We start from the raw sequence: 72,089 nt of genomic DNA, 5'->3' as shown, positions 1-72,089 counted from the left end.
TACTCTGGGAGGGCTCACACCAAGGAGTACTTCCCAGAACTTCTGCTGCCAGTGTCCTTGTCCTCGCAGTGAGACACAGCTACCCCCTGCCTCTGCAGGAGACCCTCCAACATTAGCAGGTATGTCTGGTCTAGTCTCCTATGGGATCACCGCTTCTTCTCCTGGGTCCCAATGAGTACACTACTTTGTTTGTGCCCTCCAAGAGTGTAGTCTCTGTTTCCCCCAGTCCTGCCAAAGTCCTGCAATCAAATCCCACTAGGCTTCAAAGTCTGATTCTCTAGAAATTCCTCCTTCCATTGCCAGACACCCAGCCTTATGTGGGTCTCAGAACCTTCACTCCAGTGTGTGGACTTCTGTGATACAAGTGTTCTCCAGATTGTGAGTCACCCACCCAGCAGTTATGGGATTTGATTTTATTGTGATTGCGCCCCAACTACCATCTCATTGTGTCTTCCTTTGTCTTTGCATGTTGGGTATTTTTTTTGGTGAGTTCCAGTGTCTTCCTGTCGATGATGGTTCAGCAGTTCGTTGTGATTCTGGTGCTCTCTCAAGAGGGAGCGAGAGCACGTACTTCTACTCCTCCATCTTGAACCCGAAAGGCCATGACCTTATTTTTACCCTGTGAAAGTCAAAATACTTAACTCTGGTGATATGAAATTTCAAAATTGTGTTAAATGATGCATTTACTTTTCATTCACTGTTTGGACCTGGTAGGCTATTTCCATGTGGAGTTTTATGCCTTTTTGTTCTAATATTGTCTCATTAGAAATTTCCTCCACACTGTGTTCTTTGGAACTCTTAATTAGAGAGATTTTGCAATTGTTCCTTCAATTTTTTAACTTTTTTCCTTACTTCTCAACTCTTTTAGCCTTGCTTTTACCCTCTGGGAGGTCAACTTTAACTTCTAATCTCTCTTCAGTAAATTTTTGTAACATTTCAGCTTTTATAACTTTAATTGCCAATTGTTAGTTCTGGTTTTCTTTTGTTTCTTTTTATAGTGGCTTATTCTTGTTTCACAATGAAATATCTTTCTGATAAATCAATTTTTTTGGAAAAATTTCTCTGCTTAATTCCTCTCATAGTTTCCTTTTTTTTCCTCCCTGCTTCATTTTAGTGGCTTTTTTTAAAATTCATATTTAAGGTTAAATATCTAAAAAGCAAATGAAATTTTCCCATGGGTGGACCAGTTTGTCTCATGGTTAAATAGTTTTACTGTCTGTTTTTTTTTTTTTTTTTTTTAGTGGGGGTCCTCTCTCCACATTGTTGTTCCTCTAAGCCAATCTTCTAAACCCAGTCTGTTTCTACAGACAGAGACCTTCTACTTTGTTGTGACAAGATTGAGGGAGTGAGTGGAAAAGAAGGGGAATAAGGGGAGCAGTAAAGTACCCCACCTGCCTTCTGGATCCCTAGTGAGAGAAGGCAGCTGGAGCCATACAGTTTATTATGGTAACCTTCATTTATTCTCTCTTGCCCTATCTTTTATATCTGATTTTCTCTGAAACATCTCAAGTTCAGGTTCTCAGACACATTTTCTAGGACTGGTGGTGAAGGGGTATGTATCCAGGTCACACTGGGTGTCTTTGGGGACCTGACCCCATTCTACTCCATTAATAGACATTTAAACAATTTCTTCCTCCACCTTGCCCCCATCTTCTGAGGAAGATTTTTCTTCCAGTTTCTGAGATTTTCTTAACTTCTGTCATGTGAAACAATTTGCTTCTTATCCATCTTATCCTTTGTAACCTTCATTCATCCACTTTTACTCTTCACATAAGTCAAGGTTACAAATATCCTCTAGTTTCATCAGATTTGAGTGTTAGGCTACAATCATGTTTCCAGCTTATTTTAATACTCGTGAATGATTTCTGAGCCTAGGAATGATGTTCAATGTAAACAAGAACAGTTGAGTCGTTTGTAAAATGTATAGTCAATAGAGTGATATTTATCTACTCTTACGCTGTCTTGTAGAACTAAAAAAATAAAAGATCACATTTTCATTCAAGAATTTTACTCTCCTTTCAAAACAAACAAACAAAAAAATAACAATGTTTCCTCATGAATTTACTCATCTGTTCTCTGACTACTTTTTGACTACTGTGCCAGGCATTGTGCTGTTGGCTGGGGATTCAAGGATGAACAAGGTATTTTGTCATCTGGTAAGGGGTACACAGAATTAAACAGGATATTACACACTAGTAGAAGTAGAACAGTATTTTACAGGAGCTCATAAGACAACATCTGTCTTGGAATTATGACATCAAGCAAGGGTTAGTATCTAGTGCAGAATATTATGTCTAAGCTGACATTTGAATGGTGAGTACAAGTCAGCTAGGTTAATTTAGGAGGGAAAGAATGTCATAGCAGAAGTATGGAAAGACCTGAAGGAGAGAGACGGCAGAGCACATTCAAAGAAATGATGTACATTTAGCAAGGCCTGTGGGAACTGAGATGTGGTGGGGAGAGGATCCTGAAAATGTCAGTAGAGGTCAGACTCTCAGTGCCTTAAATTTAATGTGAAGATGTTTGAATAATTAATAAGGAAAATGGGGCATTCCTCTGAAGTGAAGTAAATGAAGTTGGGTGGAAGAAAGTGTTAATAAGAGATGTTAGAACATAATTTTTGTGATCCAGCCTAGTTACATCAGAGGTTTCTAATGGAATTATAACAAAGATGATAGCAAGAACTATATAGATCAACACCATCATTTAAGTAATGCACAATTAGAAACATGGGTAAAATAAGAATTTTTAAATTATTTTCCCATTTTTATTCATCTTCGTGTTTAAAATTCAATGAATTTCTTCCTTTTGCAAATTCTCAGCAGCCTTTGGGGGATTATTCCGCCTGGTTAATGGAATTTTCAGGGATCCATAGCTTAATCCATTAACTTTATTGATGTGGCTGTTAGAAGAACATTCCTAGGTAGATGGCAGTGATGAGACTTCTAGAACTCACTATATGGTAGATATAATTTTCTAAATATGCTTCTAAGAGATTGTGCTTCACTGATCATAGGTCTTCTAGGTAACTAGCCAATAATAAGCTGTACTGTAAATAAGTTGTAAAACTAAAAATTAGCTCTTTAATGATTTTAACTAACCATTCCCTAAAATGTCACATACAGCTTCATGATTTCATGAAAATGGCTTTTCTCTTAGAAATAATATTTAATAATAATATAGAAAATAGAAATGAAAGAAGTAAACAATTCAAAAATATTGCACTACTTAAAACATCAAACATAATTTTGATAATATAAATTAAGTTGAATATACTGACAGTAAATATATTCACTTAATTTTCTATTATTATGGAATGGAAGAAATTAATTCAGAAACTCCCATTTTTATTAGGTTCCAAATCACTGTTTTAGTATCATTTCCTTCCATAAAGTCATCGTTGTGACAAGGCATTATAGAACAATAGTCTTACAAGGTTAATTCAATATAAATAATTAAATTAGTCAGATCAAATTTTAACATGCAAAACACCCCCCAATATTACAGCAACTCAGATTTTCATGAAATAAACCACAATAAGGATATGAAGATGAAACTACTTTTAATGAGATAATACAAAAAGGGTAACTGTGATGACCAATGGGTAAGAATCAGTATCTCTACCCTTTCCCCCTTTTTTAGAAAGACTTTCTGGCCAGCTTTCCTCATATGAAACAATGCTATCTCAGAAAAGAGAAGCACTAGACAGAAAACCATGATTAAGTGAGGTGGCAGACAAAAGATGAGTAGGTTTTAAAACCTTGAAAGGAAAAGTTGCAAAAACTTGCTAAGTAAAGTAACACTAACAATACGAATTTTGTCTAAAATTTCGGATATAGATTACATGGGTTCATCAGGCAATGGTAGATATCAAAAGATTTTGGTGATGTCTGGGTGCCAGTGGACACACTGAGGCTCATTGGAAAAAATAGCTTCTTGTGGGGATATATAAAAGAGGGGCTGAGAAAGTTTTAAGATAAAATTGGAGTGATGTTGGTGTTATGCTTTCAGTGGAATCATAATGCTATAATTTCTATTTTGAATGTTTACCCCATGCTAGGTAGAATACTAGGTTGTTATATGCAGTAACTAATTTAATTTAATCCTTAAAGCACCCCATAATTAAGCATTTTATGAACATTTTAGAAACAGAAAATCATGTCTCAAAAGAAAGATGTAACTCTCCAAACTGAACCTACTAAGTAAGTAATATAGCTGGCATTTGAATCCAGCTCTGTCTTATCCCAAGTCATACACTTGCCCTTCAATGCTGTGACACTTAATTATCATTAAAATATCGGCCTCGGCATTTTTTTCTTAATCAATAGAAAGTCTTCATATAATATCAAGACATATAAACATATTTGGTAAATATATATATATATACATTTTTCCAATTTGATTCAATTAATTATTTTTGGTAGATACAATTTTGGATTTTCTTTTATTTATATTTAACATCTTTATTGAACTATAATTGCTTTACAATAGTGTGTTACTTTCTGCTTTATAACAAAGTGAATCACCTTTACATATACATATATCCCCATATTTCCTCCCTCTTGCGTTTCCCTCCCATCCTCCCTATCCCACCCCTCTAGGTGGTCACAAAGCACCGAGCTGATCTCCTTGTACTATGCAGCTGCTTCTCACAAGCTATTTTACATTTGATAGTGCATATATGTCAATTCTATTTTCTCACTTTGTCCCAGCTTACCCTTCTCCCTCCCTGTGTCCTCAGGTCCATTCTCTATGTCTTCGTCTCTATCCATGTCCTCCCCCTAGGTTCTTCAAAACCAATTTTTTTTTTTTTTTTTTAGATTCCATATATATATGTGTTAGCATACAGTATTTGTTTTTCTCTTTCTGACTTACTTCACTCTGTATGACAGACTCTAGGTCCATCCATCTCACTACAAATAACTCAATTTCATTTCTTATTATGGCTGAGTAATATTCCATTGTATACATGTGCCACATTTTCTTTATCCATTCATCTGTCAATGGACACTTAGGTTGCTTCCATGTCCTCAATATTGTAAATAGTGCTGCAATGAACATTTTGGTACATGACTCTTTTTGAATTATGGTATTCTCAGGGTATATGCCCAGTAGTGGGATTGCTGGGTCGTATGGTAGTTCTATTTTTAGTTTTTTAAGGAACCTCCATACTGTTCTCCATAGTGGCTGTATCAATTTACATTCCCACCAACAGTGCAAGAGGGTTCCCTTTTCTCCACACCCTCTCCAGCATTTATTGTTTGTAGATTTTTTGATGATGACCATTCTGACCAGTGTGAGGTGTTACCTCATTGTAGTTTTGATTTGCATTTTTCTAATGATTAGTGATGTTGAGCATCCTTTCATGTGTTTGTTGGTAATCTGTATATAATCTTTGGAGAAATGTCTATGTTAAATTATAGTGGTGAGAGTGGGCAACCTTGTCTTCTTCCTGATCTTAGTGGAAATGTTTTCATTTTTTCACCATTGAGAATGATGTTGGCTGTGGGTTTGTCATATATGGTCTTTATTATGTTGAGATAAGTTCCCTCTATGCCTGCTTTCTGGAAGGTTTTTATCATAAATGGATGCTGAATTTTGTCAAAAGCTTTTTCTGCATCTATTGAGATGATCATATGGTTTTTCTTCTTCAATTTGTTAATATGTTGTATCACATTGATTGATTTCCATATATTGAAGAATACTTACATTCCTGGGATAAAGCCCAATTGATCTTAGTGTATGATCCTTTTAATGTGCTGTTGGATTCTGTTTGCTAATATTTTGTTGAGGATTTTGCATCTATAGTCATCAGTGATATTGGCCTGTAGTTTTCTTTCTTTGTGACATCTTTATCTGGTTTTGGTATCAGGGCGATGGTGGCCTCGTAGAATGAACTTGGGAATGTTCCTCCTTCTGCTATATTTTGGAAGAGTTTGAGAAGGATAGGTGTTAGCTCTTCTCTAAATGTTTGATAAAATTTGCTAGTGAAGCCATCTGGTCCTGGGATTTTTTTTTGGTGTTGGAAGATATTTAATCACAGTCTCAATTTCAGTGCTTGTGATTTGTCTGTTTATATTTTCTATTTCTTCCTGGTTTAGTCTCGGAAGGCTGTGCTTTTCTAAGAATTTGTCCATTTCTTCCAGGGTATTCAGTTTATTGGCATAGAGTTGCTTGTAGTAATCTCTCATGATCGTTTGTACTTCTGTAGTGTCAGTTGTCACTTCTCCTTTTTCATTTCTAATTCTATTGATTTGAGTCTTCTCCCTTTTTTTCTTGATGAGTCTGGCTAATGGTTTATCAATTTTGTTTATCCTCTCAAAGAACCACCTTTCAGTTTTACTGAACTTTGTTATCATTTCCTTAATTTCTTTTTGGTTCTTCTTCCTCTAATTGCTTTAGGTGTAAGGTTAGGTTGTTTATTTGAGATGATTCTTGTTTCTTAAGGTAGGATTGTATTGCTATAAACTTCCCTCTTAGAATTGCTTTTGCTGCACCCCATAGGTTTTGGGTCGTCGTGGTTTCATTGTCATTTGTTTCTAGGTATTTTTTGATTTCCTCTTTGATTTCTTCAGTGATCTCTTGGTTATTAAGTAGTGTATTGTTTAGCCTCCATGTGTTTGTATTTTTTCCAGGTTTTTTCCTGGAATTGATATCTAGTCTTATAGCGTTGTGGTCAGAAAAGATACTTGATACAATTTCAATTTTCTTAAATTTACCTAGGCTTGATTTGTGGTCCAAGATATGACCTATCCTGGAGAATGTTCCATGAGCACTTGAGAAGAGTGTGTATTCTGTTGTTTTTGGATGGAATGTCCTATAAATATCAATTAAGTCCATCTTGTTTAATGTATCATTTAAAGCTTGTGTTTCCTTGTTTATTTTCATTTTGGATGATCTATCCATTGGTGAAAGTGGGGTGTTAAAGTCCCCTACTCTGATTTACTTACTATCAGTTTCCCCTTTTATGGCTGTTGGTATTTGCCTTATGTATTGAGGTGCTCCTATGTTGGGTGCATAACTATTTACAATTTTTATATCTTCTACTTGGATTGATCCCTTGATCGTTATGTAGTGTCCTTCTTTGTCTCTTGTAATAGTGTTTGTTTTAAAGTTTATTTTGTCTGATATGAGAATTGCTACTCCAGTTTTCTTTTGATTTCCATTTGCATGGAAATCACTTTCAGTCTGTATGTGTCACTAGGTCTGAAGTGGATCTCTTGTAGACATCATATATACAAGTCTTGTTCTTGTATACATTAAGCCAGTCTATATCTTTTTGTTGGAGCACTTAATCCATTTACATTTAAGGTAATTATTGATATGCATGTTCCTATTACCATTTTCTTAATTGTTTTGTGTTTGTTGTTGTAGGTCTTTTTCTTCTCTTTTGTTTCCTGCTTAGAGAAGTTCCTTTAACATTTGTTGTAAAGCTGGTTTGGTGGTGCTGAATTCCCTTAGATTTTGCTTGTCTGTAAAGTTTTTAATTTCTCTGTCAAGTCTGAGTGAGATCCTTGCTGGGTAGAGTCATATTGGATGTAGGTTTTTCCCTTTCATCACTTTAAATATGTCCTGCCACTCCTTTCTGGCTTGCCGAAAATCTGCTGTAGGATCAGCTCTTAACCTTATGGGGATTCTCTTGTATGGTATTTGTTGCTTTCCCCTTGCTGCTTTCAATATTTATTCTTTGTATGTAATTTTTGATAGTTTGATTAATATGTGTCTTGGAGTGTTTCTCCTTGGATTTATCCTGTGTGGAACTCTCTGCTCATCCTGGACTTGACTGACTATTTCCTCTCCCATGTTAGGGAAGTTTTCAACTATAATCTCTTCAAATATTTTCTCATCTCTTTCTTTTTCCCTTCCTCTTCTGGTACCCCTATAATTTGAATGTTGGTATGCTTAATGTTGTCCCAGAGATCTCTGAGACTATCCTCAATTCTTTTCATTCTTTTTTGTTTATTCTACTCTGCGGTAGTTACTTCCATTATTGATATGTATGTTCCTATTCCCATTTTCTTAAATGTTTTGGGTTTGTTATTGTAGGTGTTTTCCTTCTCTTGTGTTTCTTGCCTAGAGAAGTTCCTTTAGCATTTGTTGTAAAGCTGGTTTGTTGGTGCTGAACTCTCTCAGCTTTTGCTTGTCTGTAAAGGTTTTAATTTCTCCATCAAATCTGAATGAGATCCTTGCTGGGCAGAGTAACCTTGGTTGTAGGTTTTTCTCCTTCATGACTTTAAATATATCCTGCCACTCCCTTCTGGCTTGCAGAGTTTCTGCTGAAAGATCAGATGTTAACCTTATGGGGATTCCCTTGTGTGTTATTTGTTGTTTTTCCCTTGCTGCTTTTAATATGTTTTCTTTATATTTAATTTTTGACAGTTTGATTAATATGTGTCTTGGAGTGTTTCTCCTTGGATTTATCCTGTGTGGAACTCTCTGCTCATCCTGGACTTGACTGACTATTTCCTTTCTCATATTAGGGAAGTTTTCAACTATAATCTCTTCAAATATTTTCTCAGTCCCTTTTTTTTTCTTCTTCTTCTTCTGGGACCCCTATAATTCGTATGTTGGTGTGTTTAATGTTGTCCCAGAGGTCTCTGAGACTGTCCTCAATTCTTTTCAATCTTTTTTCTTTATTCTGCTCTGAGGTAGTTATTTCCACTATTTTATCTTCCAGGTCACTTATCACTTCTTCTGCCTCAGTTTTTCTGCTATTGATTCCTTTCAGAGAATTTTTAATTTCATTTATTTTGTTGTTCATCATTGTTTGTTTGCTCTTTAGTTCTTCTAGGTCCATGTTAAACATTACATGTATTTTCTCCATTCTATTTCCAAGATTTTGGATCATCTTTACTATTATTAGTCTAAATTCTCTTTCAGGTAGGCCATCTATTTCCTCTTCATTTGTTTGGTCTATTGGTTTTTAACCTTTCTCCTTCACCTGCTGTGTATTTCTCTGTCTTCTCATTTTGCTTACCTTACTCTGTTTGGGATCTCATTTTCGCAAGCTGCCAGTTTCTAGTTCCTGTTGTTTTTGGTGTCTGCTCTTAGTGGGTAAGTTTGGTTCAGTGTGTTGTGTAGGCTTCCTAGTGGAGGGGACTGGTGTCTGTGTTCTGGTGGATGAGACTGGATCTCATCTCTCTGGTGGACACAACAATTTCTGGTGGTGTTTTTTGGGGTGTCTGTGAACTTATTATGATTTTCAGCAGCCTCTCTGCTAATGGGTGGTATTATGTTCCTGTCTTGCTAGTTGTTGGGCATAGGGTGTCCAGCACTGTAGCTTGCTGGTCATCAAGTGGAACTAGGTCTTAGCGTTGAGATGGAGATCTCTGGGAGAACTTTCGCCATTTGATATTATGTGGTGCCAGGAGGTGGACCAATGTCCTTAACTCGGCTCTCTCACCTCAGAGGATGAGACCTGACACCCTGCTCATTTATCTTAAGGAAAGAGAGCTTTGCCTTCCTCCAGAAAAGCTGAAAAGTAGCTGTCCCTCAACCTGGAGTATAACTGGCTGCTGTAGATGCCTTACTTTCCCTTCTGGGGTCTGGAGAAGAACCGAGAGTATATATTTATTTTATTTTACTTTTTGAAGTATAGTTGATTTTCCATGTTGTTTTAATTTCTTCTATACAGCAAAGAGATTCAGTTATACATATATATAAATTATTTTTTTATATTCTTTTCCATTATGATTTATCATACAATGTTGACTATCATTTTCTGTGCTATATAGTATGACTTATTGTTTATCCATTCTATATATAATAGCTTACAACTGCTAACCCCAACCTCCCCTTTCACCCTTCCCTCAACCCCCTCCACCTTGGCAGCCATAAGTCTGTTCTCTATGTCAATAAAGCTTTATATTCTTAAAGAACTCCATCTGATATCAGAGAGTTTACTGGATTGTTAACAATTCACCTGCCACACTTTAAGAATTACTGACTGGAATTACTGAGTAACTGGTGAAAATAATTCTCAAAACTACCATAATAAACAAGGCAAATTTTTCTCCTAGTATACTCAAGAGCTTAATACCTTTAATGCCTGCTTTCTAGTGTTTAATATAAATAACAGGGAGTTTATTTTTTCACTCTTCTCTACTTCAGTAGATTCTCTTTTAAATTCTATATTAATTTACTGTTTCTTCTATCTATATTTGCTTGTCTCACCCAATATCTTCTTTTACTTTCTTTTTGTACCCTTACCCTTTAATTTATTTCCCCTTCTTTCACAAAATCTCTTTTCTCATATTTCCTGTCACAAATTCATGTTTAACTTGTTATAGAAGCTTCCTTACAGTCTCATAAATATTCAGGTTAATATGAATTCCCTTTCTCTTTTCACAAAGATATATAGTTTATTTAGAGGTCTCAACTGCTCTTGTCATTATTTTTCTGGCAAGGGCAGATCTCTGTTACTTCAGACCTACTGGCAACATTTATTGCTGGATCCTAACGAAAATCCACCACTCATCTTTTGAACTTTTTCCATATTTATTTTGAGGATTCCAACAAAGCAGAAAGATTCGTAAGCAGTCTGCTTCCCACCAGAATCTTCAAGACTGTTCCGTTTCTCATAGATACATTAAATGAAATTCTTTAAAATCCATTAGAGAGCTCATGATTTCAAATCATGATTAAAAAGCATGATTTTAACAGTCCAGATCCAATTTAATCAGGATAATTTGTTGAAGTCTTTCCCAAATATATTCTAAAAAAATTTTTCCAAAGCTCTCTCATTCAATAAAGACTTATTAATTTTGAAATAAACTTGATTTCACCACTAAATATTTTTTAGGGTTTTATCACAGATCAATTTAGGCAATTATATTCTACAAGACATTACAATGTATAATGAACACTATATTGCATGTTTTCTTTACTCACAATGGTGATTATTAATATAAGAATTTAAAATTTAATGGTATACCCTACAGAGCCTATATCCAGATTAAATATTCCAGATTTTTTTGTTATTTTTTTAAACAAACTGTTTATTTTCCATCAATTTATTTTAATTTCCTGTTGAGTCTGTGGGAGAACAGTTTAAGACCACTCAATGGTGGTCCCTACCCATTCAGTGGCCTGAGCAGTACCTGCGCAACCCAGTCCTGGGGGAGGACCTATGCCCATAGACCAGACTGTGACCTCGGGTGAGTAGCAGAAAACTTGGGAGCTGGAACAGCCCACTCACCCTGACACTCTTCCTTGGGCACAACTTTTCCAGCAGTGGCCTGGAAAACTATTCACAATCTTCAGGGTCTCTGCAGAGGCAGAGATCAGGCCAGACCTCCTAGGATGGTCCATAGGAGAGGGTGTCACGCATGTACAGAACATCCAGGGATGGTGTCTACCACCTCAGACCTGGTGAGCAAGCTCTCCTGTTCTTGCCTGGATGGCAATGTCCACACAGCACAGAGGAGACACAGAGCAGTGGTGGCAGGTTGACACAGGATGCCTCTTGGAGAAGCTGGTGTGCAGCCCTGGGATCTGTAACAACCAGAAGTCTCAACTCCTGGAAGGAAGCCTGGACCCAGTTAGTGAGGTTCCAGGAACAAAGCGGCAGCAACAGTAGTGGCTCCAGTGGCAGCAGAATCTTCAGCTCAGCTCACTGACCATTATTCCTGGACAACAGGACGCTATCAGCCAGGTTTTCAATGGCAATAGTGACACGAGCTGCTAGCAGAAGCTTCACCCAAGTGCTCTTCAGATATATGATGTAGATGCCATCACTTTTCTTTTTGTAGTTGGGTTGTTCCCTTGGGAAGTCAAGGTTGATTTCCCCCAAGTCGGTTCCTGCTGTGAAGAATTTGAGGATGTCTTCCTCTTACATCTTCAGGACATCAAGGGCTCCAGACAGTGTGAAAGTTTCCCTTTAATTTAGGACAGAAACCCAGAACAACACTGTATGGATCCCTCTTGGGAGAAAACAAAAAGCCTAGGTTTATTAATTAAATTTTTAAAAAACTATGATATCAGTTATCATAAAAACATAACTCTTGTTTATTTTAAAATAGCAATTAGAATGATTAATTTGGAAATGGAAAGGGCATTACATGTGATCTTGGCCAGTTCGTTATACATGATGAAACTAAAGCATAGATATGAAGTGACACAAGAAAGGAAATAGATCTTTTTTTGATGAACTCTGAAAATCTAGGTTACTGTTTTCACACAGAACTCAGTGTATTGCTACTTCTCCTTATCTTTATGTTCTTTAATCTGTTTAAAACCAAAATCGAGTGTATTTATAATTGTAAAGTGTTAAGTGATTCATTAGTGATCACTATATAAAGCTTTGCAATAATTTCTTAAGAAAGAATAGTAAAAAATTAACATGATTTTAGATTGTTTTCCAGATACAGATTTCTTAAATTGATTGCCCTAAGCATTTTAAATTACAAAAAACCTATATCCTCTAGAAGATTTATTTCTAAAATAACTTTGATGATAGTTGCCTTCTTTTCTACATTTTTTTTCTTATTTTCTTCTTTTCAAGTATTTAATGGATGGTATTTGTTTGTTGCTATATAAATACAGCCAATGAATACCTGCCCTTTACCTTATGATGGTAGTCTAAGAATCTCTGGAAATGTGATGCTAGCACAAGTGAACTAATGGGTGGATTATGATAGATACTCTTTGTGATGAATATTGAAGAGGGCATGCAGAAGAAAAGTAAAACTAAAATCTAGTGCAGATTGAGGAATATTTTTAAGTACACTTACATGTGTAGGTAATTTAAATTTATGTATATCTATTTGCTGTCTTTATTGGGAGACTTAGAAATGCCTCTTGCTAATAAGAACCTGCTTTATAAAAAAATAAATAAAACTAAAAAATTAAAAAAAAAAAAAAAAAAAAAAAAAATGCCTCTTCCTTCATTATGGGTTACACAGGCCTGGGCCTTTAAGATGCTCTCTAAATATTATATGAGTAAGGAGAGAATGGGAAATTCTGATATTTATTTATTAGTTTTTGCTTTAATTTAAATTTATATCTGTCAATATTTAATCATGACCATATTTTAAAATAAGCCTAAATTAGTGTATTTTTCCTTTTTCACGTTAAAAAATGAAAATAACATCTTTATAAAATAATCACAAAATGTTGTGCAATCAATTTTTGAAAAAATAATTTGATTTTAATAATAATGATATTAATAACACTTACGGGACCTTTGTAGTATGTAAGGAAGTATGTTACAATAAATGAATAAGCTTACTTAAATCTCAAAATAACATTGTTATTTATCCACTATTATCAACTCCATTTTACAGGTGAAGAAACTGAGGTTAGTACAGTAATTTCTCTAAATTTAGATATTGTGAAAAAGCTGGAATTGAGATTATAATCCAGGAGTCTGACTCAGGGTCCATGATATGGCCTCCATGAAGTGGTAATAATGTAGACATTATTTTATTCATTTTACTTCTGTGAAAGTCATGGTTTCTTTGATGAGCATGTATTATTTTGAAATTGATGGAAAAAATCAGCAGTGATACAATCAAAAATTTTCCAGGGAATGAATAAAAAAGAACTTTGCTCAACAGTTTATAGAAATCCAGATATTTCAATTCAAACTGAACATGTGTATTGAACAGATGGCACTGTGAAACAGTTCTTATTTCTTTTGCTAAACTGCCCTGAGTTTGAAGAAATGATAGATTTTAAAGAATTTTATACAGTTAGTGGCAGAAAATAACTTCTCAATATCAAAAGTGGTTAGTAATTATGGAATGAACTTTATTTTTTGTCTATGTTTTGGAGTGCAGATCTCAAGAAGTGTCTCAATTACAAAGTATCTGTGATCTTTCAAGTGTTAGTTTCCTAAGGTGCCGAAAATAAACTAGGTCCACTAAAACTCACTGTAAAATAGGAATTTCAGGAACAAGTAGATGTGTTCCTCAGACCATAAGCAATATACAAAAACTACAATTCTTGCTTGGGTCCATGGTTCTGTAACTTCTCTATGAAATTTCCTTTCTTTTATGTAATTTCTGAAAATGAAGCTAAGCACTACTAACAACGATGTAAAACTGGTGATATGACTGAGATTTATTTAGATCTGATTCACTTCTTTACTCTTAAGATTATTTCAGGACATGAGGGTATTTGTTGAGTTGATCAGAGATGATCAGTGACTAGTACCTTGCCAAAATTCTGTACTCAAAGAACGAAGTTCACGAAATGTTCATGAAAATACAAGGACATAAAAATAATACATAGTATACACAGATGCTAGACATATGATGTGAAATCCATAATTGAAATAGCAAGTAATGGTAATCTGATTGTTTTTTATCTTACCAGCCAAACACACACATCTTATATAATAAAACATCTGAAAATAAAATGACAAATACATTTTGGCTAAATAGCTGTGCTTAAAGTATAATTCAATTTGATAGAGACACTCTGAATACAAGTCTTAAGTAGCTATAATGTGTGTTGATTATTTTAAATATGTTAAATGAAAAAAACAACAAAAAAAAGTCTCTAACAGGAGTGTTAGGATAAACTGAGATGTAAACGTTGAACTATGTACTAAAAGGCTTTGGGAGAAAGGAACTAAAATGGAGTCTGGAAGAGAGATAGAGAAATAAAAAAGCAAAGAGAGAAAGTAGAAGAGGGGTCAGGAGTAAAGGTGTGCATGTGTGTTTGAAAAAGTAGGGCACACTTCCTGCATTTCTTCATACCAGCCCATTGTTCTTTCCCAAAGCATTTTCCTGCCCAATTTATATTCTCTCTGAAAAATAAATCTTGTTAGCATGATATGACTGTTAACAAGTGCTCCAGGCCCCTTATAGAAAATACTATCAAATTAAAATCTCAGGAAGGAAGCCCATTTCCTATCCTCCAATAACTCTACCCATTCTTTTCTACATTCTTAACTGGTAGTTTGCATTTTAGTTTTAATATGTATAAAACTTTGCTTTACTGCAACATTCCTGAAGAGCTGTTATAGAGAAGCAAGGTTTAAATTACATGCATTTGACGGGAACTCAGGCCCAATGGATTTGGAGGCAGAATAGTAAGAAAAAAGAGGGGGTGATAGAAAAGGTAAGAATGCAGAAGAGACACTTATGCAATTTTTAATGACCTGGGGATAGGCCTTCATTAAATAACATAATTTCAAATAAAATGAAAACATGAGTAGGTGCTTTTGCTTCACTCACTTTTGTTTAATGGAGATGTTTATACACTAGTTCACAGTTCTCAACTCCAAAATGTTTGTTTTTTCTTGGCTTTTTATCCTAGGAAAATGATGAGGCAAGCTAAGTGTACCAGGTTATCAGAATACAAAAAATAAAATGTTTTATATAAATACATAAAACTGTAGCCATAAAGCAACAAAATGGTATTTTGTGAGTGCTTGCTTTTGCAAAGGAAACATTCTTAATAGTAGGGGAAAACATTCTATTCTCATATTTTAAAACAATAAACCAAATAGTAACCATGGAGTGAGAATTCTTTAAATAAAAACTGCATGTTCTGGGGGATGAGTCAAGATGGCGGTGTGGGAAGACGTGGAGTTAGCATCTCCCCACAACTAGGGCACCTGACTGCAGCTGATGGGGGACTCTGACACCCAAGGAGACGGGAGGAACCCCAGAGTGAACCGGTAGGACATAGAGGGACTGTGGGGGAAGGAGAAGTGGAGGCCAGACAAGATTGGTGCCCCTGAGGCCAAGGAGATCAGGAGAGGCAGGTGGGAGTGACTCTCTGGGAAGAGGAAGAGCAGGAGCAGAGTGGAGGGTGATTGCTCTGCCCAGTCAGGCCCAGGGAGCCTGCTGAGCTCCCAGGCCGTTCCCCTGCCCTCTAAAGCCCTCTCCAGGATGTGTGGGTCCTCGAGGGCATAGGAAGGAGGCTGAGGGGAGAACAGGAGAGGCAGGTGGGAGGGGACCTGAGAGAGGAGCAGGAGAGGAGAGGAAGGGTGATTGCCCCACCCACTTAGGACAGGAAGCCTGCTGAGCTCCCAGGCTGTTCCCCTGCCCTCCAAGCCCCCTCCAGGGTGTGTGGGTCCTTGATGGCATAGGAGGGAGTCTGGGGAGATAAGGAAAGGCAGGCAGTTGGGACCCTCCCAGACCCTAGACCAGAGGAGTAGGAGAGGAGAGGAGGGCTTTTGCCCTGCCCACTTGAGCCCAGAAAGTCTGCTGGGCTCCCAGGTAAGGTCCCCTGTCTTCTGAGACAAGGGGTGGGGGGCATGCCTGGGCCCCTTCTGTTCCTTGAGCCTAATTCCCACCCCCTGACAGCTCCCAGGGCCTTTTCCAGCCCTGTGGGTCCTGAGCATTGGCCCTGCTCACTGCCAAAACCTCACTCGTGCTTAGGCCCTGCTCTCCACAGCCAAGGCCTCCACTTCAACCGTTTTGTTTGTTTGTTTGTTTTCTTTTCCCTCCTCCTCTTTTTTTCCTATTGTGGTACTGATATACCTTCTGGTTGTTGATTCATCTATATTTTTATTTTTACATTCTTTCTAACACATCTGTTAGTTTCCTAGTCTAATTTTATTTTTTACTTTACTATTGTTCTTCTTCTTTTTTTTTTTTGTTGCCACCCCACATGGCTTGCGAGATCTTGATTAGGGAGCCCGGGGTCGGGTCGAAGCTCCTGCAGTGGGAGCTCTGAGTCCGAACCACTGGACTAAAAGAGAACCTAAGACCCAAGGGAATATTCATTGGAGTGAGGGCTCACAGAGTTTTTCATCTCAGCACTGAGATCCAGCTCTACCCAATAGCCTACAAACTCCAGTGTTGGAAGCCTCAGGCCAAATAACCAGTAAAAGAGGAACACAATCTCAGTCATAAAAAAAAAAAAAAATGAGATGGCAAAAAATATGTCACAGATGAAGGAGCAAGGTAAAAACCTACAAGACCAAATAAATGAAGAGGAAATAGGCAATCTACCTGAAAAGGAATTCGGAGTAATGATAGTAAAGATGATCCAGAATCTTGGAAATAGAATGGAAGCATGGATTGAGAAAATACAAGAAATGTTTAACAAAGATCTAGAAGAACTAAAGAACAAACAGAGATGAACAGCACAATAACTGACATGAAAAATACACTGGAAGGAATCAAAAACAGAATAACGGAGGCAGAAGAATGAATAAATGAGCTGGAAGACAAAAGGGTAGAAATAACTGCCAAGGAGCAAAATAAAGAAGAAAGAATTGAAGACAATCTCAGAGACCTCTGGGACAACACTAAATGTACTAACATTCGAATTATAGGGGTCCCAGAAGAAGAGAAAAAAAAAAAGGTCTGTGAAAATATTTTAAGAGATTATAGTGGAAAACTTCCCTAACATGGGAAAGGAAATAGGCACCCAAGTCCAGGAAGCACAGAGTCCCATACAGGATAAACCCTAGGAAAGACACACCAAGACACATATTAATCAAACTAACAAAAATTAAATTCAAAGAAAAAATAATCAAAGCAACAAGGGAAAAACAAAAAATAACATAAAAAGGAATCCCCATAAGTTTATCAGCTGATTTTTCAGTGGAAAATATGCAGGCCAGAAGGCAGTGTCAGGATATACTTAAAGCGATGAAAGAGAAAAACCTACAACCAAGATCACCCTACACAGCAAGGATCACATTCAGATTCGATGGAGAAGTCAAAAGCTTTTTGACAAACAAAAGCTAAGAGAATTCAGCACCACCAAACCAGCTTTACAACAAATGCTAAAGAAACTTCACTAAGCGGAAACATTAGAAGATAAAGACCCAAAAAACAAACCCAAAACAATTAAGAAAATGGTAATAGGAACATACATATCAATAATAACCTTGAATGTAAATGGATTACATGCCCCAACCAAAAGACACAGACTGGCCAAATGGATACAAAAACAAGACCCATATGTATGCTGTCTATAAAAGACCCACTTCAGACCTAGGGAAACATACAGAACGTGAAGGGATGGAAAAAGATATTCCATGCAAATGGAAATCAAAAGAAAGCTGGAGTAGCAATACTCGTATCAGATAAAATGGCTTTAAAATAAAGACTGTCACAAGAGATAAGGAGGGACACTACATAATGATCAAAGGATCAATCCAAGAAAAAGATATAACAATTATAAATGTTTATGCACCCAACACAGGAGCACCTCAATACATAAGGCAAATACTAACAACCATGAAATTAACAGTAACACAATAATAGTAAGGGACTTTAAGACCCCACTTACACCAATGGACAGATCATCCAAACAGAAAATAGATAAGGAAACACAATCTTTAAATGACACAATAGAATGAATAGATCTAATTGATATTTATAGAACATTCCACCCAAAAGTGGCAGAATACACTTTCTTCTCAAGAGCACATGAAATATTCGCCAGGAGAGATCAGATCTTGGGTAACAAATCAAGCCTCAGAAACTTTAAGAAAATTGAAATCGTATCAAGTATCTTTTCTGACCACAATGCTATGAGATTGGAAATCAATTACTGGAAAAAAACAACTTAAAAAAAGCACAAATACATGGCTAAACAGTGCACTACTAAATAACCAAGAGATCACTGAAGAAATCAAAGAAATCAAAGATCACAAAGAAATCAAAGAACAAATAAAAAATACATAGAAACAAATGACAAAGAAAACACGATGACCCAAAACCAATGGGACACAGCAAAAGCAGTTCTAAGAAGGAAGTTTATAGCAATTCAATCTCACCTCAAGAAACAAGAAAAATCTCAAATAAACGATCTAACCCTACACTTAACACAACTAGAGAAAGAAGAACAAAGAAAAGCCAAAGTCAGTAGAAGGAAAGAAATCATAAAGATCAGAGCAGAAATAAAAGAAATAGAAACAAAGAAAACAATAGCAAAGATCAATAAAACTAAAAGTTGGTTCTTTGAGAAGATAAACAAAATTGATAAACCCTTATCCAGACTCATCAAGAAAAAAAGGGAGAGGATGCAAATCAATAAAATTAGAAATGATAAAGGAGAAATCACAACTGACACTGAAGAAATCCACAGGATTATAAGAGACTACTACAAACAACTATATGGCAATAAAATGGACAACCAAGAAAAAATGGACAAATTCTTGGAAAGGTACAATTTTCCAAGACTGAACCAGGAAGAATTAGAAAATATAAACAGACCTATCACAAGTAATGAAATTGAACCTGTAATTAAAAATCTTCCAACAAACAAAAGTCCAGGACCAGATAGCTTCCCAGGTGAATTCTCTCCAACATTTAGAGAAGAGCTAACACAGATCCTTCTCAAACTCTTCCAAAAAATTGTGGAAGGAGGAACACTCCCAAATTCATTCTATGAATCCACCATCATCCTGATACCAAAACCAGACAAAGATACTACAAAAAAAGAAAATTATAGACCAATATCACTGATGAACATAGATGCAAAAATCCCGAGCAAAATACTAGCAAACAGAATCCAATAGCACATTAAAAGGATCATACACCATGATCAAGTGGGATTTATCCCAGGGATGCACGGATTCTTCAATATATGGAAATCAATCAATGTGATACACCACAATAACAAATTAAGGAATAAAAACCATATGATCATCTCAATAGATGCAGAAAAAGCTTTTGACAAAATTAAACACTTATTTATGATAAAAACTCTCCAGAAAATGGTCATAGAGGGAACCTACCTCAACATAATAAAGGCCATTTATGACAAACCCACAGCAAGCATCATACTCAATTGTGAAAATCTGAAAGCATTTCCACTAGGATCAGGAGCAAGAAAATGATGTCCACTCTCACCACTCTTACTTAACATAGTTTTGGAAGTCCTAGCCACAGCAATCAGAGAAGAAAAATGAATAAAAGGAATACAAATTGGAAAAGAAGAAGTAAAGCTGTCACTATTTGCCAATGACATGGTACTACACATAGAAAATCCTAAAGATGCCACCAGAAAACGACTAGAACTAATGAATGAATTTGGTAAGGTTGCAGGATACAAAATTAATGCACAGAAATCTCTGGCATTCCTATACACCAACAACAAAAAATCAGAAAAAGAAATTAAGGAAACACTTCCACTTACCTTTGCAACAAAAAGAATAAAATACCTAGGAATAAGCCTGCCAATGGAAGACAAAAGACTTGTACTCAGAAAACTATAAAACACTGATGAAAGAGATCAAAGATGACATAAACAGATAGAGAAATATACCATGTTCCTGGATTGGAAGAATCAACATTGTGAAAATGACTATACCACCCAAAGCAATCTACAGATTCAATGCAATCCCTATCAAACTACCAATGGCATTCTTCACAGAATTAGAAATAAAAATCTTACAATTCGTATGGATACATAAAAGACTCCAAAGAGCCGAAGCAATCTTGAGAAAGAAAAATGGAGTTGGAAGAATCAGGCTCCCCAACTTCAAACTATACCACAAAGCTACAGTAATCAAAACAGTATGGTACTGGCACAAAAACAGAAATATAGATCAATGGTACAGGATAGAATGCCCAGAGATAAACCCATGTACATATAGGCACTTAATTTATGACAAAGGAGGCAAGAACATACAATAGAGAAAAGACAGCCTCTTCAATAGTGGTGCTGGGAAAACTGGACAGCTACATGTAAAAGAATGAAATTAGAACATACCTAACACCATACACAAAAATAAACGCCAAATGGATTAAAGACTTAAATGTAAGACCAGACAGTATAAAAATTTTAGAGGAAAACATAGGAAAAACAGTCTTTGACATAAACCACAGAAAGATCTTTTTTGACCCAACTCCTGGAGTAACAGAAATAAAAACAAAAATAAACAAATGGGACTTAATTAAACTTAATAGCTTTTGCACAGCAAAGGAAACCATAAACAAAACAAAAAGGCAACCCTCAGAATGGGAGAAAATATTTGCAAATGAAACAACAGACAAGGGATTAATCTCCAAAATATACAAACAGCTCATGGAGCTCAATATCAAAAAAACAACAATGCAGTTAAAAAATGGGCAGAAGACCTAAATAGACATTTCACCAAGGAAGATATACAGATGGCCAAGAGGCACATGAAAAGATGCTCAACATCACTAATTGTCAGAGAAATGCAAATCAAAACTACAATGAGGTATCCCCTCACGCCAGTCAGAATGGCCATTATCCAAAAAGCTAGAAACAATAAATGCTGGAAAGGGTGTGGTGAAAAGGGAACCCTCCTACACTGTTGGTGGGAATGTAAATTGGTAAAACCACTATGGAAAACAGCATGGAGGTTCCTTAAAAAACTAAAAATAGAACTACCATATGACCCAGCCATCCCACTACTGGATATATACCCTGAGAAAACCATAATTCAAAAGGAGTCATGTACCACAATGTTTATTGCAGCACTATTTACAATAGCGAGGACATGGAAGCAATCTAAGTGTCCATTGACAGATGAATGGATAAAGATGTGGCACATATATATAATGGAATATTACTCAGCCATAAAAAGAAATGAAATTGAGTTATTTATAGTGAGGTGCATGGACCTAGAGTCTGTCATACAGAGTGAAGTAAGTCAGAAAGAGAAAAACAAAATACAGTATGCTAACGCATATATATGGAATCTAAAAAAAAAAAAAAAATGGTACTGCTGAACCTAGTTGCAGGCCAGGAATAAAGAGGTAGAGAATGGACTTGAGGACATGGGGTGGGAGGATGAAGCTGGGGCGAAGTGAGAGTAGCATCGACATATATACACTACCGACTGTAAAATAGTTGGCTGGTGGGAAGCATCAGCATAGCACAGGAAGATCGGCTTGGTGCTTTGTGATGACCCAGAGGGGTGGGATAGGGAGATGGGAGGGAGGCTCAAGAGGGAGGGGATATGGGGACGTGTGTATGCCCATGGTTGATTCACTTTGTTGTGCCACAGAAACTAACAAGGTATTGTGAAGCAATTATAGTTCAATAAAGATGTATTAAAAAAAGAAAAACTGCATGTTCTGGATTGGGTATATGGTCTAAATCTGGGGGAAAAAAATGTAATTCAGCTTTGTGAATCTGGTAGGAGGATGTCATTGTAAAAGCAGAATATAGTCTCCTATTATGTTTTTGGATATCCAACCATTGTTGTCTCATTTACAGCATGAAGGAAAACTGTGAATGAATCTGCAAGTACCACTTCTTACCCTAGAACTTGAAGATGGAATTTAATGTAAGTAGAGGAATCACACTAGGTCAAGAAGGTTAAATGCATTTAACTGTGAGTTTAAGGATCTAGTATTCTGTCAGTTTTAAGAGGACCATCTTGCCAGAGCAATCAGACATCTTCCCTGAGTCTATAGAACACTTTCCCAAAGCGCAAGGATAAAGAATAATTGCCTTTACTAAGGAAATCTGCCTAATGGCTCAAAGGGAAGCTGTTTGGACTCCTTTAAAGAGGTCACTGAACCAGAACACCCATATAGGAGGTGACACGAGGTTCAACTTCAGCCCTTTTCTACAGTCCTTACACCCTATATGCATTTCTGGGTTTATATTTCAGACTCACACTCTTCTTGCTTAAATTAGAGCATTGACTTCCCCTTTTCAGGTGACAGTCTTCAAATCCCAGGGCCTTACACCCAAGAAAAATTGTTAGAAAAAAACCTTAGCCAAAAGGTATTTAATTTTTCAACTCAGGCGTAAAGAAATTGAGGAGGTAATCTATTGTGTTAGTTTTCTGTGGTTGTATAACAAATTACCACGAATAATGATTTCAAACCGCACATTTTTTTTTTTTTATATCATTGTCTCTGTGGGTCCGGGAGTGCCTAACTGGGTCATCTGCTTGGGGTCTCAAGGCTACAATCAATCAAGGTGTCAGCCAGGCTACATTCTCACTTGAAGCTACACGGTGGCAGGCTCTGCTTGCAGTTTCATTCAAGTTGTTGGTGGAATTCACTGTCTTGTAGCTATATTCCTAGGACACTGGCTTTCTGCTGTTCCTAGAAGTTGTCCGCCATTCTCTGCCACAAAGGATTCCCCAACGTGGCCCCTTAGTTTATTAAGCCACAGGGAGGGTTTCTTGCTCCAGTCGACTAAAAAAAAAGTCTTATGTATTGTCTAACATCCCATCATCTTTAGCAAATACTATTAGTTAAAAGTCACATATTTCCCCCACAGTGAAGGAGAGAGGCTTATCCAAAGGCATAAACCTAGAGATGAAAATCCTTAGGTGTTTGCATTGGGTTCGTCCTCTGTAACTACTTAAATTCACAGAGCAAGTTAAAGGAAAAACTTGAATAGTAGAACAGTTCTCTTGCAAGCCACACCAGTATCTCCTACAATTACTGCCTGACCTCACTTTCCCTGTTGTTCCTATTGTTCCATTAGTCATTACAATGGATTTTAATGGAAAATTCTCTCAGATGTTATCAAACGCCTCCCATCACAACATACCTTAAATGATTCTCTATGTTATGACTCTAAGTTAAAATTTTGCAAATTGTTTTTTTCTACCTCTGTACTAAGGTAAATGTATGAGACAAAGTAGGGGTAGGAGGAAAATTAAAATAAACAAAAGAAATTATTTTTATTTTATAATATATATATAAATAGATTATATATTTGTATTGAATTTCTCAATCTGTTGCAATAGCATCATGTTTTAAGGGCTCTGAAAATTACTGAAATTAAATCAGGAGAGTTTTAGCCTTGTCTCCACGACATTTTCTCATATTGTTGTAGTATTGCAAATGAAATGTTACATTATAATATTGCAATTTGAAATCCTTTGCCATCTGGCCTAGAGAACTACGGCAAATCCTTTAAACACTTTGAATCTCATATTTCTGTTAACTGAATGGGCAACAATATAAATTTTATAAGGTCGCTTTAAGGACTAAATAAGTTCCACTATTGAAACGTTTGTTTGTTTGTTTTGATGGTATTTTTTTCTTTGCATGTAAATGGAAATAGCTGAACTGCATTTGTACTAAATTTTCTTTCAGCTGCAATTTTCCAAAATTCTATGAGAATAAAGGTTGACACCTAAGATCTCCCTTGGGATTGATAGAGGTCTGCTGAAAGTCTTTGACCATGTCAAATGGTCTAAGTCTGTGCTCTTACAGAACTCAGACAATGCTGAAATAGAGACTGGGGATTTCAGAAGTGTATCTGATAGGCTTTTTTCATTTTGCAAGTAGAACTGACATGATCCTGAGACATTATTAATATATTTTCCTATTTTTAGATTTTTTTTTTCTGTACAGAAAATTATTTGGCCAGTTATCTCTGGAAGGATTACATATCACTTCTATGTTCATGATCTGCTGTGTCCAGAATACACTAAATTATTGTAGTACATAACAGAAATTCCTTAATTTTTATTTATAATACTCAGAACATTTCTTGGGTTATATTATTCAGATTCAATGTATTTTCCCTTAAATGTGTGTCAAATATTTCTCTATATGCATGACATTTTTTTTTTGCCCATTTTCAAATGCTTTGAGCCTCTGTAAGACCATTTCAAATAGCACCAATCTCAAAACTTTTGACTGATTTATATTCCTTCTAATTTAATCCTTTATAGCCCAATCATACCTTAAGTATTTAGAAAGGTTCATGAAAGTAAAGTCTCAAGAGGTTATGGTTTAAAGTAATGAAAATTTTCTTTGAATATGATACCTCATCCCTATTAAATCCCCTAAAAACCATTTGCTGTTTTCTGTCGACTGTGTTTTGCCTGAAAGGAAGAAAGTAATTACTATGAACAGGATTAGATTAGTTTGGGAAATATTTTCATGGCTCCCTATAAGCATTTTAGTCGACTTTGAAACTATAGCTAAAATAAATTAGCTTTATTTCCTTCCTGATTTTGTAGCTTTCTTGCTCCCAGAGAGTTATAACATAGTGACTGGTGTTGCTTGCAAGCAGATTGGATTTCATTGGGTGCCGGATCATAACATTCTTTTTACCCATGTTACTTTCATAGATGATTTGCCTTACTGTAAAATCATTAAGGATATTCATTAAGCATGCCACTCTTTTGTAGGGGATCAATATTTCTAAAATAAAAGGCAGAGTTGTTTGCATTTAATTTCAGTCATGTTTTCTTTTAGGCTTTCAGTATTTTGTTTTTAATATGCCAGGGTAACTCCTCATGTAATGAGATGGCACCTTGTGTAATGAGCTACTGTTTATTGTTATTCCTGGCAACAGACCATAGAAGGGAAAGGCCTGTTAAATACATGTGCATATATGAGCTGCTCCTTCAACCAGAAGAGAGGGCCTATTTGAGCACGGAAGGATAATATTTTGCCTTCTGTTTAGTCTCCAGACAGATTATCCTGGCTCCAGCCTTTGTCTAGAGGCCTGGATCTGCTATGCTTGGTGATTCTTTCCCCTGCAAGTTCACTGACATTTTCCAATCCTCACAAACTTAGAAGCAAAAAGCAGGAAACATTTGCTCTGTATTATGCTAAATAAAATTTTAAAAAGTAGGACCAGAATTAAGGCAGCTCAACCCAATCCACCATGAGCTCAACCCAATCCAGCATGAACTCAACTTGCACCAGGCTAGAGCAGCACAGGGTTTTAGTCAAGCAACACATGCTTAGTCAACTAACCAATTCTTTGCTTTCACTTGAGTTACTTTTTCCAAGCATTATAGTTTGTCTTTAATTTGGGCAAGCTGGAGAATGAGGTTTTTGTTTGTTTGTTTGTTTTGTTTTTTATTGAACACAACTTTAATTGATGAAACCTCAAAAACATTGAAAATAATCAAATTATTTTAAGTTACTTAGTAGATGACTATCTACTGATTACCTTAGATGAATGAGGAGAAATATTGGTAAATTAAAATGAGCAGGGCAGGGGGAACAAGAAGACCTATGAAGACACAACTCAAAATGAATTTAGACAGAAAAGAAAATTGCATATACAAAATAGTAATCACTTGAATTGAGAAGGAAGAATATCCATGGGAAAACCACTATTTGTAGCATGAAAATTTTTAAATGTTATCCTGTATTTTGAATATTTGACAAAATGGTAAAGAATAAAATCTGATTACAGCTGTTTTTTGACCTGGTGAAAATAGAAACAAGAAAGAAAAGGGATTTTAGTGTTTTGTTCCAATAAATTTGACATTATATAGGCTCAATGTATCTTAAATATACGTGCCATTTAGTAAAAAATCATATTATGGCAGGTTATGGCATACTTTGGGAGCATGACATGTGAGTATTCAGCATGGATCTATGAAACATTTAGCCCTCCTACCAGTATGTCTCTCTCAGTGAAGACTTGGAATAGATCGTTTCTAAGATCCATTACAGATATACAATTCTATGACCATATTATTAGTATCTGTAAATATATATCCAAACACAAATAATCAAGTCAGATTCTCAATGTGATGCCATCAGGGCTACTTTCTGCATAAAAGAATGATTACATTGCTTAAAAAAAAAAGCCCAATGAAAACCTGAAATGAATACGACTTAATTTAGCTCGTTCTACAAGTAAAACAAGCATATGCAACTGATACAACTTTCATACATTTTCCCTATAGATTTTCCCAACTAAGGCAAAAATAGCTTATTGGCTAATTTTGAACTATTGACTTTCAATCTACACACTATAATGTTGTTGATGACAGATGAGTCAATATAAAATTTAATATCTCTATACATGCTTATGAGAACTTCCTATTAGTTTCATTCAGCATCTTTTTGGGCTTAAAAAAATGTCAGATATATTGCATGGCATAGTATCCATCCTCTAGAAGTGTAACAAATATATTGTTTTTAATTTATAACAATATATATTTAATTATAAGTTATACACAAAGGTAAAACTAGGGTTATTAGAACCTCCCATTCAATTAATGTTGAACAGTGTTACTGGTAGGCATTGAATAAGCAGTGGTTAATATATGGAGTGGCTAAGTATGTGGAATTTGGCAAATAAGATAGGCATCTCATTGCCAGTAATTGAAAATGAGCTATAAAACTTTTATCCCCCTTTCTTTTTTTAAATATAACATATCACAATATAAAATTATTTATTATTCAGTAATTACTGAATGATATATAAAATTTATCATCCTATTTAAAATAAATTCTTTTTTAGATTTTGAAAGATGTTCATAGGGTTACTTTTCATATTGAAAAATGTATATAAGAATTTAATTTATCTGTAAGACTATATTTCTTAGAAAGTAACACGGGGTTTTATTGATTAAATAAGTAAAATGTAGGTAGATAATATCAATGTTAACAGTGGGGGAAACTGGAAGAGAGTTCTGTATTATTTTTGCAGCTTTTCTATAAATCTAAAGTTAATTCTAAAATGAAAACACTTATTTTTAAATAAGTAAGTAAGTAAATAAATAAATACATAAAATGAAGGTAGAGAAGGGAAATTTACCAACACTAGATATTAAAAAGAAATCAACAGCATTGTAATAGCCCTGCATAATAGCAGTCAACAAAAAGAAGTTCTTTATTTTAACAAATTAAATTATCATGACATAACAAACTGTTGCATGCAAAACATATTCCTCAAATTCCCTAAAATAACTGTCATTAATGTTCTCTTGATAAATTTACTGTAAGTGTAATATATAGTTATGGCAGATATTTTGGACCATGCAGAAATAAAAAGAAGAAACTAGAAGTCATCATAATCCTGCCATTCAGAGATAATACATATTTTCTTGTTTAAGTCTTTTTGATATGCCTATATGTACATAGAGAGAAAATGGAAAATTACACTATGTATTGTTTTGTACCCTACTTTTGTGTGTTTATTTTCTAATTATAGAAATTAAGCATAAATGCATTTCATAATAGTTTTGTGCACTTTTCATTCCTTTTTGTACAGATTTAGATAATATATACAACATACAGTGCATTTTAACATAAATTTGATCACATAATTGTGTTTTTCAGGGTTGTAATTTTTCATTATTACTACAGTCATTTATATTAATGTCTCTCTAACCCATGAACTCTAAATTCTATAAGGCACATACCAAGTCTCTTTTGTTATCTTTGTAAACCCATGTCTCAGTATCAATCCTGGCATGGCTATAAAATCAATACCTGTCCATAAGTCTAGATGTTAATTTCAATTCTTTCCCAGATATGTCACTAGATTTTCTATCACTGTGCTTTTTCTTTGTTTGATTTGTGTTTCATGATAAAAATTCACTTTTTCTAATTCTTTTAAAACATAGTTTAGTGTTATAATTTAAAAGAAGCTGCATTATGAGCTACATAGGTCATATCTTAACCTGATCTGTGTGCTCAGTGTTCTGTTACAAGTAGAATTACCAAGAGAATAAATTTGAGTAGTTGTGAAAACTAAGGCAAAATATTGCTTTTTTATTTAATGTCCTAAAAGAATATTCAAGAGATACTATGCCTGAAAATGAAACCATAGTTACCTTTACACCAATATTCTTCTCATTGGCCTCCTATTGTCAAGTTTCCTGTAGGAAGACGTTTGCGGCTGATCAGATCCTCCCACTGTGAATTTTAATTTTTCCTTCGTAATACTCATCACACTTGTAGTTACTTACTTATCATTTGCGTTTCCCACTAGATTGTAATTAGAAGACAACAGAGATAACGTCAAGTTCTCTCACCTCTGTAAGCACTGCACCTACAATCTGCTTGTCACATAGTTATTTGTCAAGTTGAATTGAGCAGAACAGGTTCATCCTTGGGTAGTATGCTTGATCTTCTAGATCAGTACTTCCTAGCCAAGAAAAAGTAATCATATAAATTTGCAAAATCAGTAGATGTAGATAGATGTGCTTATGGAATTATCAATATGTATCTTAAAAATCTTCATATGAACCTACCATGACAGTGCCTACAAGCACACAACTGAGGCTTAATAAGTATTTATTGAAGGATATATGATTCACTGAATGGTGATTAAATAAATACAAATAAATAAATACTTGCTGTGTAGGTGAATGAGACAAGATGTCAATTATGAGACATTGTCCTTGTATTGAGTCCTTTTTGTTACTTGTTGGTTATAACCCAGATCAGATTACTTGAACAGATTTCCTCACATGGAAAATATAAATAATATTTGTGTCACTGGATAGTTCTGGACCTTTATAAGATATACCTGTGAAAACGCCTAGTAATATGTTTGGTACATAATGAATACGAGGTACATATTCTGAAGATTCTGGCCACCATAACAAATTCCACTCCTGGTGTGAATTAGAAAATTCAAGATATGTTTGCTGGGTTTTTTGTTTTCTTTTGTCTTGTAGAGGAAGCAAGTTGGACTTTTTTTTTTAGGGTATGTAATACCTAATCTGAATGATCCCAATGAATTTTATAAAATAATATTATTCTTATTAAAATGTTTAGGGCATGCTTTAATTGCATCTTGTGAGGTTATTTTTATCTTATAAAAGCTTCTTTAAAGGTTTGCCTTGGAAAGATTTTTAATTTCATAAGATTATAGTAGAATGTGTTATTTCTAAGTAAAGATATTTCTTGATGCCTCTTTACTAGTAACTAAATTTCCTGCTTCAATCATCAATAATTCCTGAAGCCTACTCATTGATTTACTCTGTAACAGTATGACTAATTAAAATATTGACGATCAAGGTAGGAGGCAATATGCAGAAGTAATATTTGACTTTAATGGATTGTTTTATAATAAAAGTATTTATTGCTTTAATGTCTTCTAAAGATATTTCATGCTGTTATCAAAAAATATAAATTACTGATATTTTACTATTAAACAGGATATATTTTTAAGAACTTGAAATTATCTGCCTTCTTTTTTTTAATAAATTTATTTATTTATTTTTGGGTGTGTTGGGTCTTCATGTCTGTGCGAGGGCTTTCTCTAGTTGCAGCGAGCGGGGGCCACTCTTCATCGTGGTGCGCGGGCCTCTCTTGTTGCGGAGCACAGCCTCCAGATGCGCAGGCTCAGTAGTTGTGGCTCACGGGCCTAGTTGCTCGGCGGCATGTGGGATCTTCCCAGACCAGGGCTCGAACCCGTGTCCCCTACATTGGCAGGCAGATTCTCAACCACTGCGCCACCAGGGAAGCCCATATCTACCTTGTTTTACTATCAAACTTCTTTGAAGAGGTATGTGCTCACTTCTCCACTATCATTCACTGCTGTGTTACTGCATATTCTGATTCTCTTCCTAAACTTCCAATTGCTTCCTTTTTCTTCGTCTTTTGGAAATCAAATTCTGGCATCACAAACATCAAGATCCTTGTTCTCTCCAGATATCAATGTCCTCTGGCAAGAAAGGGATTTTAAGATACTTACCAGAGCCACAAGTTTATGATTCCATTTCTTTTAAAGACCTTCTGTCTTATATCACCTTCTACACATATGTATTTACCAAGATTTATTCCTTGACTTTTCTCTCCTCTCCTCTACACAAAAAGGAAATCTTATCAATCTCTGCTTCAAAATTCACCTCTACGGAAACTCCTAAATCAATACCTCCAGGCATAATGTTTGGCCATATTCTGTCTTCATTGAAACACTTCAACTTGCTGTGTCTCTGAAACTCTTCAGGAAACAGAGTAGAAGAAACCCCATGAGAGTTCTCTCAGGGTTCTGAACATGTCTAGAATGTTGCCTGGACCGTTGTAAGGGAATATAATGCAAATACAATACAGAAGGCCCCTGTTCTTACAGAACATATGGTCTGGTTCTCACTCTCAGATCCAATTGGAAGAAGCTCCCTCTATCTTCTGTTCTCAAATTTCCTATAGGCATCTCTCGTCTGAGACACACCCATCCCTGTATTCCTTGCAGGGCATTTTACATACTTGGCATGCACGTAGCTTTTAGTAAATGAAAGACATGTCTAATTTTAGATATTATGTGAGATAGAAAAAAGTTTAACCTGTCTGATCATGTAACAGCATAAGGAAATTAGAAAAAGGGAAGGTCATATGTGTAGACTTAGGTGATCATGATAGGACAGTAAGGAGTGAGGAAAGAGAAACATGGATTACCGTGTGCAAGGAGTAACTTGTGTGTGGTTTCGGAGGAAGGGAGAGAAGAGAGCCAGATCTAGGAGTCTCCATTACTCCCAGCACACTTTCAAAAAAGAAAGATTCGAATCGAATTTCTTAGGATTTGACATCGGTAACAGTTCCCAAGAGCAGAGAATAGTCCTAGGATACAAAAAGAGAACTCTATTTAGTTTCCAAGCAGCAAGTAACACTGAGAGAGATGTGTCAGGAGTAAGTCCTCAGGCACAAGGCTGATATATGCTGAAGGATTTTAGTTCTTATAAAAGAGATTTTTTTTTTTGTAACATCTTTATTGGAGTATAATTGCTTTACAATGGTGTGTTAGTTTCTGCTTTATAACAAACTGAATCAGCTATACATATACATATATCCCCATATCTCCTCTCTCTTGCATCTCCCTCCCATCCTCCCTATCCCACCCCTCTAGGTGGTCACAAAGCACCGAGCTGATCTCCCTGTGCTATGTGGCTGCTTCCCACTAGCTATCTATTTTACATTTGGTAGTGTATATATATTAATGCTACTCTCTCACTTCGTCCCAGCTTACCCTTCCCCCTCCCCGTGTCCTCAAGTCCATTCTCTACATCTGCATCTTTATTCCTATACTGCCCCTAGGTTCTTCAGAACCAATTTTTTTTTTTTTTTTTTAGATTCCATATATATGTGTTAGCATACGGTATTTGTTTTTTCTCTTTCTGACTTACTTCACTCTGTATGACAGACTCTAGGTCCATCCACCTCACTACAAATAACTCAATTTCATTTCCTTTTATGGCTGAGTAATATTCCATTATATATATGTGCCACATCTTCTTTATCCATTCATCTGTCAATGGACACTTAGGTTGCTTCCATGTCCTGGCTATTGTAAATAGAGCTGCAATGAGCATTGTGGTACATGACTCTATTTGAATTATGGTTTTCTCAGGGTATATGCCCAGTAGTGGGATTGCTGGGTCATATGGTATTTCTATTTTTAGTTTTTTAAGGAACCCCCATACTGTTCTCCATAGTGACTGTATCAATTTACATTCCCACCAACAGTGCAAGAGGGTTCCCTTTTCTCCACACCAAAACCAGACAGAGATGTCACAAAGAAAGAAAACTACAGGCCAATAACACTGATGAACATAGATGCAAAAATCCTCAACAAAATACTAGCAAACAGAATCCAACAGCACATTAAAAACATCATACACCATGATCAAGTGGGGTTTATCCCAGAAATGCAAGGATTCTTCAATATATGCAAATCAATCAATGTGATACACCATATTAACAAACTGAAGAATAATAATCATATGATCACCTCAATAGATGCAGAAAAAGCTTCAGACAAAATTCAGTACTGATTTATGATAAAAACTCGCCAGAAAGTAGGCATAGAAGGAACCTACTTCAACGTAACAGAGGCCATATATGACAAACCCACAGCCAGCATTGTTCTCAATGGTGAAAAAATGAAAACATTTCCTCTAAGATCAGGAAGAAGACAAGTTTGCCCACTCTCATCACTAGTATTCAACTTAGTGTTTGAAGTTTTAGCCACAGCAATCAGAGAAGAAAAAGGAATAAAGGGAATCCAGCTCAGAAAAGAAGTAAAGCTGTCACTGTTTGCAGATGAGATGATACTATACATAGAGAATCTTAAAGATGCTACCAGAAAACTACTAGAGATAATCAATGAATTTGGTACAGTAGCAGGATACAAAATTAATGCACAGAAATCTCTTGCATTCCTATACACTAATGATGAAAAATCTAAAAGAGAAATTAAGGAAACACTCCCATTTACCATTGCATCAAAAAAAATAAAATACCTGGAAATAAACCTACCTAAGGAGACAAAAGACGTGTATGCAGAAAACTATAAGACACTGATGAAATAAATTAAAGATGATACGAACGGATGGAGAGATATACCATGTTCTTGGATTGGAGGAGTCAACATTGTGAAAATGACTATACTACCCAAAGCATCTACAGATTCAATGCAACCCTTATCAAACTACCAATGGCATTTTTCACAGAACTAGAACAAAAGAGATTTTTGAGAACCAAATAGAGCACCAAGCCTTAGGACCAAGACACAGTATGTGACCAAGACAAGGACTCAGACATTGTGAACTGAGGCAAGAACTCACTTATCAAACTCTACTTCAAGGATATAAATATTTTTAGAACAAGGCATATGTCTGGTTATGGGGGCACTGAGTGGTGTATGGGCTCTAAAAGTAGCAGGAATGGTTTTATGCTGAGTTTATTAAAGCTGGGCTATACGTACGTGAGACCTTCTTGTCAGATGACAGGGTTAGTCTATCAACCTAGGACTGAGACTGCTGGTTGAGGTCAATATTTTTTAAAGGATAAAATGAAAGTGATGCACAGGTTACAAACAGCAGGGGACAAATCAGTGATGTATATGTAACCAAAATAGGAAATATTGTAGCTAGTAATTTTTAGAAAGTGAAGCATTATGTAAGCTCAAAGTAAAAGTTATTGTTATCTTATATAACATAGAACTGTTTATATTTACTAACTAAAGTTAAATAGTTTAACAAAAATAATTGCTCCAAACAAAATGTAAAGCCTCAATTTGAAATGTACTCATGGAAAGTAGAATAAAATATAATTTTTTGACAAAATGGAACAAAATGGTCTTATATCTTAACATGCTCTAACATTTTTTCAATTGATGTAAATTATGCAAGAAAAGAATAATTTAGTTTTCTATTAACATCTACAACTACACCAGAATAATTTTAGAATAATATGACTTATTTTTGCACTCAGTATTTGTTTGTATCTATGCTAACAGTTTTTACCTACATCCTTTCCCTTAATCCCTTTTATATCCATGTATGGCAAATATTATTTTCCCTTTTTAAATGATGAGAACTTTGAAGCTCAAAAAGGTTGTTTGTTCAGAGTCTTGCCATTAGTGAATAGAGTTAAATATTCACTAAGTGTCTGGTGCGTTCCAAAGTCCTAGGATTTAAAGCACATACTACTAAAAATAGGTCAGTGTGAATACACACAGCATCTTAATATGGAGATGCCATCAAACTCATCAGAGGGAATGAGGGATTTTTAATACATACCTATAAGGACAGTTTTCATGATAACACAGGCTCACTCATCAATGAAATGGTGAGGTAGAATTGTAATTTATCTTCTGAGTTGAACTATTTCCTGCATTTGTCCAGAAGTTGAGGTTTTTCTACTCTCCTTGCACCAACAGATAGTGATGAAGGAATATGTGGGAGGGGAGAAAGTCTATTTTATTAACTTCCACCATGGGCCCCAGTGATATTACTTATTCCTCTGTAACTTTCCTTCAATGGAATGACTTAATGGGGATTTACCTTACTTACTGTCATAAAATAATTTGATTTTGTTACCTACAATTAAATTTATATCCTTTGAACAGTACCTTGAGATAAGAAAGCACAGATCATTACCTAAAAAGTGGCAAACAGTGAAGATCCTGCAAAATGTATAGTGATATTCTAATTTGGTGAAGAAATTTTATACTTAATTTAATAACATACACTACGATATGTAAAGCAATTTTGCACAGCTATGTACAAAATTTTTAATTTATTTTGAATAAATTTAAAAGTCTATACCTTTAGGTAGTAGAAAGAAACAGAAAATGTAAAAATTAACTTTAGTTTTAATTAACTTGTGAACACAGAAAAAAGGAAAGGGATAATTTTTCTAATAAATGTAAGGCTCTATTCATCAAAGAAAAAATATTCATTCTATCACAATTCTGGGAGTTATATGAAGAAAAGCATTTTATAAATATAAATTATGCTTATTTTAAAATATTATGCAATTATATAAAATGTAAGTCGTGTTGTTATGTCTACTTCTGGTTCCAGGAAAACAGTCAATATATTATCTTACGCACATTTCCCATCTCTTTAGTGCTTTTAAACTTCCAAGACAAAAGATTACTTAAAACTGAAGACATATAAGAAGTGTATATTTTTTAAAATTACAAATGAAGATAACTGTCTTTTTCCTCAATACTCTAAACAAAAATGAAGTTAGACAAAAAAACAAAAATCCCCCTTTGCTGTTGGACATTTAATTAGATTGAACAGCAGGATTTCTTAGCCTGATAAGACTCACAGTCATTTCCAACTCTGAGTAGAAGAATTGTTTAAGGTTTATTAATTGCATAAACTACTCTTGTTGCTCTCTTTTTATCCTCGTTTAGCTTTACTCTCATATTGTCCAAAACATGCAAAGGTTTAGCTACATGTATCAGAATATAACTAAGTTTTCACAATTAGCAGCCAAGTGGTTTATTCTGTTTCGGTTATCACAGAAGTCCAAGGAAAGTGAAAGTATTCAGTTATGAATATGCATTAATAGGAAAATACGATTATGATGAAATATGCATAATACTGGCTTTGGAGTCTGAAAGAGCAGGTTTGGAGGCCAAGATTTGCATTTACTAACAGTGTGGCCTCTGATAAGCTCCTTAATTTCTTTAAACCTCAGTTTCCTTATATGAAAAATAATCACACCCTAGGGTTGTTCTGAGGATTAAAAGACATAACATATGTAAATCACTTCCCACACTGTCTGGCTTAGAGTAGCCACTCAAAATTGTTAGATCTCTCTTCCACTGATGAATTAAGATAGTTGGGGTTTACATACTAATAGGTAACAATGGGTCTCATTTTGGTTTTGAAAATTGGTGATTCATAAGATGAGTAACTGATGGGAAAACCTAACCAACTCTAAAAATGCTGCCTGATAACAGCATCTACCCCTCATAGATGTTTATCTACAATTCCTCTGTTTATCTGTGTGCTTTGCTTTCTCTCTTGTAGCTAGATTGACTCTCAGAGTAATTATCTAAAGACAAACCCTCCTCTTGGGCACCACACCTCAAGCACTCTTATCTAATAAAAGTCATTCTTTAAGTCTCCATTCTCTCTCTTAGATCATCAGTTTTTCTCCTACGTGCTGGATCATTCTTAAGTTTAAAAAGACTTCTCTTGACCACAGTGGTGTACCTAGGGCTTCAGTAGAAGCAGAGTGCAGGCAATATTAGGAGATGATTATATGATGTTATATATAATATGTGTGTATGTGTGGTTAAGATTGGAATATGCATTACTTATCCTTTCACAAACCTTACATTTATGTGAAAGTTAATTTGTAAAACCCCACGTATAGTCTTCAACCGACACATGAGAACCAAGGTATTCATTTTGAGGATTAATTAATAAGTGTTTGGAATTATTTGAGCTTGCTTCAGATGGAATTCATGTCTTTCACCAAGGTGCATGACAGTACAAAAAAAAGGAAAAATATAACAGATTAATACATGTAAATTACTCCAGTGAATTATCTAAGAAAAGGAAAAAAATAGATGAAGTAAAGCTTCAGTAAGGCTTAGAAAATGATTTGTACATAGAATGACAGGATTGAAGTAACTCAAGTTCTATTTTCCATGTTTACAATCATTGTGTTCTCATTGCCCGCTTTGAATCTCCTGTTTAAACATAGGAACATGTCACAGCCCTGAGGTGCTCCAGTCTTAAATTAAGAGCAGCCACCAAAATAAACAGGTATATATTTACTTAAGAAAACAATTAAATAGAAAAAATTATCTTATATATTAGATAAAAATGTATGGTCAAGCAAGAGGAAACTATTCATTGTTTCTTTACAATTGTATGGATGATATTTTGTTCTCTTTTTAGCTAAGCAAAGTGTTTCAAACTTTACAAAGAAAGAACATCTTATCTTGTTAAGAGTGGATGTGTATGAATCTTCTGAAATTATTTTACAAGATATGCATGCAGAAAATATCTCTTGGGAACGTACTGAAGATATCAGACTACACACTTAAGCTCCTTCAGCTCTAGAAGAGTTCATTTACTCTAAGGTTTTTTAATTGATGCATTTTTGCAAGATTGTCAGACTGTCCCGACAATTTCAAAAGAAATTCTCTTTTTATTTATAAGAGTCTTAAGAACAAGTTTAATATCTTATCCATGAGATGAATATTTTATTCTTATCCATGTTTATTATCTGGCTTTTGCACATTTTGTCATTCTAAAACATTTTGCTAGCATGATCTCATTTATCATTTATTGCTTCTCTTATCTTTTTTGCTACTGGCAGGACACTCTCTGAATTGTGTACCTTTTCAAAGTAACACATGCTCCATGAGGCAAAGTGCCAAATATCACTCCCCAGGTTACCCTCTCTCTCTTGAAATATTGATTTTCTTCTCTGAGGTTGATCCAAGAGTCTCATGATGTTGGTGGCTGTCTACTGATCTCCCCAATGAGGAGGAGGACCCCCATGGTTCCAGTCTTGGCAAGTAGTCCGTAGCTTTAAAAATTGGTGCATGCTCTGTCAGTAAAGAGAGATTAAATTGTAACCTCGCTGTTTCACACTTCACTGCTAATAACATGGCCATCTATTAAAAGTGCTCTTTCTTTGGAGGTGAATACTGCTGTTTCTGCTAAAATATCACCTGTGTGTCATTTAAAAATCTTGTGATATAGAAAATTGCAAAAAATAATAATAGAATTTACAGGCAAAAAAATCTATGCAACTTTGTAACTAGAATACTAACAGCTTTAAACAATATGGAAACAAATTAGAGATACTACCACAGTTAAAAACACATTAAATTACTAATGACCTCCCCTTTAAAGCAATAATGATAGCTTGATGGGAAGTATGGAAAGAAAAGATTGTAATAACTGAGTTATTTAGACAAGGACAAAATACACAAATGTAGTGGACAACACCAACAAACACTTCTAGAATAGAGTATCTAGAATTAAAAAAAAAGAATAGCGGATGAATGGCATCATCTGTAGCAGATATATCTCCACTATTTAGGAACTAAGCAGTAGTAGTCTAATATGGGTATGGCTGCCCTCTTGGCAGGGCAAAATATGAATGCATTAGGGAAAACCACAAGGAAACAACAGAGTTTCATTCTTTAAGGGTTGAAACTGACAGTTTTCCCTGATGAACCAGAGAAAGGTATGTAGCTCTACCTTCTTATCCACGAGTGTCCCTTAAAAGAGGTATATTTTCAGGCATTATCACCATTGTGGGTAAGGAGACCATAATATGTGTAAATATCAATTCTCAAAAAGAGAAAAGGAAACACAAATTTGTGAGAATTGAAATTTTAGATTATTTTGTATTTCTATGTGTTCACTTATTTAAACATTTTATATTCTCTTACATCTAGCTTATTATTTTCAATTTAAAGATGGCTGTACATCTGGGTTATTTCCACATTTTAGCAAAAGAGAAAATGATCAGAATTATTAACAATAATTTTATACAAAATTAAATACGTATGATGTTTGAAATTATGGATCATTATAATACTGATGTTTTCATTTACTTTTTTTTCTTTTTGTCTTTTGATATTTGCAATGTTCTCTTATAATGGAAAACAAAGATTTGGAAGGTCAGATTTGAATAGTTGATAACCCTAATTGAGAAATTTTGTGGGCCAGTAACATGGTAATGAGCTGATCTGATTTGATTCTAAAGGTGACAACTACTTTACACAGTGTATATCATTGATAGTTATATTTTACAAATGAGAAACCTTAGGCTAAGGAACATTACGTAAATTCCTATGTTACAACTAGTCTAGTAAGTGGTAGCTCCGTGATTGGAATGCAAGCAGTTTTATTCACACCTCATGCTTTTAGCAATATAACATATTAAAACATGAAACTAAATACTGATTCTGAGTGTTAATAAAATACAGAAATATAGGAAGAGGTAAATGATCTAGAAAAGGTCCACAAAGAGAAGATGACTACAGAAAATGGTTTGAGAGGAAGCAGAAAGTGCGATACCCTAGGCAAAGAATAAACTTAGAGACAAATTGTTGTATGGAGAACACAGGGAAAGGAAATGTGTTTCTCTTTCCTCTGGAACAAAGAGCAAGACCTTTGGTACCCTATGACCTTGGGATTCAGAATCGGCCTGACGCATGCACAGTCAGCATGCCTGGAATGTGGATAGGGTAGGATCCAAGAGAATCGAAATTTTAACAATGTTAACAATCATATCTTAAGAGCTATGACCTACCTAAACTCAAAAAAATTCCAATTAGAAGCTGATTTCATATTTCACAGTCACTAGTTAAGGTTTATATATAATCTGAAAAGAAAGTCAGATGTAGATACCTCAGGACCTGGAATATGCTTATCAGATACATATGTCAGTTACTAAATTAACACTGTCTTATATTGTTTAATGATATTTTTAACAAATAAGCCCTATATTTTAGATATTACTAGAAGAGTTAGGTAAAAGGTAAATATTTCAAGATGGTGATATTTCATGGAAATATTTAGCTAGAGAAATTCACATAAAGATGTCCTTGTTAAATGTACTTAATAGTCAACTTTTTTTCCTTCTCCACTTCAACTACTAGCCTAATCTCACTAAAGAAATTTCTTCATGAAAAGGTATTAAGAAAAACTGCAAGAGACAATAGTATATTTAGATTGATGACATAGTGAACAGCATAGAATATACATATCGCCTTTTATAAGTTATACTACTAGTTTAATAGCATCAAATCCATAAAAATTTAACTTGTGTTTTTGAATTCATTGACTTTAAAATGGATCTCAATTTTGGAAATATTAAAAGAAGAACAGATGAAAAAGAATTTTCAAAAGAGGAAATATATTAATTGTTAAAATATTATTACTTCAAACAAGTATACTTCAGTAATTTTATTAATATGAAAATTTATATAAATTGGCAAAAGTAAATCACCATAATTCCATCATAAAGGACTGGCATTTTGTTGAGTAGTCTTCTTTACACATGCTGTATAGATAGAAGATAGTAACCATAGTTAGATAGCTAACCAGCTAGATGACAGCTAGCTAGCTAGCAAGATAAACTATTGATAGTGATCTCTTGTCTGTTGCCTCAAAGTCTTCCTTCTATAAGTCTCTTCTGTGTCATAGAAGGTTGGAAGCCTTAAGGTTGTATTTCTCAGATTCCCTTGCTATCTAGGTTCTAGTTAGTATTGGCCAACAGAAGACTCTGGCATTTAAGAAGACAGGAAGAGAAAAGCCATTCTGCTTCTTGCTCTAGTGGTGGTAGAGGCAGCAGCAGAGGCCAGTGACTGAAAGAGACTGTGGTCTCCAGCAGAGTTGGTTTTCCCAGCAGGGGCAGTGGGGGAGAGACCTGAAGTGGCAGCAGTTGTGCTTCGAGCAACTGGACCTGAGTACAGACTCCAGGGCAGTCCATGGACAGTGGCAAATTTTTGCTGTCTGAGTAACAACATTTTAGGTTTGTTGCTCTTCTATCCTTTCCAAGAATTTTGTAATTTTTTTTTTTTTTTTGGTATAAATTTCTCTCTGCTTGAAAGAAAAAGAAAGAAAGAAAGAAACAAAGAAAGGAAGGAAGGAAGGAAGGAAGGAAGGAAGGAAGGAAGGAAGGAAGGAGGGAGGGAGAGAGGGAGTCAAAAAGAAAGGAAGAAAGAAAAGAAAAAAAATATTAATGTACCATTATTGGAAGCCTTCTCCCCTTCTTCTCTTTCTTCTGTTTCTCTCTGTAGACTCCTGGGAATTTATGATATTATCCAGAATTTGGTTGATGAGAAGCAGATAATGCCAAGCTAAGTTAAAATGTTTTATGTTTTAAAACACTGAATGCAAAGCATATAAGAAAGAAAAATTAAAGGACCACTCAGACAGGCACTGCATGATCAAAAAGGAAGAGAAAAAGGAGAGTTAAGAACGTCATAAGAAAAAAGGGCAAGACAGGAATTTGGGGGAGAAAATGTGGAAGAAATATTGGACACAACTCTGTTGATTTTAATGGTTTTTGGCTTGAATTCTACTTTGATATCAGTTCATAAAGTTACTTTCTTATTGCCTCAATTTGCCTATTTAAAAAAAAAACTCTTTTAAAAATATTTAGTGTTTATCACTGTAACGCTTTTTTTCTTTTCACTGGTGTATAACATATAGTTAGTTGGCCTTTGATTTTGAGTCAAACTGAAATCTTGTTTTCTTCTAATAGGTAAGTTTGTTGACTCCATTAGTTGATAACACTGACATTTATTCTTTAATTTGTCAGTCTGTTATAATCATTATGCATATAATTTTATACCTGTTGAATTTGTTTAGTTTCCTTTGCTTTAAAAAGATGTTTTGGTATTTTAAAAAGTTGGCATTTTTGTTCAAGTGGTTACCTTTGTGCTTTCATCATTTTTTTATCCACCTTTTAACACCTTCATAACTTACTTTCTTTTCCTAACTGATTTGACAGTTTTTAAGCAAATCCTTTAACGCTCATCTACTGCTTAATCAATGGGTTAATTCTTCTTTTCTCCTTTCTTCTTCCTATATTTTTATTTCATCTCTTGATTTTTAGCCTATATTTCTTTGGTTTTCTACAATAGCAGAATATTCATCTTTAATGTATCACAGTCTAAATTTACATAATAATAGGATACTTCAAACAATATAAGAACATTTTAGTTCTTAAAGATTAACCCATTAACCGTAAATGGGTAATTGTATTTTAAAGTAATTAAAGATAATCAAGAGTTGTTTTATATTTAACCAGATATTTTTCTTTTTTGATATTCTTCATTACTTTTCAAACTTCATTACTTTCTTCATTACTTTCTCAAAAATGAGAAACCTTTTTCAATTTACAGCATATATGGCATCTTTTTGTGTCATTGGGAATCTTCCTGGCTCTTCAGGCCCACCCCCTAGTTTTCTGCCCTCAGCAGCTCTACCTTGTTTCCCAGACCCCAGCCTTCCTAGAGCAGCTGCAGTGCACTCAATGAAGGGCTGAAGAGCCTTGGAGAGATTTCCTCCAACTGCCTCCAGTTTGCGCTTGGTGAAAATCAAGTGTGCCCTTTAAAAACTTCTCTAAGTTCTGTTTCCTGGTCTCCAGCTAAAATATGGTGGCAAGAGTACAGGAGTTTGCTTGTAAACATGCTCAGAAATAGACTAAAAGAACTGCTAGAAAAGAGACTGTTTATGTATCAACTGGTAAAATTAAGTAAACAGACTGGTTGATGTGAAAGAAAAAAATAGTCCACGCTCACTAAAAACAATGCATTCTTTGATAATGAGTCTCAACTCCAGTAATTTACAGAGAGGTATTAATTGAGTATATGGGAAAAGAATCTAGAAGAGTTGACATATGTATATGTATAACTGACTCACTTTGCTGTACACCTGAAACTAATACAACATTGTAAATCAAGTATACTCCAATAAAAATTTTTTGAAAAAAGTAAAAAATGAATGAATTTTAATAACAACAAAAAAGAGAGAGGTATTAATTGAGGGTAGGTTGAGAAAAATGCATTTTCAGAAAAAAGATGCAAAAGTGAAGAATGAGGCCTTTTGGGGAGCAAGGTTAGTCTGACTTATGAGATCTTGTTGGTTAATACCGGGGTTCAGGGAACAGTGGAAGAAATATTTGCTGCAAACTTTTGCACCCCACCCGAACATATTTTATCAGAAACTCTTGGGGAGGGTGCCCAGCAATCTGTGTTTGAAAAACGCTTCAGGTGATTCTGATGCACAATCAAATATGGAGACCACAGCTTTAAAAAATTTTTAAATGTTTAACTTTTAATGCAAAATGAACTTTTAATTGAAAATACAATGTAGAAAATTTGTGACTTCAAAGCATTTAGAGTTTAAGAGCCTTTAGGTACATGTGAAGTACTGTTCTCCAATATTTTACAGCAAATCCCTAGGAAGTAACAAAAAGAAATTTCTATTGAATCTGCATATTTCTGTTCACATATCATATAAAACTAACATAGAATAATTTTTCCGTTTTGGGGAAAGACTGTTCTTTTCCTTGAAACTCTCAGAATGGAATTATGAAAACCCTATGTGATTTATTAAAGAACAATGGCAATGCAACAGTCAAGAGACAGATTTAAGTGATAGTTCGTATAAAGACATGCCCATTTCTCGCAATGAAAGACTAGAAGTCACAAAGATCCCCCACCACACACACAAATGCATAGTATACTTTGTTCTTTATGCTACAGCACTTTCCTCTGATGTAATAAATGCTTTGAGAAATAAGGGCAATTGCTATTTTTCATTGTTGTTTATGGATGGTTTTATTTGACCAAAATCTTGGGATCAGCCCTATTCCTAGCCGTCAACCTGTTGGAAAAACACAAAACAAAACAAAATGAAAAGAAGTGTTTTATAAGCAAGCAATATTTCCTAGATTTAAAAAATTAATAAAATAGACTGAAACATGAATTTGAAACATAGTATTCTTGGACCCTTATACCTAAATCTATTTAATTACAGTTGTTAACTCATACCAAAGAGAGTAATAGAGGGAAAACCTGTATTATGGTGGAGATGAATACATAGTTTCATAAGGAGATTTTGAATTTTGAATTTCTTTGATGGGAATTTCAGCATATTGTAGAAGACATTAAAAGATCATCATCTACAAAAGAGTTTAGGTAGTGCAAAATGAGAAGGGAAAATAAATCTTAGAAACATCAAAATCTCATTCCTTTCTACCCAAGTTCTAATTTACTGTCCATTGCAAAGCGGCGTTTCTCTGCCCCATCTCAGTTCATTTACCATTCTGCTTTGGTCACTACCGCCTCTGCTACCACCCTGATAGGAGCCACCATCATTGCTCACCTGGATTATGGCCAAATGACACCCTGCTCCCAGCATCCCTTGCTCCATTTTAGTCAACTACTCAGCTCCAAACACACTGGTGTCTGTGACATTCCCATGACACATCAGATATGCTCCTGCCTTGGTGCATGTCTTTTCTGCCTTCTTTTTCTTCTGATCTTTAATCAAATATCAGTTTCCCCAAAAAACATCTTTGGCCACTATCCAAAATTGAAAGCCCCTTTTTACTTTATTTCCCCCTTTGAACTTGTTTTGTTTTGGAGACAGCAAATTATGCTCAGAGACTAACTTTGCCAATAGTTTCTTCAACAAAGTTTCACTGGGGTAATTAAAGTAATTTCACAGGCCAATAGCATACAGGATAATGTCTCTTAATAAGCCAATAAAGAAATAACATACTCCAAACAAATGATAGATTAATTACATTGTTGTTCCAGGTAAGGGGGGATGACAGAAATAAAATCCAAATTCAGTTGATATATACTTTTTCTAGGAGGTTGGTTTTTTGGAGAGGTGGCTTAACCAACCAGGATGCCCAGCTGCCAGGTGAATGGAGGTGAAACATCCCCCTGTGGCTGGAGCACGTTGCTAGGGAACCAGGGCACCAGTGTTGTGGGGAAAGGTGACCTTCTTCCTTGGGGCCACTGCAGTGAGGTAAGAATTGACTTTACCAGGAAGGAGCTAATGTCCCAAGGTCTTCAGAGAGCTAGATCAGCAAAAGGTACCTTTACACAGTCGAAACTCTCAGAGCGTCCTTATGAACTCCGGGTATCTATAGTCTAAATGTCCCCTCACCATAGTTGCTTCTTCATATGATTTTTTTTTTTTTTTTTTTTTTTATCAATAAGCCCCCAGCAGGAGCCTCTCTGTAGCTGAGCTCTGAGTGCTTATCAACCACAACAGATGAGATGACATCCTGACACAGCTTACTGCATTCTTATATCAAAACAACTTTACTTCAAATAAGTTTTTTTATCCTGATCATAAACTAGAGGATTAAAATAACTTCACTTAAGTCATAAACAAGCAGCTTTGAAATCATATCAAACTAATGTACAGAATCACTTATCACCATCTAACTCGCAATATATTCAGTCAATTATTTATCTTGCTGATTTCTAATCTCTCCAGCACACCAGCTCATGTAAGCTCCAGAGGTGGAGTTCTCTTCTGTTCTCCATGCTGTCCACTGTGCAAAGAGAATGATCTAGTATTGAGTACACAGACAAATAAGCATCTACTGATTGAATGAATGAAAATATAAACAATAGTGATGCAAAAACTGGAGACAGAATATCAACAGAAGTTTATAGAACAACAACAACAAAAAGACAAGCATCTAAAAATAATCAAACTCAGACATAATAAAATAATGTATATTTAAAAGAATCAGTGAGAATACCCTGCACTTGGCAGGTACAGACCTACAGACCAAAGAGGTTCTAAAATTTGGCAAACGATGAGAACACATTATATGCAGAGCGCATAAAATCTCAAGTTCTTTGTTATGTGTACTTTCTGGCAAGAAAGTTGCAATACATATAAAGTAATTCTTTCCATCTGAGATGGTCACTAAACAGAAGAAAAACCCATAAAAATAAAACTTAACATAGGAGAGGGTTATGCAGCTGTATAACACAGGGGCTCCAGCTCATGCTTTGTGACCACCTAGAGGGGTGGGATAGAGAGAGTGGAAGGGAGGCGCAAGAGGGAGGGGATATCGGGATATATGTATACATACAGCTTATTCACTTTGTATAAAGCAGAAACTAACACACCATTGTAAAGCAATTATACTCCAATAAAGATGTTTTAAAAAAAAATAGGAGAGTGTTGAATTGCATTCTTCTTTGGTTTTGGAAAATCTTCAACATCACAGAAGGCTGCAAAGCATTTACAAGAGAAAAAAAAATAAAAAGAATTCACAGCTACTTAAAAGTTCAATAAAGCAGCCAACATTTGAAACAGTGGCAGAGCATTCTACATGCTGGTGAAAGTGAGCTCATTAGCAGAGTGATGGCTTAGATCTGACTCTGGGGGAGGAAACAATTGAACTTCACACAGTCCGCCCAGCAGAGCCCATTGTGAAACATCCTTGGTCTCACTTTGTTGGAAGCTGCTCAGTGTGCTTTCTGGCCTAAGGTAAGATAGGAGTCAGTACAAAGGCAGGTGGAGAGGGACAAACATTTTGAAATAAACAAAATGAAAGGCCACCATAAAAGTTGGCATAGTATAAAGTAAGATCGCAAATTCCTATATGAATCCTTTGAACACAGAATGTGCCAAAGCCATTGCTGAAACACACTAAAAGTCTCAACACATGATCCTAAATATATATATATATATTGTGTGTGTATACACACACACACACACACACACACACACATACACATACACAATGTATATCAGTATGACTGTTTGATGCTGCTGACTCTAGGAGAAATTTCCTTTAAAAATGTCATTAAAAATTTTTATAACTGGGTAAGAATATAAAAGGCATCTAATTTTAATCATCTTAAGTTAATTAGAAACTGGACAATATGTGGTCTAACTTGGTCTAAGTTTCAAAGACAATTCTTTAATGACTAAAGTAAACAAAATAAAAAATATGACTGCAGTTAACTATTTTCTACATATTCATAGTCAAAGGGAAAATTGCTAATAATAATAGAAATCACACGTAATTTTTTTAAATAAAATGAGTGGAAATTATTGTATTATCCCTGAGATTTCTATTTTTTGTAATTATTTAATGTGACAAATTTCCCAAGATTATCAACTTTTGAACTTCAGGAAAAAAATAGTTGTAATTATGTAATATTTATGGGAAAATAATAACATTAAATTTTAAAACTTGAAAATCAGGTACTATATCAAACAATATTAAGAGAGGTGAGGAACAATGGAAATGTTGACTGAAAAAATTGCATAACCTAAAAGTTGAGAATTGTGTTTTATTTGGCAGACTTTTTGAGGACTTCAAGCCCAGGAGACAGCGTCTTAGATAGCTCTAAGGGACTGCTCCAAAGAGGTAAGGGATATATAGGGATTTTTGCAAAAAAGACCAGTTAGTCAGAATATCAAAAGATTACTGTTAATTAAATGAAGGCAGATATCTCAAGCTAATGAATTTAGCACTTTTACATGTATGGGAAGATGCAAGAGTCTGAGCTCATTGAAATCATTCCTTTTGTTACTGAGCTCAGGTTGGGCTGTTTGCAGCTCAAAAGCCAGTAATTCGAGAGGCAAGTGTCAGTAGAAAGAAAAGGTGCTTTAATCAGAAAAGCCCACAATCTGGGGAGATGGTGGACTCGTATCCAGAGACCAACTTCGAAGATTCTGCTCAGCTATGACAGTTTTTAAAGGGAAAATTGAGGGGAGAATCTCAGTGAATCATTGAGGCAGGAGATTGTGTTCTGCATCATTCTCCACTGTGTACAGAATGATGATTGACTCTCTTCAGATGTTATCTTGCCCAAGTGATCTGCCTGCAGGATTGTTTAGGGGGGCTGTTGAGAGTAGAGAGCCAGTCATTTTTTTAACTGCTTAATTTTTCATTCTTCTTTTTATCTAGGAAAAGACTCAACAGGTTAGAAAAGGCATGGTGTGCATTCAGGAGAGTATAAGTCAGGAGTTAGGTTAAATTGCCTAGTGATCTCATTCCTATAATTAGGTTCTTTTAAGGTTAGAGAGGAACAGAAATGGGCAAACAGGAAAGGGGCAAAAGATCTGCTTTCACTTTGATATGCACCTTAGCTATCTAGGGCCAGTATCCTATTCTTTCCCATCCTGAGTCCCCTCAGGGTGCACCACTGAGGGTGGCTGCAGTGGCTGAGGGCTTGGCAGGGGGTAGCTCATTTGTCTCCATCCTGAGTTCCCTCAGGGCTCACTATGGGGAGTGTGCTGTAGTGGCTTGATGTCGGCAACATCCTTCATTTACTGACATGGCAGCAACATTTTTCATTCACAGAAGTCATGACCAGCCAGAATTCCAGTAGCGCATGGAATTAGTTTAAACAGGGTGGTTGGAATATCTACAAGATGCTGAGTGAAGTAGCATCGTTGAGAAAGAGCCATATGTGCACAAATCATTTTCTAATCAGCTTGTGAAAGTGGTTCCAAAGGAATGGGGTCAGTTTCACAACAGGGTCCAAAGGAAAGAAATCAAGTTGACAGCAGTCTAGGCAATAACAGGAGCAGGAAGCTGGAAGGATGGGACTGTGTTCTGGAGCCCTGAGGCAGGAGGAGAGGTAAATGTGTCTGTTTAGGCAGGAGATAAGGGTCAAGCCCTGAGCAGCAGGAACAAGAGCTGAACTGGGAAGTCCACCCAAGAAGAAAAGAAACAGACCTTCAGGGAGCAAGGCAGATGGCAGGAATCAGAATCTGAAAGGCAAAGTTAGCTGGATCAGTGTGTAATATAGTAGAATCCTCCTTCCCAGACCTAGGCGACCTTTAATTCAGGCAGAAAAAGAACACCTGTTTTAGAGCTCCATTTTCTCCCCATCTTTCAGAAAACTTCCCCAAAGTTCTACATGTAGGGATACAAGGAATTAAATGCATTGGTTCTGATGGACTATTGCTTTTTGTTTGAACCACTCTCTCACAGTGAAATCACAGAGGAACAGTGCTGGGTACTAGTAAGTGTTTAAAGCATATATATTAAATTGCATTGATAGCCCATGAGGGCTGGTCCTTGGTCTGACCATGATTAGTTCCACCAGTGATTCTGATATTAAAATTTAGCACCTTCTCTTTAAATTCTCTAAGAACATCAATATTGTGACATAGCAGCTACCTTAGAGAATAGATTTAAAACTCAATTTGACCATGACAAATTGTGGAAGCAAGCACGAACAAATCAGATAAAGTCTGAAAACACAGAAGCATGCTGTAGCTTTCCTATTGAAACCCACTTACTTAAAAAGTGTTTATTATTATGCACATTCTTTCTTTGATTTTTTAATTAATGCAGTGTGGAGATTAAATAGCAGGCTCTCTGACTGGTTTCCAGTAAACTGATGTCAGGATAGAACTTTATATTTTTCTTTCAAAATGCTCATCTAGAATTGCTTGCTAATTTGAAGGAAAAATGTTTCTTTCAAGCATAATTTTCAGTTTAGCCAAGATGAGAAACACCTCACCCCATGTGTTCCTTCAGATTGCTGTGAATGCATGCTTTTTTGGGTATGTTCTTTCTTTTTTTTATTCAGAGAAATTACATGAAGTATTAAAATACATGATTTTTAGAAATCACTCATGGTGTATCACCTGCTATAAATTCAAACCGTGGAAATGAACTTTTTTCTATTCTTTATGGATGTTAGTTAAAAGTTAAAAATGTACTGCCTGATAAGTGAAACACTGGTGATTCCTTCATAAAGAAGGACAAAAGAGTCATATGAAAAGTGTTACTTTTGGAATAATGGAAAGATGAAATGGTTGGTCAAAATTTGGAAGTGATCTTGGCTAGCAGTGGTTTCACTCTTTCTAGTCAAGAACATTGTCATAGTGTCACTATCCAAAGATATTTGAAGTGGTTCATATTCATTACATTTTATTGTCAAATAAAAAAATGTTCAGACTTAGTAAGGAGAGACCTTATGTATGTATGTATGTATGTATGTATTGAAGTATGTATGTATGTATTGAAGTATAGCTGACTTACAATATTATGTTATTTTCAGGGGATTCTACAACATAGTGATTCAAGGACAGACTTTATTCAAAAGTATTGCTGCAGGAGGAGGGGAAAAGACCATTGCAGTGGTGGGGGTGGGGAACTATTGCACTAGGGAGAGTGCTCTGACAATAAAATCTGCAAATATCTCAAGGGGTGGGCAAAAAGTGTTTGCTTATAGAGTGGGGTAAATAAAGCCAGAAAGAATCAGGTGTGGGGGAAGTGAGGGTGGTCTGTTTAAGAGAAACTGTCTGCTGCTCAGGTTATGAGTGGGAAGAAATTAAGGAATCTGGTAGAAGTAGAGAATTTTAACCAAACTTAGCTAACAAGCATTTTGTTCCAATTGATCACTGGTGACCAGTAATTCAGCCAAACATTTATGAGTCAAAGAATGGTAATATGGGGGAGGGGGTGTCTATGTCTGCCCTGGTTAGAGGTAAGCAAGCAGGGCATCCTTTAGTCCTGTTCTTTTCAGTAAGATTGTAACAGAGAAGAACAAACCTGACTCCATATTGGATCTATTCCTTTAGCTCTAACTCTTGTGCTCTGTTGCCTGTGCTCAGTCATGCTGGCTCTGCACCTTTTGTAAAACACTGTTGCCTATAGTCTGAAATATACAGGATAGCCCATTCTCAAGGCTCTGACCTTTAAAGGTATAACACTTTTCCATTCATATAGAGATGGAAGTTTCAGAACAGAGAATAACAATTTTCTTGTCGAAGGTTTATAGGAACACCCTGACCAGACCTAAATGGACAGCTGCAAAAACAAAGGATTCCGGCACCAAGAAGTTTGCAACAACCAGTGACAAACTCTCCCCTTTTAGTATAAAAGAAGCCTGAATTCTAACTTGGGTAAGATGGTTCTTTGGGACACGAGTCCACCCTCTTCTCAGTCTGCTGACTTTCCAAATAAAGTTGCTATTCCTTGCCCCAACAACTCATCCCCTGACTAATTGGCCGGTCATGTGGTGAGCAGTACAAGCTTGCACTCAGCAACAAGATGTTTTCCAGATCACAAAAGGGTAGGGAGATTGCTTAACTTTTGATATTTTCCAGGAGCAGAGGGCTAAGTTAAAATTCAGTACTATGGAGGTGTCAAGGTTACATTTTTGTAATATCACTATTCTTGCTGTGTAACTACTGTTATTTTAAATATGAAATGTATCCTTAACACAAATAAACCCTTATTATTTATACCTCTATGAACAGCCTAAAACTTTTGTGTCACTTTGAAATAGGAAAAAAATATATACTATGTATTTATTTGCCTTTCATAAAATCTACATGCAAATAAGTGAAGATATTATTTATTAAAAGATCTATATGTCATCTAAAGTGTCAATATGCTAAGGTGAAAATATTTCATTCTCTGACTTTTCTCAAATTTAGCATGCATAAAAGAGAGAGATACTCATGATTTACTGCTCAGTATTTCCCCCATCTTTATCAGGAAATCTGCAAGAGATGCAGTTTAAGGGTGCAATTTAAGGTGAATGCATAAACTGGTCAGTTTTTTTGTTTTTCCTGGTGCAGCCTCATACCACTTCTTACAAATATACAGTTTGGTAGAGAAGCTGCAATGCTGAATACACTTGCAGGCAAAATAATTAAAATGTAATTTAAATGGCTTTTATTTAGTAGGATAATTGACACCTTCGTTCAAGTAGCAACTTATCGTTTATAAATACTTGTTATTTATTTCTTGACACATCTATTTCACTGAGAAAGTTTACCAGTGACCATGGATATCTATTGGCACATGTAATGAAACCAAGGGCTGGATTCAGAGAATCAGTTTGATTGTAGCAAAATGTTCTTGGGTAGATTTCCCTCTCTTCTGGAAGAGTTCACTAACAGATGGCAACTTGTCATTGTTAATGGAGTATTTTCCTGAAAAAACTTCAAGGATCCATGCAGAGTGTGACACATTTTCCCTCCTCTTTTCAAGCCACATCACAGAAATAGTCAATAATGACCTCTTTCTTTTCACAGATGATTCCACCTTATGTTGGTTGATTCCTTCCAAGCCACATCATGGTTGCTGTAATCCAAATATGACAAAAAACTTTTTGTTGTTTGACAACTAATCTATGTACTAAATAATAAAGGCATCGTGATGCAGTAGGAAGGGTATTTGCTACCCACAGGTAGGAGTCCTGTGTTCTAGCCCCATCTCTCTGAGTCCTTGATCAGATAACTTCTCCATTCTGGATTTCACTGTTCTCAATAAAACAGAAGCAGATTGCCTTACACAAACCAGATGCTCATTGCAGGTACATTTGTGATATTCTAAATCCCTTTAATATAAACAAAGAAAGCACTGGTTGCTATCTGAGTATGTGTGAACATTTTACATTGTTTACTTTATTCTCCTAAGATTGCATTTTCATAGAAAAATTGACAACTTGGTTTCTAAAGTATACAATTGCCATAAAACAACAACAGAAACATTTTGTCTTCGATATTTATTTAGCAATATTACATGGATTTAAGAGGTCACTCACAACATAATATTTATTTGTTTCTGTAAATCCATTAGTAATTTAGCACTTCAGAGTTGACACTACAAAGTGGTAAAAACTTGTCCAGGATCATACAACTTGAAAAGATTTGTGCAGACTGTAACCTAGATGATATGAATCCTGGCACTAAGCTTGTTCACTTAAGCCATTAGTATCTATTTTATTTTATTAATGATAATTAATATTCACACTCCACCTGCTAGTTGTGTTTGTTTTTGTACTTTAAAACATTTTTAGATATAATTTTACTTAAATATTGACAAAAATATTTGGAAGAAAATAAAGGTAGAAAATGTGTCCAATGTCACAGAGTTATTAGTGATAAATTAAGAAGGATCATCAGTAAGAGACAGGTAGAGGGAGATATCCCAATTCCTCCTCTCTCTCAATATTCTAAATCCCACTCCACGGTTTAAATCATCCACTCCTCCAGAAGAGAGTTAGGCTGGGCACCAAATACCTATTGAATAATTAGAAATCAATTATTTTAACCAGATTATTATTTTACTTAAGTTTGCTCTAATGTTTTCTAATCACTCTTGTCTTTTCCTTCCTTCCTTCCTTCCCTCCTTCCTTCCTTCCTTCCTTCCTCCCTCCCTCCATCTTTCTCTTCTTCCCTTCTTTCCTTCCTTTTGTCCTTTCTTAGCATCAACTTCTATTCCTTTCACTTCATTCTGTCCATTGCTTTTCACATTGTTATCTCATACCTGTCCAGTCCCATAGATAGTTAAATATGTTGTTTCTTTAAGAATTGTTATTCAATGAATCTAAAAAATACATATAGTATTCAACTTCCTTTGGAATTAGGTGCCAGGACTTTTGCAGGTTTTGCTTTTTGTGATTAGAAAAATACCAATACCATTTTCCTGCAATTATATATTAGCAACACTATGAGAAAATTAACATTCTTATTGCATAGGATTTGTTACTTCCCTAAATGAATAGGAGAATAGCTAATGCTAATGCAGTTTAAAACTGAAATGAAATGTAAATAGAATTGGAATTTGATTTCCTGAAAGTGTTTTCTCTTGAATAAAAGGAATCCTTAAAGACAATGCTTTTAGTTTTAGACAAGATGTTCTACTCAAATATTAGCTGTCACTTTACAATACCTTACATTTTAACAGCGATGACAATTACATTTTTGATTTGTATCATATTTTATGGTTTCCAAGACAAAAAAGGGGAATTAAGGTTATGAGATCAGTTTTCCTCTAAAGTGCAGGGGGTTACCTATGGCTTCCAAGATGACTCCATATGCATGCTCATGCATGCAACCTGTTTTAGGCCAGTGATTTCAGAGGAATAAAATATATTTCTTCTACACTGTAACAAACTTCATTTTACTGATTGATTGCATATTAATGCTTAACAAGTCATAGTCATAGAATGGTAACCTGGGAAGATACCCCAAAAGTTCATTTTAACCATTCCAGACAGGCAAACATCTATAATGTATCATTAAAAGGAATATAAAAAAAGAATAATTTTAAAAGCAGTATGCATCAGTATACATTTCTGTTATACTGGATACTACACAAGAAAAGATCCAATATAAAAGGCAATGGCAACAATTATTTTTCAAATGTAAGTAAGCTTCATTAAAATTCATAACTTTTCAAAAAGATCTCAAATGTGTTAATGATGTTATGTACAATTTTGAAAAGTGACTTACCTTCCCTGCTACACTTATTACATTATATAATATATAACCTATTTAGATGAAAAGACGTTCTTCTGAAAGATGGTTGAATTGTAGAGATAAATTTATTGAGGGATGATCCATGAAAGCTAGCATCCTAAAAGGAATTCTGTTCATGCAGAGTTCCTTAGTTATTGATAGTGCTCAATACAATTGAACCTACTCATCTGAGAAGGTTAGTGGCAGCTCTGATCCTGCCAGGCAAGTAGCTGGTGTTCAATCCAGTGGTGAATGCTGAGCTCCAAGGGCACACCTGTATCCAAGGCTCTGTCAGATCATGTTGCGCTGTCAGCCCCTCCCCCAGTCATACCAGGGCAGAGCCAGTGAAACCTTAAATCACGTAATTTGACATTCCCAGAACTCCAGGATTGAAACTCTTTCTTCCAAAGTGTGACATCTAACAAGTTGTATGCCTGTAAATGTTGACTAACCAGCTCTGGAGCAGGTTGTGGTGGTGTGCTAATTTCCATGGTGTAAATACTCCAACCAAGGGTGAGTTCAAGCTACTTACATGATGTCACTGTACAGTAAATTGGGAAGAGATACTCAGCAACAAACTGCAAAATATTTTCACCATACAAATACAAGAGGCATAAATAACCTTAAGAACACAGATATTAATAAAATAGAGTAAGATGATTAGAAAGGGATGAGTTTTGTGTATTTATTACTTTTGCTTTTAAAGAAGTTTAATTGTTTATATAATTTAATTCATAATAATGGCAATGTTCAACCGCGAGGGAGAAAAACTCCTGAAACTGTATTAATCACCACTGTATCTGGATCAGCTAGAACTTTCAGGGCTACCAACAAATACTGTAGGCATTGGAGACCTGCAAATCCACTATGCTTCTTTCTCAGCAAGTTCCCCAGTGAAATTTATAGCTGCTAAGATTGCCATCTGAGTGCTACCTGACCTTTTGCTTTTCTTTTCATAAACAACTGTGAGAAAAGTCTAGCAGGAGGTATATTATTACCTCATTTTTTTCTCAAGTTACCCAGAACTCAAAAATTAAAAAAAAAAATCTTTATTGAACTAAAAATTATATAAAGATTATAAGCATTATCAATCTAAAATAGAAGACGGTGTTTGGTCTGTCAACCTAAAACAAATATGCTGCGGGTTATTTCTCCAGCAAAAATGAGTTTATTAGAAATCAACAAAGAATTGTATTTTGGTGTCTGCAACCACGGCAAGCCATGGGCAAATCCACACCAACCAGAAGAGAACTCTTTTATAGAGGGGAAGAGAAGGTTTAGAAGGGTTATAGTAAACAAAGGGTCCATTGAAGGAACTAAGAGTTTAAAGTATAGAGGCTTGCTGAGCCTCTATACTCATGGGCTGAGCTTTTGCCAGGAAAGAAGAGGAGCTTTTGCTTCTTCCTCCTGGGCTTTGTTATTGTGCAGGGAGTGAGAGCTCCTCCTTCTGGCCCCCCAACTCTATTTTAATTGAGGTTTCTGTTTATTCAATTTTACAGGTCCTATGAAAATTCTACACGATCGAAACTGAATTTTAGTAAAATCGCAAACATGGACTTAAATTCTCTCACAAGAAAAGTATTAAATATTTTTAGTGTAGTTAAAAAAAACACTTGATTAAATGTTTCAAGTGTGACTCACACTTGTCCATATTTATCAATAGACATCTTGAGAAAAGATCACATCCTTCTTTTACCTCTCCAGTGCAGGCAGTGTTCTATGAAATATTAGAAATAATGAATCAAATGCTGACTAGGTGACAATCAATGATTCCAAATATGTTTAGACTTGTTCTATGTCAATTACTGGGTGTATTTGGAAAGATTAAAAGACACTTTTAATTAACTGATTCTAATATAAAAGATAACTTTGGAAACAATTTCTTCTGACTCTTAAGAGTATAATCAGGAACTATTTCTGGCAAAATATCTCCCAGCCATTTCTTCCCTAATTTGTCTACATCACAGTGAAGATATGGCTGACTACATTGGTTCTAAGGCCCGTAGCAGAAGCTGTGAGAGTAGACATTTAAATTCTCTGACCCTAGATACTCAAAATGTGGTAAGGGACCAGCAGCAGCTATATGTTAGAATCACAAAATCTCAGGCTTGATCTCAGACCTACTGAATCAGCACCTGCATTTCATCAGGGTTCCATGTGATTCTAAAGAAAATTAAAGTTCAAGAGACATTAATTCAGACAATACCCAGCCTTAGGAGCAGTTCTGATCACTGTTAGATCCTCATCTTCACCTACCAGAATGCTGGCACTGACATACACTCATAAATATTTTTGAATAAATGAATGAATTAATATATATTTGTTTTGGCATTTGTATTAGACTAAAATAGATTGTTTTCAATCTGTTTACTTCATGAATATTGTCATAGGTAGCTTAAAGATGGGATCCAGAAAAAGCAATGGAAAATTCCTAACATAAAAATAACTAAATTTCAAACAAATCCAGAATTACTAATTAAAATTACTAATAAAGAATTGTCAATTATAATCAAATATTTTCCTGAAACATTATTTTATTTGAATTTTATTTCTTTATTTCAAATAGTATATTAAGGTATTCTATCTTAATTTTTGTGATACTACTTTATCCTCCCTTAAAACATTTATTTTAAGCATCATTTTATTATCTAATGCCAGTGTTTTCAAAGTGTTTAACATCTGTGTCTCTTAGAATCCTTATCAAAATGCAAGTACTTGGACTTTGCTCTGCACCTACCGAATACAATCTCAGAAATAGACATTTGAGTGGGCACTCCCTCTACGATCAGGCAGTGGCAGCATGCTGGTGCTATACCTATGTCATTGCCCTGAACGCACCCAAGTGCTCATGGGAAGTGTGTGAGTGGCATTTTGCACGAAGTGATGCGCTCACAAGGCAATACAAGAAGCACACAGGTGCAAAGTCCTTTAAATGCAACCATTGCGACAAGGGATTTTCTGGATCTGACCATCCTGCCCTCCATATGAAGTGACATCCAAAAAGCCTGAAAGCCAACGTTTCTATGGCCTTGGCCATTGTCTGAAGGAAATGAAGCAGGACAGATGGCTGGATTTTAGGCACAGATCCATGGCCTTGAAGAAGAAAGTTCTCAATTATAAACTTCTGTGTAAACACACACATGTGCACACACACACACACACAGTCACACAGAGACCCCCCCACCACACACATACACAGTCTTGCCCTCAGATGAAAAAAAAAAAAAAAACCTACCTCTAGTGCTTTCTAAAATTAAAACACCCATGTTAACCTTGTATAGATGCATATTGATAGACTAAAGATATAATAATTTAATCAATGGTGATGATTGTACACAGTATTTTTTTAAGGTCATCTTTGTATTATCTCAAAAGTGAAGTTGAAGGGAGATGTCTGATCACCCTCAAATCTTACAAAAGCTGAGAGAGACAAGATGATTTTAATGATTCTAAAGAACAAACAAAGTACACACACCACCATCTATCTACTTATTTTTCTACATATATATTTACTATACTATTTATGTAAACAGGTCCTTTATGTTTAGTTACAATATACATGAACATTTCAGAGTTATTGAAGTGAGATGATAACTATAATTAATCAATGATTTAGATTGTATTTGAAAGTGATAAGTTATTAGGAATATTTATATATCTGTTTATCAATCATTCTATCAATTTACTTATTTATTTCTTGTACTGAGAACAGAAAGTCTTTGTCACGAAGAGGTTTGCTTATTTATTTATTTGGCAATGATTTGACCTTGCTAATTTAAAAACCCATGGATTTCTCTAAATTCCATTATTTGATTATCATCCTCTGCTGTGCTATTCACATATTATATTATGTTCTGTATCAACACTTTTACCAAAGGAACATTTTACTTGCTATCTGTATCAAATAATATATGTGTTATAGACAACTACCTAGAAGACTCAAAGGCAAAAACATGACTTTTAATACATTAAACACTGATAGCACAATTGAAGCTGCAGATTAAGTGTGCTTGAGCTATGTTAATAGAAGCTGTATTAATAAATTTTAGATATTCACATAGGAGACAAGATAAATCTTTGTCTTTCTAAGTGAAATCTACTTATAAGATTCATACAAATATATTTAAATATACTTAATTTATATAGCTTATTTTTTTATAAGCTAGAGTCTTCAGTTCTATATTTGTATAAACTTTAATTACTAATAATTATATGCCATGTAACAGTGTGTAAAGTGCTTTCTCTGACACCATCTCCACACTGGAAACTACTATGCTGCTATGCCTGTTTCAGTAAGGAGTAAACAAATTCTTGAAGAAGGTAAGTGAATTGCTCAAGGGAAACCAGGAAGTAACTGAATGAAGAGGGATTCATTCGAGATTTTGGTTGCTAATGCAAAGCTTGGTACTCTAGTACTGCTTGGCAATTTCACCATTCCATCAGAAGGATGGGACAGATAAGTCTTCATCATGGACTTTCAACAAATGATAGCTATTTCTGGTCATGCTTTTCTGTTTCCCTTCCTCTCAGGGCAGCAAAAAGACAATTGAGACCACATCACTTGAAGAGCTGTGGCAGTCTGTGAGAAGTCTTCAGAGAAAGTGGGCAGGAGGATTCAGGTTAGGGTCCTTAGAAGCCCACTAGAATAAGCGTATATTAGGATAAGAGAGGATTGGAAAGTGGAGCTTCTGGCTGCTCTTCATTTAAAATCAATTTAAGCTGGAGGCAATCACTCCATCCATCTGTGTGTTGGTTTCCGCATCTGTAGAGCATGACTGAGAATATTCCCAGGGCTACTTCACTTACCTGCTAACAGTATGAAATGAAGAAGGAAATACTGTAATAATTGAAAATCATACAATGTTACAACATTTTAGGCAAAGTATAACATTAATATCATTTATAATATACTGCACTACAACAATGAAGCAACAACACTGACTGACCTATCTGGTATTCAGTCCTCGGATGATTTCTCTTCTCTGAGTTCATTCACTCCCAAGATGCTCTCCTGTCTAAACATTATCTCTATGCTGCTAATTTCCAAAGCTATATTTTCAGTGTCCCATCTCATGTGGAGTAAAATCCTAGTTTGTAACCATGTTCCATCCCCCCACACAACTTATCTCTTATTATTGCTCACTCTCTCTTATGGTCTCTACATCCTGTTTTATCTTGAAAAACCTAGGTGGTCTCCTGCCTCAGGGCCTTTGCTTACACTCTCACTCTGACAGCAACAAGACTGTCCCCTGACTTCCTTTGAATCTCCTCTCACAAATCACTGCATCAGAGATAAAATATCCCTTTCCTCCCCCATCCCTCTCTATCTCCATTGCCTAGCTTTATTTTTCTTCATAGCACAGATCTCCATCGAGCTAACATATTAAATATTAACTAGTTTATTTGCATCTAGTTTATCTTCTTCCATTAGAATCAGAATCACAGGAGCACAGATTTTGTCATTGCTCCAGCCCCAGGACTTAATACATAGTAGATACTTAAGAATTAATCATTAAATGAATTACTGAGCAGAACAACATCATATGCTGGCAAAGGTGGCTACTTAATTATTGACTTGCTTCACTTAGTGTTATGGCAGCAATCTGGACATCTAGATATTTGCAGATTCTATCTGTTGAATTCCAGTATTTATGGATCTGTCAGTTTTATCTGTTGATAGCAGTACGTGGAATTGTTTTCAGTTGCCTCCCTCACTTAGGTCTATTTACTCTTATACTAAATATTGATTGAAAACTTGTGTGCTATGAAAGGTATTTATATTCACAATCAAGTGAATATGGTAATATCACTAAAAGTGTATCTCATGGTATCCTTCTATTATATCCCAGAAATAGAGTGGAGTGGAACTTTTCATATATATATATAATTTCTATTCCTGCCAAGCAATTCTGCAAGGTTCACATATTTCTCTCTATCTTACAGATGACAAAAGTGAGTATTGAAATTGTAAGGAACTTGACCAAATTTATAAAGCTCTTAATTGTTAGTATTTGAATTCAGGTTTGTCTCAATCCACATGCTGTATCCACTCCCACATTGCTACCTTCAAGCATGAAACATTATGAGAACAATATAATGTAGTTATGCTAGAATTTTCTCACTTACAGAATCTATTACGTGAGTTTGTATTGATTGATAAGCTCATACATTTTAGTAATTCCTTAATATGTTCCTGAAATCTGTTAGAGTTGGGAAGAATCTCAGAGTTCTTTGGTATGACTTTCATGTTTTATAGATTTGGGAGGTCTGCCTAAGGAATGTTGTTTCACCCAAAATCACATAGCTGCCCTGTTGCCCAAACCCTTCTTATTCTCTGGTCAGTGTTCACTATGTTGAGCTTTCCCTAACCCTGATTTACACCATATGACTGGAAACTATATAAACTGTGAACCACCTTTTTCATGGGTTAGTTTGGAAGAAAGTGAACAAGACTGTCCCTTCATGGCGAGAGAATTGACTATATACACTGTAGGAACTACATTTAGTCAATCAGTAATACATTCCTGAAGGAGGGGGAATGAGGTGGGTGGGAAAACCAGGCAGAAGAGAATGGATTGTACATGACAGTAACTGGAAGTGCATCTCAAGTGACAGAGTGATACTGTCAGGCTGTTTATTGCTAAGGTGGCTGATGCAGAGCTCTGAGTTGTAGCATATCGTGATCATCAATTTCTTCATAGATATGCATCACTTAAAAATGCCAATGACATCAACATAACAAAGTGTAAATGATACAAATAGAAGTGTATGTGTCTATTATGAACACACACAAACACCACCTAATATATATGTAACATAAAAATATAAAAATATGACATATATACTTAAAGACATGATTTTTTTTTTCAGCTTAAACATCAAACTTTCAATCCTAGTATTGTCTGGGAAAAAGCCTCAAATAACATATAAATGACTTTTATTTTCTGTATTTGTTATAGATTGATTGTAACCACCTCTCATTTGATCAGAGTACAGAGTTCTGTACCGTGAGTACCTTAAAGCTTGTTATTTTTATACGTTCAATCAGTATTTCAACAAGATATTCTGTTGAAACCAGCCTTGAGTGACTGTGAAAATCTACATTATGGTCAATTTATGTCTTGGCTTTATTCACTTGTATTCCTAAAGCAAATACTTAAGAAAATTCCGAACTGTTTCCATTCTACAATTTCCTATTTTAAATGATTTTGAAAAATAAAGAGAAATAAGAGTAAAGAATTTTGCAAATTATACAGCCAAAAGAGTTATAAGCAAGTCTTTTTGGACAAAAATATTTCCCCTTAGCTATTATAAAATTGAGTTATTGAAAATATTTTAATATATATGGCTTATGTTATCTATATAAATGCTTAAACTCTTTCACTGACTTCATCTCTGTTTTATATTACACAGCTGGAGTTTGGAATACTGGATACAGAATTTAGTAGATAATAAGAAACCCCAAACACTAAATGACTGATTTTCATTCTATGTTAAAGCAAAACAATGATAGAAAACAAATTTGGCTTATAAGGAAACAAACACAATTGGAGACCACAAAGTCTTAGTTGATTTACATTGTGTAACAATATTTTTGCTCTTTTGTTGTTATTATTAGGACATGTTTTGTTTTGTATACTAGGCAATCATTCCCAATCTCATTTGGCACAAAAGAAAAACAAGATCAGTATAATAAATTTTTAAATAGTAAGAGTTACCAATTATTAAATAATAAAAAAAACCTACATTGTCAACATTGGAACTGCTTGAAATTGTCTCCTAAAGACCAATATACATAATCTCATTTTCTAGGCATATTGCTGTTTGAATAAGATTTTTGTGAACTAGTCAAGGAATCAAATGCCTATTTTAAACATTGTTTATATGGTGGGGAAATGAATTCTGAATTTTAAAAGTTAATTAAAAATTAATAATCTCTAGTATTTTTCTGCCTCCAATTCATCCTTAATATAATACACATTCTGCCTAAAGGATGATTTCCCCCCAAAGATATTTTTCTGTTACAAAATAAAAAAAAATTAAGTATATATTAACCATTAATCATGCTACATATTTCCCCCAGAATTGTCATATATATTCCTCATTGTCTCCTTTGTTTATCCTCTATTTACATATAAAATTGCAGTTTCTCAATCTGACCTGAAATTCTACCACAATCACTACCCATTAATTTTTTTTATTTATATTATTTAAAATGACCCCTTATTTCTTTTCTCATTAGCTACTCTCAAGATTTAAGATTATTAGTTGTCTTCAATAGGCAATAAAATTAAATGTCTCAGGCTAAAAATAATTTTTTTTACCTTGAGAAGCAGTGAGAAAATGAAAAAAATATGGATAGATTCAGGATTGATTGTAAAGGTCAAATCAACAGCTATATGTTGATTCAATATGGAGCATTTTTAGAAAAAAAGGCAATGATTAAAATTTAAAGGATGGGCAACTGAGAGAGTAGTGGTGACATACACATAAATGAAAAGGTTAAGGGATGTGGTTTCTTCAGAATTAGGAAAAAATAAGATTTGATTTTTTTTTAATAATGGTTTTATTTGTTGAGCACTCATGAAAGTGATCAAAATTCTTTATTATCCATTGAGAAAATTAACTACTACATCTAAGTGACCAGTTGGTCACCATTTATGAATTTGGTTTTTTGTTTTGTTTTGTTTTTAACAAGATTGGATTTTGACATGTGGAGTTTTGTCACTGGGCCACTTGGCAAATATTTGGAAATGCAGTTTATAATCTCATGGAAGAGGTCAGATGTCAAGATATATAGATTGCATTCAATTCAAAAAATTCTTATAGAGTACTTATTTGGTGTCAGAGAATTTTCTGAGAAATGCAGTCCAGATATAGAATTAAAGGGAGCCTCTCCTTAGGGATTCTTCTGTCTTAATAAGAAGAAATCGATATATACATAACTACATATAGTTTTATGGAGGTATCTATAATCCACTACAGAAATCCATATGAAGAAGCAATTCAATTTACCTTGGTGGCTTGGGTGAAGCCGTGGCAAACCATAGAGTTGTGGACAATTAAGTTGGCCACCAAGTGTCACTTGCTTGAGCCCCAGGTATTGTCTCTCCCTATTTTGTATCACTTTGTGCAAGGATAATGAAATGACAACATGAGGCGCCTGTCAATATTCTGTTCTCTGCAGCTCTATCTCTTCTGACTAACTCCTTCTATCCTCCCAGGCTTGACCCCATTAGTACTTTCTCACTGAGGTCTTTCTTACTCTCTCTTGGCTTGTATTTCTCCTTATGAGTTCTCCTTATGAGACTCTGTAATCACTGCTATTTTAATATTATTAAACAGTGTTCAAATTATCTGTTTGCTAAATCTCTCATTAGGCTCTGAACTACTTAAGTGGGAGGCTGATTTTATCTCCAGATCCCTAGAAGCTAGTTTAATACTTGACAATACTTTATTAAGATGTTTGATAAATCTTTGTGGAAAAAGAAAGGGGAAATGAACAGATGAGAAAAGTATAGTAGGAGGAACAAAGGAAAGCAGGAATACACAGATTAGGAAATTCTCAAGGCAGAGCCTAAAATTGATAGGGTGATATAAATTGATGCAATAGAGGACTAATGGAAATGATATAATTGTCTAGGAAAGAACAGTAAAAGAAAATTAGACAGCAATTTACAGTACATTGATTTGAGGAAAAGGACAGAAATGCTTTTATTTCAAAGCACATATTTCAGTATCGTGGGAGCTAGTGGACTGAGGGAGGAGTATGGTTAGTAAGTCAAATACTATTCAGATTTCTATAGAGATGAGACTGGTTTGGTTATTAAGAAGTCACAAGTGGGATGTCAATGAAAATAACAGCCTAGGGAATTCTAAAAGCCCAATCTTCAATAGAAATACCAAAGAAATTATCAAAATATGTTAAAATCAAATTTGTCAGACCTCCAGAAAATAATAGATGTTTTACAACAACTAAGCAAATGCTGAATCAAGAAAAAGACAGCTTAAACCTGAGAAATTTTTGACATTTATAACATAGTCTTCCCCCATTCATCCCTGTCTCCACCATGACTTTGATCTTGAAGATAGTAGTCTATGTTCCCAGTGTGAGTACCTAGATCCAGAGTGACCACAGCAGACCTTGGCTCCAAAAGGTCTGTTCAGAACTGCCTGGGTATTCCCTAAAGGATAGATGCAATGCACATGCTTTTGTTTCTCCTAACTTGGAACTCTTTCAAGGTGGAAAAGGAGCTGAGTAGAAGACACTATTCAAAATGTTAAAAGACAAATGAACAAGTCTCAACCACCTGGCACAAAAGAAAAGCTGGGGAGATAATTACTCTGGGCCTAGGGCTTGAAAATCTTCTGCATATTAAAGAGAATCTGGAAAGCTAGATGCATGACTTTGGAAAGAAACATACTTACATAAGACCTGAGAAGACCCTAGGGCTTCAAATCCAGCTGATCATGCTCAGCACAAATAGAAAGTAAACGTTAAAGCAGAATTATAAATGTCCTGACTAAGCATTGAAGGAATACCTCAACACAGAGCCAATCTGCAAAAGACAAAGAGAATATTGCTTTTTGTTTGTTGTTTGTTCCAAGCATTTAAGGAAATCTCTGACTAGCTGACTGTAAGCTAAAGAAACAAATGCATCAGAGATCACATATGATGAAGAATAAAGTATTCAAAAAATAGTTTAGAAAAGTTGCTAGACAAATAACTACAAATAAGAACAAGCAACAAAAACAAACCCTAATCTCCAGAGTTACCACATTAAAATATTCAAAATGCCTTGTTTTCAATACAAAATTGAAGCATACAATGAAACAAGGAAGTATGGACAATTCACAGGAAAAAAAAATTAAGAGAAACTTTCCCTAGCAAAGGACAGACATTGGATTTACTAAATAAAGGCAATAAATCAACTGTTTTAAATATGTTCAACAAGCTAAAGGAAATCATTGAAAATGAACTAAAGAAAACCAGGAGAATGATGTCTCAACAAAAAGAGAATATTAGTAAAAAGATATAAATTTTAAAAGGAAATTAATTAAAAAATTTAGGATCTAAGAAGAGGTTAGATGAGATGAAATTCATTACAGGGGTTACACAACAGATCTGAGGAAGAAAAAGAAAGACTCAGGAAATGTGAAAAGATGAAAACTATAATCCATGCAACTAGTGAACAAAAGTGAGTTGGGTGGCTTACTAATATCGGAAAAAAATAGACTTTAAGTTAAAAAGCATTAAAGGAGACAAAGAAGGACATTATATAATGATGGAAATGTTAATTAATTAAGAAGATGTAACAATTTTTTTTAAATTAATTAATTAATTAATTAATTTTTGGCTGTATTGGGTCTTCATTGCTGCACACGGGCTTTCTCCAGTTGTGGCAAGTGGGGGTCACTCCTCATTGTGGTGCGCAGGCCTCTCATCATGGTGGCCTCTCTCATTGCATAACATGGGCTCTAGGGGCACAAGCCTCAGCAGTTGCAGGTGTGGGCTCAGGAGTTGTGGCTAGCAGGCTCTAGAGTGCAGGCTCAGCAGTTGTGGTGCATGGGCTCAGCTGCTCTGTGGCATGTGGGATCCTCCTGGACCAGGGATCGAACCCATGTCCCTTGCATTGGCAGGCAAATTCCCAACCACTGCGCCACCAGGGAAGTCCCAAGATGTAACAATTTAAAACATACACACACCTAACAACAAAGCCCAAATTATATGAAGGAAAAATTGACAAAATTGAAAGGAGAAATAGACAGTTCTACAATAATAGTTGGAGACATGAATACCCCACTTTCAATAATGGATAGAACAACCACAGAAGAGTAATAGGTATATAGAGGGCTTGAATAACAGTATAAACCAACTAGATCTAACATACACAGAACACTCCACATGAAAACATCAAAATACACATTCTTCCCAAGTGCACATGGAACATTCTCCAGGATAAACCATATGTTAAGGCACAAAACCAGTCTCAATAGATTTAATAAACTAGGTATCAGACAAAGCATATTTTGGAAGCACAATGGAATGAAACGAGAAATTACCAACAGAAGGAAAACTAGAAAATTCATAAATATGTAGAAATTAAATATCATACTCAAATAACCAATGGGTCAAAGAAGAAATCATAATAGAATTTATAAAATACCTTGCAATAAATGAAAATAAAAACACAATATACCAAAATTTATAGGTCATGTAAAAAGCAAAGCTAAGAGGGAAATTTATAGCATTAAAAGCTAATATTAAGGCACAAAAAACATCACAAGTCAAACACCTATTTTATATTTTAAGAAACTAGATAAAGAAGGCCAAACTAAATCCATGCTCGTAGAAGTTAAAGAGCGGATGTTACATAAAGAAAAGAGACTTTAAGAGAGTAATACAAAGAATTGTATGCCAACAAATTGGATAACCTAGATGAAATGGACAAATTCATAGAAACACATTATCATAAATGAATAAAGAAGAAATAGAAATCTGAATGAATATATAAGAAGTAAAGAAATAGAATCAGTAATAAACAACTTCCCAACAAAGGAAAGCTCAAGACTAGATGGCTTTGCTGTGGAATTATACCAACATTTAAAGTTAAGTTAATACAATTTCTTTTTAAACTCTTCCAAAAAATAGTAAGGTAGGAGAACCCTTTCTAAATCATTCTGTGAGGTCACATTACCCTCATACCAAAGCAAGACAAAGACATCACAAGTAAAGAAAACTACAGACCAATATTCTCTATGAATATAAATGCTACAACACTCAACACAATACTAGCAAACTGAACCCAGCAACATATTATAAAGGGTTATGCATTATGATCAAGTGGGATTTATCGAAGGAGGCAAGAGTGGTTAAACATAAAAATCAATTAAATGCACCATATTATGAATAAAAAAACTACACAATTATCCCAACTGATGCAGAATAAGCATTTTACAAAATCCAACAACTTTTCATGATAAAAACACTCAAGAAACAAGGATTAGAAAGAAACTTCTTCAACCTGATTAAAGGCATCTATGAAAAGCTTAACAGCTAATATCGTACTCAGTGATGAAATGCTGAGAGTTTTCCTGCTTAGATCAGGAACAAGACAAGAATACCTTCTTCCACCACTTCTATTTAGCATTTTACAGAAAATTCTAGCCAGGGTAATTAGAAAAGACAAATAAATAAAATGCATCCAAAATGGAAAGAAAGAGTAAAACTATCTTTATTCACAGATGATCTACCTTTTATATAGAAAATCTTAAAGAATCCATGGGAAAACTATTAGAGCTAATAAACAAATTCTGAAGAGTTGCAGAAAACAAGGTCAGCATGTCAAAACCAGTTGTAATTCTATAAACTAGCAATGAAAAATCTGATAATGAAATAGAAGCAATTCTATTTCCAATAGCATCAAAAAAAGAATAAAATACTTAGGAATTAATTGAACAAGGCATGTGCAAGAACTATAAAACATTGTTGCAAGTAATTAAGGAAGTCATAAGTAAATGGGAAGACATCCAAAGTTCACAGACTAGAAGACTTAATATTGTTTAGAAGAAAATATGTCCCAAAACAATCTACATATTCATGTAATCTCTGGCCTTTTTAGCAGAAGAGGAAAAAGTTTATTCTAAAATTTTTATGGAATTACAAGGGACTCTGAAAAGCCAAAACAATCTTGAAAAGGAAAACAAAATTGGAAGACTCAAGCTTCCTTTTTCAAAATTCACTACAAAGCTACAATAATGTGTGGTACTGGTATAAAGATAGACATATGTAACAATGGAATAAAATTGAGAGTCTAGAAATAAACCTTAAAATTTTGTTCAAGTGGTTGACAAGGGTGCCAAGACCATTCAATGGAGAAAGAGTAATGTTTTCAAAAATGATGCTGGGACAACTAGATTTCCATATCCAAAAAAATAAAAATGGACCTTACCTTATACCACATTAAAAAAATAACTCAAATGGTGAAAAACTTAAGTTAAGAGTTAAAATTACAAAACTTTTAGGAGAAAATATGAGTAAATATTTTTGAACTTGTATTTAGATATTGCTGTGACACCAAAGGCAAAAGTAACAAAACAAAACAAAAAGATAAACTGAACTTCATCAAAATTAAAAACATTATGCATCAAAAGACACTATGAGATAGTGAAAAGGCAACATACAGAATGGGAGAAAATGTTCACAAATCTGATAAGTGTCTAGTATCCAGAATATATGAATAACACTTACAACTTGACAACAAAAAGACAAACAACCCAATTAAAAATTGGTCAATGCACTTAGACAGTTCTTCAGTAAAGATATTAAAATGGTCAACAAGCACATGAAAAGATGATCAGCATCATTAATAATTAGTGAATTGCAAATCAAAACCACAATGAAATACCATTTCGTACTTCCTAGGACAGCTATAATTAAAAAAAAAAAAAAGTCTTGGCAGGGATGTGGAGAAATTATAACACTTGTCTGTTGCTGGTGGGAATATAAAATTGTGTAGCCACTGTGGAAAGCAATTTGGAACTTCCTCAATAACTTGAAACATTACTCAGTGACTTCACTCTTATGGATATATCAAAAAGAATTGAAAACAGTATTCAAACAAAACTTGTACATGAATGTTCTTAGTAACACTGTTCAAAAATAGCCCAAAAGTCCATCAATGGTTTAATGGATAAACAAAATGTAGTATAACCATACAATGCAATATTTTTTAACCATAAAAATGAAGTACTTCTTATAAAAGTTATAATGTGGATAAATATTGAAAACATGCTAAATGAAGCCAGACATGAAAAGGCACATATTGGATGATTCCATTCATTTGAAATGCCCAGAATAGGTAAATTCAAAGGTCAGAAAGTGTTATCAGTGATTGCCAGGGGCTGTGGGAAGGAAGAAAAGGAGAATCATAGCTTAATGAGTACAGGGTCTCCTTTGAGGGTGATGAGACTATTTCGGAAGTAGAGATGATGATTGCACAACATTGAGAAGATATTTAATGTCACTGAATTGAACTTTCAAATGGTTAATTTACGTTCTTTACATTTTACCTCAGGGAATTCCCTGGAAGTCCAGTTGTTAGGACTCTGTGTTTCACTTCCGAGAGCCTGGGTTCAACCCCTGGTTTGGGGAACTAAGATCTTGCAAGCCATGCGGCCAGAAAAAAAATGATTCACCTCAATAAAGAAGTCACCAGTGACGTTTGGGAGAAATGTTTTAGAGGTAATTGGAAGCAGAAATCGAATAACTGTAAGTCCTTTGGCAAGTTACTTCGAATCTTTGAAGTTCAGTTTCATGCTCTGTAGAGTGGAGGAAATGAGAGTAATTTACAGGAATATTTTAAAGATTTAAATAAGGTAATAAATATGAAACATCACATTGTCCCCAAGTAGTGAGTTTTCAGTTATATTTGTGGGTGTTAGGAACTATATTATTATTGTTTCAAGAATAAAAAGAATGGCTAGTGAGGAAGAACAAGGTAGTCTTATAGAACATTTTATAGACTTGACTTTCAGCAAACTTGTTATTAGAGAAAAGGACAAACACATATCATGACACAGAAAAAAAAATTTTTGAAGTATAACTATGATGAAGGAAGATGAAGAGCCATAAGGGATAGAAAGACTCGAAAGAGAAATTGAACATGCAAATGAGAGATGAAAAAGTTAATGGCGCAAGTTCCAAGAGGAGGTAGAAATACATGGAATTATAAGGAGTTTTGAAAATAAGAAACAATGGTTCTTGATCAAAAGCAAAGGAGAAGGAGAATAACAAAGTTCCCCATGAGGTTGAGTTACGAAGAATTTATATTGGTCCCAACTAGAGTGGTTTTGGAACCTCCAGCTGACATGACTTAGGAGGGAAGATAAAAAGCACAGAGCAAGAGGGATCCCACAGCCTAACATTGTCAGGATGGGCAAAGGAAAAGAGAAAGGAAACAGAGTATGTTTTAGTGAATCCACATTTTGGAAAATACAAACAATTGATTTCAAGTGGATTAGAGAATTTAGTGGAATCAGAAATAGAGTAAAGGACCAGATATGTAAAAAGGAGTTAAGGATATAACTATAATAATGAGGGGAAAAGGCAAATTTGATGAGACAATAGAGGAGTGAGATAAGAGGTCATTGTCATCAGAGAGGGCAATTCAGAGTTTAAATCTGCATTTAGAAAATTGCCACGTGATGAGAAAGACTTGTTAGGTATTCTTAGTGGGTAATGGAACAAATATTAACAAATTAACAAAAATTAGAAGATACTTACTGACTGTAGACTATGTACCAGAAACTGTGGAAGGTGCAGAGAGCAGGGCCTATAAGAAACAAAAACCACCCTCTAACACCCAAGTCTAAAAGGAGAGATACACAAATAGATGTAAAATTTCAATCTACAGTGGAAAGTGTTATGATGGAGGCCATATAAAAAGTGCTACAGGAGCATATAAGGGAGCTCACTAGGACAAGTCAAGTCTAAATTGAGTCTTATAGTATGATTAATAACTATTCAGAATCAGAAAGAATGAGGTTTTCAAGCAGAATGAGCAAATATACAGAGATATAATCAGCAAGGGTGAGGAAATGGAACTGTATGAGGGAACCACTAGAATTTCAGCGCAAGAGAAGTTTCTTTAATCAACTTCTTCTTGACCAGATTAATTCTCTCCAATTCCTTTGTAATATATATCAACCTGTGTCCACAGCACAGTAAACACTTGCAACCTTAACTTTCCTACCCAGCGGGCTTCTTCAGAACATTGTTGTTTCCACCAGTTGTTATGTGCTTGCTAACAGTCACTTGTATTTTCTTTCAAACCTCACTTACAACAAATATTAAGGCATGAATACAATTGTTTAATTAAGTTGAATAAATAAAAATGTTCATTCACATAAAAAGTCACTAAAATAACAGGAATCACTAAAGAACTCTCTTGTTGGAAGATGTGGGAAAAACAAGTAGAAATTATTGGGGAAACAATAAAAAATTGAAAATCCAGGTTTCTTCTCAAATGCCTTGAACTTGTTCTAATTTAAAGAATTGAAACTAGAAATCATAGATGCTTTGAGGCATTATGCAATAATATTAATCAGAATTCAAACCAGCTGACTCACATTTAAAGAGAAGATGATAGATCTACATTAAAAGGTATGTAAATGAATGTATATTTATTAGTTTTAATTAAGATGCTTAAAATATGTCTTAAGTATCAATTTTAATGCATCCGTCTTTAACTGATTTTCACAGCTGAGTAACTATGTGTCCTCATTGTGTTGGATAAGCAGTGCTTCTATTCTACTGGTAAGTGTCAAGTATAAGAAGAGAGAGTGAGGTAGGTTGGTCAATGCAGTCTGGTCCTGAAGGGGCTTTGATGAAATGCTGAGCAATGTAGCACAGTGTCCTGCACAGAAATGCAATTAATCAATATTTGCTGAATGAAGAAAATATAGAGTTTAGAATTTAACTTATAGACAATGGCAAGATATTAATGGGTTTTAGTAAAATGAGATTGTGTGTAGATGGATTATTCTTTCTCATAGAGTGGATAACACATTTAAGATGTGAGAAAAGTGGGTGGCAGTAAATGAAGGAGACTTATAAATACCCATGTGAGGTCCAGTTAGGGCCTAAAGCCAGTTAAATTCTGTAGGGGTTCATTTCATACATCATACACCTAACTAATACTTGTTGCACAGCTAGAATTGGCCAGATTTTGGATTAGGTGCTGAGGGTTTATTTATGAATCAGAAGCGACAAGAGGGAAACCATGGAAGATACCTAAGAGGCTATGGTTGAAATCCAAATAAGAGATAATCATGATCTAGACCAGAATGGTAGCAGTAGAAGGAATGAGAAGTGGTTTAGTTAGGAATATATTTAAAAGGTCAAACAAACAGCATATGCTGGTGCATTGAAAGAATAGTATGAAAGAAAGAGACTAGTTCATGATAACTAATATTTTGAGCCTAAGCAAGTAGAAAACTGGAATTGACATTTGCTGAAATGGGGAAACTTAAGAAGTAGATTTGGATGGGGAGAAAGATTAGGAGTTCACTTTTAAATGTTAAGTTTGAGATGCCTTTTAAATATCTAAGGGGAGATGTCAAGTAGGCAGAAGTATGTCTGAAGTTCAGTGTGAGTTCATTTGCAGAAAATAAATTTGTAAGACAGCCATCATGTCCCATAAGTTTTTAAAAATTTAATTGTATGAAAAAAAACTTTGATAACTTTTTAGGCTGCATATTTTTAAGAAGCTACATTTTCTTTGTTTTAACATCAACAAGCTGTGACTGCAACAATAATTTACTATTCTGTCTTGACAATGCAAACAGAATGATATAAGTAACACTAAATGCTATATATGAATGAGTAAGATATCCCTGTGTTAGTAGGCACAGAATCTGGAACAACTCATTACCAAACATAATCAGAGTTATTGCTCAGAACAATATACAAATTATGAAAATCTGAAAATGATTCAAATTCAGCAAAAGAAAAAAA

This window comes from Balaenoptera musculus, chromosome 18 (assembly GCF_009873245.2).
Source record: "Balaenoptera musculus isolate JJ_BM4_2016_0621 chromosome 18, mBalMus1.pri.v3, whole genome shotgun sequence".
In the NCBI taxonomy this organism is placed as follows: domain Eukaryota; kingdom Metazoa; phylum Chordata; class Mammalia; order Artiodactyla; family Balaenopteridae; genus Balaenoptera; species Balaenoptera musculus.
This window is presented reverse-complemented; position numbering follows the sequence as displayed.